This window comes from Phyllobates terribilis, unplaced genomic scaffold, assembly GCF_046119375.1.
Source record: "Phyllobates terribilis strain yellow unplaced genomic scaffold, ASM4611937v1 Scaffold_11__3_contigs__length_659146591, whole genome shotgun sequence".
Classification (NCBI taxonomy): domain Eukaryota; kingdom Metazoa; phylum Chordata; class Amphibia; order Anura; family Dendrobatidae; genus Phyllobates; species Phyllobates terribilis.
In genome coordinates, this window is record NW_027362771.1 from 603,853,294 (window position 1) to 603,924,478 (window position 71,185).

The following is a 71,185-nucleotide window of genomic DNA, read 5'->3' on the forward strand; positions in this document are numbered from 1 at the left end:
ATGAGAGAGCAGGAAAGAGAAACAAGAGAGAGTGAAAGAGAGAGGAGATAGAAAGAGAAAGGGAGAAATGAGAGAGCAGGAAAGAGAGAAACAAGAGAGAGTGAAAGAGAGAGGAGATAGAAAGAGAAAGGGAGAATAATGAGAGAGCAGGAAAGAGAGAAACAAGAGAGAGTGAAAGAGAGAGCAGATAGAAAGAGAAAGGGAGAAATGAGAGAGCAGGAAAGAGAGAAACAAGAGAGAGTGAAAGAGAGAGGAGATAGAAAAAGAAAGGGAGATAGAAATGAGAGAGGGAAAGAGAAACAAGAGAGAGTGAAAGAGAGTGGAGATAGAAAGAGAAAGGGAGAGAGAAATGAGAGAGCAGGAAAGAGAAACAAGAGAGAGTGAAAGAGAGAGGAGAGAGAAAGAGAAAGGGAGAGAGAAATGAGAGAGCAGGAAAGAGAGAGGAGAGAGTGAAAGAGAGAGGAGATAGAAAGAGAAAGGGAGAAATGAGAGAGCAGGAAAGAGAAACAAGAGAGAGTGAAAGAGAGAGGAGATAGAAAGAGAAAGGGAGAGAGAAATGAGAGAGGGAAAGAGAAACAAGAGAGAGTGAAAGAGAGAGGAGATAGAAAGAGAAAGGGAGAGAGAAATGAGAGAGCAGGGACGAGAAAGAAACAAGAGAGAGTGAAAGAGAGAGGAGATAGAAAGAGAAAGGGAGAGAGAAATGAGAGAGCAGGGAAGAGAAAGAAACAAGAGAGAGTGAAAGAGAGGAGATAGAGAAAGGGAGAAATGAGAGAGCAGGAAAGAGAGAAACAAGAGAGAGTGAAAGAGAGAGGAGATAGAAAGAGAAAGGGAGAAATGAGAGAGCAGAAAAGAGAGAAACAAGAGAGAGTGAAAGAGAGAGGAGATAGAAAAAGAAAGGGAGAGAGAAATGAGAGAGCAGGAAAGAGAGAAGCAAGAGAGTGAAAGAGAGAGGAGATAGAAAAAGAAAGGGAGAGAGAAATGAGAGAGGGAAAGAGAAACAAGAGAGAGTGAAAGAGAGAGGAGATAGAAAGAGAAAGGGAGAGAGAAATGAGAGAGCAGGGAAGAGAAACAAGAGAGAGTGAAAGAGAGTGGAGATAGAAAGAGAAAGGGAGAGAGAAATGAGAGAGCAGGAAAGAGAAACAAGAGAGAGTGAAAAAGAGAGGAGATAGAAAGAGAAAGGGAGAGAGAAATGAGAGAGGGAAAGAAAAACAAGAGAGAGTGAAAGAGAGAGGAGATAGAAAGAGAAAGGGAGAGAGAAATGAGAGAGCAGAAAAGAGAAAGAAACAAGAGAGAGTGAAAGAGAGAGGAGATAGAAAGAGAAAGGGAGAAATGAGAGAGCAGAAAAGAGAGAAACAAGAGAGAGTGAAAGAGAGAGGAGATAGAAAGAGAAAGGGAGAGAGAAATGAGAGAGCAGGGAAGAGAAAGAAACAAGAGAGAGTGAAAGAGAGAGGAGATAGAAAGAGAAAGGGAGAAATGAGAGAGCAGGAAAGAGAGAAACAAGAGAGAGTGAAAGAGAGTGGAGATAGAAAGAGAAAGGGAGAGAGAAATGAGAGAGCAGGAAAGAGAAACAAGAGAGAGTGAAAGAGAGAGGAGATAGAAAGAGAAAGGGAGAGAGAAATGAGAGAGCAGGAAAGAGAAACAAGAGAGAGTGAAAGAGAGTGGAGATAGAAAGAGAAAGGGAGAGAGAAATGAGAGAGCAGGAAAGAGAAACAAGAGAGAGTGAAAGAGAGAGGAGATAGAAAGAGAAAGGGAGAGAGAAATGAGAGAGGGAAAGAGAAACAAGAGAGAGTGAAAGAGAGAGGAGATAGAAAGAGAAAGGGAGAGAGAAATGAGAGAGCAGAAAAGAGAAAGAAACAAGAGAGAGTGAAAGAGAGAGGAGATAGAAAGAGAAAGGGAGAGAGAAATGAGAGAGCAGGGAAGAGAAAGAAACAAGAGAGAGTGAAAGAGAGAGGAGATAGAAAGAGAAAGGGAGAGAGAAATGAGAGAGCAGGGAAGAGAAAGAAACAAGAGAGAGTGAAAGAGAGAGGAGATAGAAAGAGAAAGGGAGAAATGAGAGAGCAGGAAAGAGAGAAACAAGAGAGAGTGAAAGAGAGAGGAGATAGAAAGAGAAAGGGAGAGAGAAATGAGAGAGCAGGGAAGAGAAAGAAACAAGAGAGAGTGAAAGAGAGGAGATACAAAGAGAAAGGGAGAAATGAGAGAGCAGGAAAGAGAGAAACAAGAGAGAGTGAAAGAGAGTGGAGATAGAAAGAGAAAGGGAGAGAGAAATGAGAGAGCAGGAAAGAGAAACAAGAGAGAGTGAAAGAGAGAGGAGATAGAAAAAGAAAGGGAGAGAGAAATGAGAGAGGGAAAGAGAAACAAGAGAGAGTGAAAGAGAGTGGAGATAGAAAGAGAAAGGGAGAGAGAAATGAGAGAGCAGGGAAGAGAAACAAGAGAGAGTGAAAGAGAGAGGAGATAGAAAGAGAAAGGGAGAGAGAAATGAGAGAGGGAAAGAGAAACAAGAGAGAGTGAAAGAGAGAGGAGAGAGAAAGAGAAAGGGAGAGATAAATGAGAGAGCAGGAAAGAGAGAGGAGAGAGTGAAAGAGAGAGGAGATAGAAAGAGAAAGGGAGAGAGAAATGAGAGAGGGAAAGAGAAACAAGAGAGAGTGAAAGAGAGAGGAGATAGAAAGAGAGAGGGAGAGAGAAATGAGAGAGCAGAAAAGAGAAAGAAACAAGAGAGAGTGAAAGAGAGAGGAGGTAGAAAGAGAAAGGGAGAAATGAGAGAGCAGGAAAGAGAAAGAAGAGAGAGTGAAAGAGAGAGGAGATAGAAAGAGAAAGGGAGAGAGAAATGAGAGAGCAGGGAAGAGAAAGAAACAAGAGAGAGTGAAAGAGAGAGGAGATAGAAAGAGAAAGGGAGAAATGAGAGAGCAGGAAAGAGAGAAACAAGAGAGAGTGAAAGAGAGAGGAGATAGAAAGAGAAAGGGAGAGAGAAATGAGAGAGCAGGGAAGAGAAAGAAACAAGAGAGAGTGAAAGAGAGAGGAGATAGAAAGAGAAAGGGAGAAATGAGAGAGCAGGAAAGAGAGAAACAAGAGAGAGTGAAAGAGAGAGGAGATAGAAAGAGAAAGGGAGAAATGAAAGAGCAGAAAAGAGAGAAACAAGAGAGAGTGAAAGAGAGAGGAGATAGAAAAAGAAAGGGAGAGAGAAATGAGAGAGCAGGAAAGAGAGAAGCAAGAGAGTGAAAGAGAGAGGAGATAGAAAAAGAAAGGGAGAGAGAAATGAGAGAGGGAAAGAGAAACAAGAGAGAGTGAAAGAGAGAGGAGATAGAAAGAGAAAGGGAGAGAGAAATGAGAGAGCAGGAAAGAGAAACAAGAGAGAGTGAAAGAGAGAGGAGAGAGAAAGAGAAAGGGAGAGAGAAATGAGAGCGCAGCGAAGAGAAAGAAACAAGAGAGAGTGAAAGAGAGAGGAGAGAGAAAGAGAAAGGGAGAGAGAAATGAGAGAGCAGGAAATAGAGAAACCAGAGAGAGTGAAAGAGAGAGGAGAGAGAAAGAGAAAGGGAGAAATGAGAGAGCAGAAAAGAGAGAAACAAGAGAGAGTGAAAGAGAGAGGAGATAGAAAAAGAAAGGGAGAGAGAAATGAGAGAGCAGGAAAGAGAGAAGCAAGAGAGTGAAAGAGAGAGGAGATAGAAAAAGAAAGGGAGAGAGAAATGAGAGAGGGAAAGAGAAACAAGAGAGAGTGAAAGAGAGAGGAGATAGAAAGAGAAAGGGAGAGAGAAATGAGAGAGCAGGAAAGAGAGAAGCAAGAGAGTGAAAGAGAGAGGAGATAGAAAAAGAAAGGGAGAGAGAAATGAGAGAGGGAAAGAGAAACAAGAGAGAGTGAAAGAGAGAGGAGATAGAAAGAGAAAGGGAGAGAGAAATGAGAGAGCAGGGAAGAGAAACAAGAGAGAGTGAAAGAGAGAGGAGAGAGAAAGAGAAAGGGAGAGAGAAATGAGAGAGCAGGGAAGAGAAAGAAACAAGAGAGAGTGAAAGAGAGAGGAGAGAGAAAGAGAAAGGGAGAAATGAGAGAGCAGGAAAGAGAGAAACAAGAGAGAGTGAAAGAGAGAGGAGATAGAAAGAGAAAGGGAGAGAGAAATGAGAGCGCAGCAAAGAGAAAGAAAGAGAGTGAAAGAGAGAAGAGATAGAAAAAGAAAGGGAGAAAGAAATCAGAGAGGGAAAGCGAGAGAAAGAAAGGGAAGAGAGAAAGAGAGTGAGAGAAAGAAATATAAAAAGTGAGAGTGAAAGAGAGGGAGAAATAGTGTGTGAAAGACAAGGAGAGTGAGAGAAAGACAGAGAAGAAGAGACAGAGAAAGTGAGTGAGTGGAAAGAAATGGGTGAGAGAGGTAGGAGTGTAGCTGAGATTGTGTAGCTGAGATTGTGTAGCTGAGGTTATTGTGTGGCTGAGGTTGTTGTGTAGCTGAGGTTGTTGTGTAGCTGAGGTTGCTGTGTAGCTGAGGTTGTTGTGTAGCTGAGGTTGTTGTGTAGCTGAGGTTGTTGTGTAGCTGAGATTGTGTAGCTGAGATTGTGTAGCTGAGGTTGTTGTGTAGCTGAGGTTGCTGTGTAGCTGAGGTTGTTGTGTAGCTGAGATTGTGTAGCTGAGGTTGTTGTGTAGCTGAGGTTGCTGTGTAGCTGAGGTTGCTGTGTAGCTGAGGTTATTGTGTAGCTGTGGTTGTTGTGTAGCTGAAGTTGTTGTGTAGCTGAGGTTGCTGTGTAGCTGAGGTTGTTGTGTAGCTGAGGTTGTTGTGTAGCTGAGATTGTGTAGCTGAGATTGTGTAGCTGAGATTGTGTAGCTGAGGTTGTTGTGTAGCTGAGGTTGCTGTGTAGCTGAGGTTGTTGTGTAGCTGAGATTGTGTAGCTGAGATTGTGTAGCTGAGATTGTGTAGCTGAGGTTGTTGTGTAGCTGAGGTTGCTGTGTAGCTGAGGTTGTTGTGTAGCTGAGGTTGTTGTGTAGCTGAGGTTGCTGTGTAGCTGAGGTTGTTGTGTAGCTGAGATTGTGTAGCTGAGGTTGTTGTGTAGCTGAGGTTGCTGTGTAGCTGAGGTTATTGTGTAGCTGAGGTTGTTGTGTAGCTGAGGTTGCTGTGTAGCTGAGGTTGCTGTGTAGCTGAGGTTGTTGTGTAGCTGAGGTTGTTGTGTAGCTGAGGTTGCTGTGTAGCTGAGGTTGTTGTGTAGCTGAGGTTGTTGTGTAGCTGAGGTTGTTGTGTAGCTGAGGTTGCTGTGTAGCTGAGGTTGCTGTGTAGCTGAGGTTGTTGTGTAGCTGAGGTTATTGTGTAGCTGAGGTTGTTGTGTAGCTGAGGTTGTTGTGTAGCTGAGATTGTGTAGCTGAGATTGTGTAGCTGAGATTGTGTAGCTGAGGTTGTTGTGTAGCTGAGGTTGTTGTGTAGCTGAGGTTGCTGTGTAGCTGAGGTTGCTGTGTAGCTGAGGTTGCTGTGTAGCTGAGGTTGTTGTGTAGCTGAGGTTATTGTGTAGCTGAGGTTGTTGTGTAGCTGAGGTTGCTGTGTAGCTGAGGTTGCTGTGTAGCTGAGGTTGTTGTGTAGCTGAGATTGTGTAGCTGAGATTGTGTAGCTGAGGTTGTTGTGTAGCTGAGGTTGTTGTGTAGCTGAGGTTGCTGTGTAGCTGAGGTTGTTGTGTAGCTGAGGTTGCTGTGTAGCTGAGGTTGCTGTGTAGCTGAGGTTGTTGTGTAGCTGAGGTTGTTGTGTAGCTGAGGTTGCTGTGTAGCTGAGGTTGTTGTGTAGCTGAGATTGTGTAGCTGAGGTTGTTGTGTAGCTGAGGTTGCTGTGTAGCTGAGGTTGTTGTGTAGCTGAGGTTGTTGTGTAGCTGAGGTTGCTGTGTAGCTGAGGTTGTTGTGTAGCTGAGATTGTGTAGCTGAGGTTGTTGTGTAGCTGAGGTTGTTGTGTAGCTGAGGTTGCTGTGTAGCTGATGTTATTGTGTAGCTGAGGTTGTTGTGTAGCTGAGGTTGCTGTGTAGCTGAGGTTGTTGTGTAGCTGAGGTTGTTGTGTAGCTGAGGTTGTTGTGTAGCTGAGGTTGCTGTGTAGCTGAGGTTGTTGTGTAGCTGAGGTTGCTGTGTAGCTGAGGTTGTTGTGTAGCTGAGGTTGTTGTGTAGCTGAGGTTGCTGTGTAGCTGAGGTTGCTGTGTAGCTGAGGTTATTGTGTAGCTGAGGTTGTTGTGTAGCTGAGGTTGCTGTGTAGCTGAGGTTGCTGTGTAGCTGAGGTTGTTGTGTAGCTGAGGTTGCTGTGTAGCTGAGGTTGTTGTGTAGCTGAGGTTGCTGTGTAGCTGAGGTTGCTGTGTAGCTGAGGTTATTGTGTAGCTGAGGTTGTTGTGTAGCTGAGGTTGTTGTGTAGCTGAGGTTGCTGTGTAGCTGAGGTTGCTGTGTAGCTGAGGTTGCTGTGTAGCTGAGGTTGTTGTGTAGCTGAGGTTGTTGTGTAGCTGAGGTTGCTGTGTAGCTGAGGTTGCTGTGTAGCTGAGGTTATAGTGTAGCTGAGGTTGTTGTGTAGCTGAGGTTGTTGTGTAGCTGAGGTTGCTGTGTAGCTGAGGTTGCTGTGTAGCTGAGGTTGTTGTGTAGCTGAGGTTGCTGTGTAGCTGAGGTTGTTGTGTAGCTGAGGTTGTTGTGTAGCTGAGGTTATTGTGTAGCTGAGGTTGTTGTGTAGCTGAGGTTGCTGTGTAGCTGAGGTTGCTGTGTAGCTGAGATTGTGTAGCTGAGATTGTGTAGCTGAGGTTGTTGTGTAGCTGAGGTTGTTGTGTAGCTGAGATTGTGTAGCTGAGATTGTGTAGCTGAGGTTGCTGTGTAGCTGAGGTTGCTGTGTAGCTGAGGTTATTGTGTAGCTGAGGTTGTTGTGTAGCTGAGGTTGTTGTGTAGCTGAGGTTGCTGTGTAGCTGAGGTTGCTGTGTAGCTGAGGTTGTTGTGTAGCTGAGGTTGTTGTGTAGCTGAGGTTGCTGTGTAGCTGAGGTTGTTGTGTAGCTGAGGTTGCTGTGTAGCTGAGGTTGTTGTGTAGCTGAGGTTGTTGTGTAGCTGAGGTTGCTGTGTAGCTGAGGTTGTTGTGTAGCTGAGGTTATTGTGTAGCTGAGGTTGTTGTGTAGCTGAGGTTATTGTGTAGCTGAGGTTGTTGTGTAGCTGAGGTTGCTGTGTAGCTGAGGTTGTTGTGTAGCTGAGGTTGCTGTGTAGCTGAGGTTGTTGTGCAGCTGAGGTTGTTGTGTAGCTGAGGTTGCTGTGTAGCTGAGGTTGTTGTGTAGCTGAGGTTGTTGTGTAGCTGAGGTTGTTGTGTAGCTGAGGTTATTGTGTAGCTGAGGTTGCTGTGTAGCTGAGGTTGTTGTGTAGCTGAGGTTGTTGTGTAGCTGAGGTTATTGTGTAGCTGAGGTTGTTGTGTAGCTGAGGTTGCTGTGTAGCTGAGGTTGCTGTGTAGCTGAGGTTGTTGTGTAGCTGAGGTTGCTGTGTAGCTGAGGTTGTTGTGTAGCTGAGGTTGCTGTGTAGCTGAGGTTGTTGTGTAGCTGAGGTTGTTGTGTAGCTGAGGTTATTGTGTAGCTGAGGTTGCTGTGTAGCTGAGGTTGTTGTGTAGCTGAGGTTGTTGTGTAGCTGAGGTTGTTGTGTAGCTGAGGTTGTTGTGTAGCTGAGGTTGTTGTGTAGCTGAGGTTGCTGTGTAGCTGAGGTTGCTGTGTAGCTGAGGTTGTTGTGTAGCTGAGGTTGTTGTGTAGCTGAGGTTGCTGTGTAGCTGAGGTTGTTGTGTAGCTGAGGTTACTGTGTAGCTGAGGTTGCTGTGTAGCTGAGGTTGCTGTGTAGCTGAGGTTGTTGTGTAGCTGAGGTTGCTGTGTAGCTGAGGTTGCTGTGTAGCTGAGGTTGTTGTGTAGCTGAGGTTGTTGTGTAGCTGAGGTTGCTGTGTAGCTGAGGTTGTTGTGTAGCTGAGGTTACTGTGTAGCTGAGGTTGCTGTGTAGCTGAGGTTGTTGTGTAGCTGAGGTTGTTGTGTAGCTGAGGTTGCTGTGTAGCTGAGGTTGTTGTGTAGCTGAGGTTGCTGTGTAGCTGAGGTTGTTGTGTAGCTGAGGTTGCTTTGTAGCTGAGGTTGTTGTGTAGCTGAGGTTGTTGTGTAGCTGAGGTTGTTGTGTAGCTGAGGTTGTTGTGTAGCTGAGGTTGTTGTGTAGCTGAGGTTGCTGTGTAGCTGAGGTTGCTGTGTAGCTGAGGTTGTTGTGTAGCTGAGGTTGTTGTGTAGCTGAGGTTGCTGTGTAGCTGAGGTTGCTGTGTAGCTGAGGTTATTGTGTAGCTGAGGTTGTTGTGTAGCTGAGGTTGCTGTGTAGCTGAGGTTGCTGTGTAGCTGAGGTTGCTGTGTAGCTGAGGTTGTTGTGTAGCTGAGGTTGTTGTGTAGCTGAGGTTGCTGTGTAGCTGAGGTTGTTGTGTAGCTGAGGTTATTGTGTAGCTGAGGTTGTTGTGTAGCTGAGGTTGCTGTGTAGCTGAGGTTGCTGTGTAGCTGAGATTGTGTAGCTGAGATTGTGTAGCTGAGGTTGTTGTGTAGCTGAGGTTGTTGTGTAGCTGAGATTGTGTAGCTGAGATTGTGTAGCTGAGGTTGTTGTGTAGCTGAGGTTGCTGTGTAGCTGAGGTTGTTGTGTAGCTGAGGTTACTGTGTTGCTGAGGTTGTTGTGTAGCTGAGGTTGTTGTGTAGCTGAGGTTACTGTGTAGCTGAGGTTGCTGTGTAGCTGAGGTTGTTGTGTAGCTGAGGTTGTTGTGTAGCTGAGGTTGTTGTGTAGCTGAGGTTGCTGTGTAGCTGAGGTTGTTGTGTAGCTGAGGTTGTTGTGTAGCTGAGGTTGTTGTGTAGCTGAGGTTACTGTGTAGCTGAGGTTGTTGTGTAGCTGATGTTGTTGTGTAGCTGAGGTTGTTGTGTAGCTGAGGTTACTGTGTAGCTGAGGTTGCTGTGTAGCTGAGGTTGTTGTGTAGCTGAGGTTGTTGTGTAGCTGAGGTTGTTGTGTAGCTGAGGTTACTGTGTAGCTGAGGTTGCTGTGTAGCTGAGGTTGTTGTGTAGCTGAGGTTGCTGTGTAGCTGAGGTTGTTGTGTAGCTGAGGTTGTTGTGTAGCTGAGGTTGCTGTGTAGCTGAGGTTGTTGTGTAGCTGAGGTTGTTGTGTAGCTGAGGTTACTGTGTAGCTGAGGTTGCTGTGTAGCTGAGGTTGTTGTGTAGCTGAGGTTGTTGTGTAGCTGAGGTTGCTGTGTAGCTGAGGTTGTTGTGTAGCTGAGGTTGCTGTGTAGCTGAGGTTGTTGTGTAGCTGAGGTTGCTTTGTAGCTGAGGTTGTTGTGTAGCTGAGGTTGTTGTGTAGCTGAGGTTGTTGTGTAGCTGAGGTTGCTTTGTAGCTGAGGTTGTTGTGTAGCTGAGGTTGCTGTGTAGCTGAGGTTGCTGTGTAGCTGAGGTTGTTGTGTAGCTGAGGTTGCTGTGTAGCTGAGGTTACTGTGTAGCTGAGGTTGCTGTGTAGCTGAGGTTGTTGTGTAGCTGAGGTTGTTGTGTAGCTGAGGTTGCTGTGTAGCTGAGGTTACTGTGTAGCTGAGGTTGCTGTGTAGCTGAGGTTGCTGTGTAGCTGAGGTTGTTGTGTAGCTGAGGTTTGTTATTTTTTTTTTTAATAAATTATTGTTTTTTTCACTTCACTATGGAAATCTGTGTAACAGCTGCAGCAAAGTCTGCACAATCCGGAGCAGATAAGTTGCTTACGATTTCGCTGCAGGTTTCTGCTGAAAAAACAATTGGAATCACGGTGAATTTCTCTTCCGGAACGTCTCAGAACGACCATCTGATGTGTGGGGCCCTTAGAATCAGCTGATAAAACTCCAGGAACGACTGACTGTAAGAAAACCCCTCCAGAATGGTCAGTTTTTGGCCAGGTCTACTTTGTAGAGTAAAAGGTTTTATCTTTAGCGGCGGATTCATTTCACATTTGTGCTCTTTCTTCTATTTGGTATTTTTCGCTCCTTTATTTCTATAGGAAATCAGTGTTGATTCTTCTTTACAAACTTTTCAAAGCTTTTGGAAAGTTTGTGCTTTCTATCTAAGCATTGGTGGTTCAGTGGTAGAATTCTCGCCTGCCACGCGGGAGGCCTGGGTTTGATTCCCGGCCAATGCAAGAAAATTTTTTTTTTTTTCATTAATATACTTTTGTAATAGTTTCTACACTATTATTCCAGATCTTCTATGACACAGATATACGTATGCGTTCGTGTCTTCTTCCGTCTATGCATGGGCAGGGTGTATACAGCACGGTCCGCTGTCAGTGTCAGGATCTCTCTGCCACATCATCACTATGTTGATTCTGTTGACATGGATGGGATCGGTTGGTGGTCTAATATGTATGGTGGCACCAATAAACTGATGGTCGGGAGAGATGTCGATTGAGCATGTTGAATTTCGGACTATCGGTCACATTGTTCTCCCTGAGATAAGCCACCGGCCGATGTGTCAGTCAGCTTTCTCATGGAGAACCCTGGAGCGCTCGGCCGGACAAGCGCTTCTTGGTATTGTAGCCCCTTGAGATGGATGTCTTCCAAACAATGAGCCAAAGCATCGTTTGGCCAAGAGCCTTCTACTGTGTATGGTCAGCCTTACACGATTTGCTCGAAGCGGACTGCAAATTTTTTGATTTGGCCAAATTCAGCGAGTTCCTAAAAAATTGACCCCAAGCAGCAGTTCTCAAGAGAAAAATAATTTCTGAGATAACTCAATGTTAAATCTCACCGACAATGAATCCACATTTGTGATGCCTTCAAGAAACCATTGAGGCTTAGGAGATCCAAATGTGTACATTTTTGTAATTTTTTTCAGCCATTCAAACTTTTGACCTCTTACTTCCGTCACTATACATCTACCCTATAAATGTCAGTATGGTGAGTCCTTGGACAAGAATCTTAAGAGTTCCCATGGTCTTACCCTTGGCCATTTGGTTCAGTCACTCTTCAGGGAAGTGTGGGAAGGTGTGAGGAGAGGGAAGAGGTGAGGAGACATTTTCACCATGATCCTGCCGCACTTCCCAACACATTCTAGTCATTGTCATGGGGTAAATACTGAGCAGAAAGGAAACCGAAGAGGTTTCATGGGAGTTAGCCAACTAGGCGCGCTCATTTCCTTACACGCCTATATGGAAAAATCAGGCTGACAACCACTAGATATCACAGCGAAATCCAGAGAGGTCGTTACAGCAGCAAACACCGCTGGTAAATCGCACATCCAGCCATTGAAGCTGCGGATAGCAAACCTCGAGTCCTCGCTGTGAAAAGTATCCGATCCGAAAGTTTTGATTTTTTTTTAATAGATTATTTTTTATTTCACTTCACTATGGAAATCTATAAAAGCTGCAGGAAAGTCTTCACAATTCAGGGCAGATTAGTTGTTTAAGATTTAGAAACATCTGCAGCAGTGAAAATAAAAAAATACATATATATATATATATATTTTTTGTACCGTGTTAGCCAGTAGAGTCCTCAGTGGTTGATACCTTTTAATGGCTAACTGAAAAGATGGTAACAAGTTGCAAGCTTTCGAGACTACTCTGGCCTCTTCATCAGGCTGGTATAACCCAATATCTGAAGAGTCACATCACATATTTATACACAATATGGCACAGAAATAATGCAATAGATGAGACAGGTGATGGAAAGCAGAGCGATTACTATGGGAGAGATAAACATTTCTGGCTGTAAATATTTTAGCAGTTCATAGATAAGGACTGTGAAAGTTTTATTGTTTGGTGCAGTGTTGTGATGACCCCACAAGTGTGAGGGGCACATTCCTTAGTTGATATAGAATGACATAAATCCATGCGACACATTCATTCCTGCTCTGAAGGTATCAAAGGTCACCATGAGTTTATATTCCCAGACTCTCCTTTCTCTCTGAGGTTGCTGTGCAGCTGAGGTCGCTGTGCAGCTGAGGTTGCATCCCATGTTGCGTTTCTGCTGGAGACGTCCTGCAGAGGAATCACACCAGTGAAATCCGTAGTCGTCGGTGCTGCAGCGAACATCGCTGGTAAATGGCACATCCAACCGTTTACATTAAATGGATGAAGCTGCGGATATCAATCCTCGTGTCCTCACAGGATAAGTATCCGATCGTAAGGTTTGTTTTTTTTTTTTTTTTAATAAATTATTGTTTTTTTCACTTCACTATGGAAATCTGTGTAACAGCTGCAGCAAAGTCTGCACAATCCGGAGCAGATAAGTTGCTTACGATTTCGCTGCAGGTTTCTGCTGAAAAAACAATTCGAATCACGGTGAATTTCTCTTCCGGAAGGTCTCAGAACGACCATCTGATGTGTGGGGCCCTTAGAATCAGCTGATAAAACTCCAGGAACGACCGACAGTAAGAAAACCCCTCCAGAATGGTCAGTTTTTGGCCAGGTCTACTTTGTAGAGTAAAAGGTTTTATTTTTAGCGGCGGATTCATTTCACATTTGTGCTTTTTCTTCTATTTGGTATTTTTCGCTCCTTTATTCCTATAGGAAATCAGTGTTGATTCTTCTTTACAAACTTTTCAAAGCTTTTGGAAAGTTTGTGCTTTCAATCTAAGCATTGGTGGTTCAGTGGTAGAATTCGTGCCTGCCACGCGGGAGGCCTGGGTTTGATTCCCGGCCAATGCAAGAAAAGTATTTTTTTTTTTCATTAATATACTTTTGTAATAGTTTCTACACTATTATTCCAGATCTTCTATGACACAGATATACGTATGCGTTCGTGTCTTCTTCCGTCTATGCATAGGCAGGGTGTATACAGCATGGTCCGCTGTCAGTGTCAGGATCTCTCTGCCGCATCATCACTATGTTGATTCTGTTGACATGGACGGGATCGGTTGGTGGTCTAATATGTATGGTGGCACCAATAAACTGATGGTCGGGAGAGATGTCAATTGAGCATGTTGAATTTCGGACTATCGGTCACATTGTTCTCCCTGAGATAAGCCACCGGCCGATGTGTCAGTCAGCTTTCTCATGGAGAACCCTGGAGCGCTCGGTCGGACAAGCGCTTCTTGGTATTGTAGCCCCTTGAGATGGATGTCTTCCAAACAATGAGCCAAAGCATCGTTTGGCCAAGAGCCTTCTACTGTGTATGGTCAGCCTTACACGATTTGCTCGAAGCGGACTACAAATTTTTTGATTTGGCCAAATTCAGCGAGTTCCTAAAAAATTGACCCCAAGCAGCAGTTCTCAAGAGAAAAATAATTTCTGAGATAACTCAATGTTAAATCTCACCGACAATGAATCCACATTTGTGATGCCTTCAAGAAACCATTGAGGCTTAGGAGATCCAAATGTGTACATTTTTGTAATTTTTTTCAGCCATTCAAACTTTCGACCTCTTACTTCCGTCCCTGTACATCGACCCTATAAATGTCAGTATGGTGAGTCCTTGGACAAGAATCTTAAGAGTTCCCATGGTCTTACCCTTGGCCATTTGGTTCAGTCACTCTTCAGGGAAGTGTGGGAAGGTGTGAGGAGAGGGAAGAGGTGAGGAGACATTTTCACCATGATCCTGCCGCACTTCCCAACACATTCTAGTCATTGTCATGGGGTAAATACTGAGCAGAAAGGAAACCGAAGAGGTTTCATGGGAGTTAGCCAACTAGGCGCGCTCATTTCCTTACACGCCTATATGGAAAAATCAGACTGACAACCACTAGATATCACAGCGAAATCCAGAGAGGTCGTTACAGCAGCAAACACCGCTGGTAAATCGCACATCCAGCCATTGAAGCTGCGGATATCAAACCTCGTGTCCTCGCTGTGAAAAGTATCCGATCCTAAAGTTTTGATTTTTTTTTAATAGATTATTTTTTATTTCACTTCACTATGGAAATCTATAAAAGCTGCAGGAAAGTCTTCACAATTCAGGGCAGATTAGTTGTTTAGGATTTAGAAACATCTGCAGCAGTGAAAATAAAAAAATACATATATATATATATATTTTTTGTACCGTGTTAGCCAGTAGAGTCCTCAGTGGTTGATACCTTTTAATGGCTAACTGAAAAGATGGTAACAAGTTGCAAGCTTTCGAGACTACTCTGGCCTCTTCATCAGGCTGGTATAACCCAATATCTGAAGAGTCACATCACATATTTATACACAATATGGCACAGAAATAATGCAATAGATGAGACAGGTGATGGAAAGCAGAGCGATTACTATGGGAGAGATAAACATTTCTGGCTGTAAATATTTTAGCAGTTCATAGATAAGGACTGTGAAAGTTTTATTGTTTGGTGCAGTGTTGTGATGACCCCACAAGTGTGAGGGGCACATTCCTTAGTTGATATAGAATGACATAAATCCATGCGACACATTCATTCCTGCTCTGAAGGTATCAAAGGTCACCATGAGTTTATATTCCCAGACTCTCCTTTCTCTCTGAGGTTGCTGTGCAGCTGAGGTCGCTGTGCAGCTGAGGTTGCGTCCCATGTTGCGTTTCTGCTGGAGACGTCCCGCAGAGGAATCACACCAGTGAAATCCGTAGTCGTCGGTGCTGCAGCGAACATCGCTGGTAAATGGCACATCCAACCGTTTACATTAAATGGATGAAGCTGCGGATATCAATCCTCGTGTCCTCACAGGATAAGTATCCGATCGTAAGGTTTGTTTTTTTTTTTTTTTAATAAATTATTGTTTTTTTCACTTCACTATGGAAATCTGTGTAACAGCTGCAGCAAAGTCTGCACAATCCGGAGCAGATAAGTTGCTTACGATTTCGCTGCAGGTTTCTGCTGAAAAAACAATTGGAATCACGGTGAATTTCTCTTCCGGAAGGTCTCAGAACGACCATCTGATGTGTGGGGCCCTTAGAATCAGCTGATAAAACTCCAGGAACGACTGACAGTAAGAAAACCCCTCCAGAATGGTCAGTTTTTGGCCAGGTCTACTTTGTAGAGTAAAAGGTTTTATTTTTAGCGGCGGATTCATTTCACATTTGTGCTCTTTCTTCTATTTGGTATTTTTCGCTCCTTTATTTCTATAGGAAATCAGTGTTGATTCTTCTTTACAAACTTTTCAAAGCTTTTGGAGAGTCTGTGCTTTCTATCTAAGCATTGGTGGTTCAGTGGTAGAATTCTCGCCTGCCACGCGGGAGGCCCGGGTTCGATTCCCGGCCAATGCAAGAAAATTTTTTTTTTTTTCATTAATATACTTTTGTAATAGTTTCTACACTATTATTCCAGATCTTCTATGACACAGATATACGTATGCGTTCGTGTCTTCTTCCGTCTATGCATAGGCAGGGTGTATACAGCACGGTCCGCTGTCAGTGTCAGGATCTCTCTGCCGCATCATCACTATGTCGATTCTGTTGACATGGACGGGATCGGTTGGTGGTCTAATATGTATGGTGGCACCAATAAACTGATGGTCGGGAGAGATGTCGATTGAGCATGTTGAATTTCGGACTATCGGTCACATTGTTCTCCCTGAGATAAGCCACCGGCCGATGTGTCAGTCAGCTTTCTCATGGAGAACCCTGGAGCGCTCGGCCGGACAACCCCTTCTTGGTATTGTAGCCCCTTGAGATGGATGTCTTCCAAACAATGAGCCAAAGCATCGTTTGGCCAAGAGCCTTCTACTGTGTATGGTCAGCCTTACACAATTTGCTCGAAGCGGACTGCAAATTTTTTGATTTGGCCAAATTCAGCGAGTTCCTAAAAAATTGACCCCAAGCAGCAGTTCTCAAGAGAAAAATCATTTCTGAGATAACTCAATGTTAAATCTCACCGACAATGAATCCACATTTGTGATGCCTTCAAGAAACCATTGAGGCTTAGGAGATCCAAATGTGTACATTTTTGTAATTTTTTTCAGCCATTCAAACTTTCGACCTCTTACTTCCGTCACTATACATCTACCCTATAAATGTCAGTATGGTGAGTCCTTGGACAAGAATCTTAAGAGTTCCCATGGTCTTACCCTTGGCCATTTGGTTCAGTCACTCTTCAGGGAAGTGTGGGAAGGTGTGAGGAGAGGGAAGAGGTGAGGAGACATTTTCACCATGATCCTGCCGCACTTCCCAACACATTCTAGTCATTGTCATGGGGTAAATACTGAGCAGAAAGGAAACCGAAGAGGTTTCATGGGAGTTAGCCAACTAGGCGCGCTCATTTCCTTACACGCCTATATGGAAAAATCAGGCTGACAACCACTAGATATCACAGCGAAATCCAGAGAGGTCGTTACAGCAGCAAACACCGCTGGTAAATCGCACATCCAGCCATTGAAGCTGCGGATAGCAAACCTCGAGTCCTCGCTGTGAAAAGTATCCGATCCGAAAGTTTTGATTTTTTTTTAATAGATTATTTTTTATTTCACTTCACTATGGAAATCTATAAAAGCTGCAGGAAAGTCTTCACAATTCAGGGCAGATTACTTGTTTAGGATTTAGAAACATCTCCAGCAGGGGAAAAAAAATATATACATATGTATATATTTTTTGTACCGTGTTAGCCAGTAGATAGAAAAATATTTAGATTTGAGAGTCCTCAGTGGTTGATACCTTTTAATGGCTAACTGAAAAGATGGTAACAAATTGCAAGCTTTCGAGACTACGCAGGTCTCTTCATCAGGCTAGTATAACCCAAAATCTGAAGAGTCACATCACATATTAATACACAATATGGCACAGAAATAATGCAATAGATGAGACAGGTGATGGAAAGCAGAGCGATTACTATGGGAGAGATAAACATTTCTGGCTATAAATATTTTAGCAGTTCATAGATAAGGACTGTGAAAGTTTTATTGTTTGGTGCAGTGTTGTGATGACCCCACAAGTCTGATGGCCACATTCCTTAGTTGATATAGAATGACATAAATCCATGCAACACATTCATTCCTGCTCTGAAGGTGTCAAAGGTCACCATGAGTTTATATTCCCAGACTCTCCTTTCTCTCTGAGATTTGAAGTTACCTTTTAATACCAGTAATTTCATGTATTTTATGCTGTGATAAGGGGAACAAAAATGCTTGGCTACAGGTAGATCTATTCTTTTTTCTTTTATTGTGTGGCTGGCGATGACAATTCATCCTTGTCCTAAGTTTTTGCCCTGTCTCCCCTACATAAAGACCCCCAGATGGACATTTGGTACACATAATTAAGTACACCCCATTAGATGTGATACAGGTGAACGTACCTGGGATCATATAGTCCTGATGTGAATTGAGGATCTTTATCTTGTCTGTGGTCGTTATAAACGGACAGGTTTTACATTTTTTTCTGTTTGCACGGTAAAGTACCTGTAGCTGGAGGAGATGACAGGGAGCTTCTGACAATAATGCTTCTTAGATTTGGGGGCTGCCAGAAACACAGAAGTGGGGGGTCTGGAAATATGGATTGTAATCGGGCATCTTTTTGTAGTAAGGGTTGTAGTTTCCGTGCAGCTCTCCTTAGCGCCTCCAGATTTGGATTGTAGGTGACTACTAGAGGCACCGGGTTGTTTTCTTGTTTGGTTTTGTAATGTAGGAGATGATTCCTTGATATTCTGGTGGCTCTTGTAATCTGGTTCTCAATTCTTCTTGGATGGTCGCCCTGATTCAAAAAGGTCTTTCTGAGGCCATCAAGGTGTTTGTCTCTATCCATAGGGTTGGAACATATCCGATTGTATCTGATGGCTTGGCTGTAGACAATAGAGTTTTTTATGTGTTTTGGATGGAAACTGTCTCATTTAAGGTATGTAGGACGGTCGATTGGCTTCCGGTACAGGGATGTCTCTATTTCATTGTTCTGTAGCTTGATGATGGTGTCCAAAAAGTTAATTTCAGTACAGGAACAGTTGAGTGTTAGGTTGATGGTGGGATGAAATCAATTCATAGAACGTCTTCAGCTGTTGCTCAGACCCCGTCCAGATGATTAAAATATCGTCAATGAAACGATAGTAGGCCAGAGGCCTGATGGGACATGAGGAAAAAAAGTCACTTTCAAGCTTGGCCATGAAAAGATTTGCGTCCTGTGGAGCCATTTTACTTCCCATCGCTTTACCAGTCTCCAGAAACATCTGCAGCAAATCCGACTCCTGGGGAATCTCTTTTCAGACTGTCCATCAGCCGCCCGATGTGTGGGCCCTTAGGATCGGCTGGTGAAACTCCAGGTACAGTGTGCTTGTTATGCAGGAGATCAACTGCCAACTATAAGAAACCCCTCCGGAATTGGTAGTTTTTGGTCACGTCTACTCTATAGAATAGAAGGTATGTATGGGAATTCAGTGTTGAACTTTTTCAAAGCTTTTTGAAAGTTTGTGCTCTTCATCTAGGCATTGGTGGTTCAGTGGTAGAATTCTTGCCTGCCACGCGGGAGGCCCGGGTTCGGTTCCCGGCCAATGCAGGAAATTTTTTATATATATTTTTTAATATTTTGTACAGTATTATTCTAGGTCTTCTATTACACAGATATACGTGTGCGTTCGTGTCTTCTTCCGTCTATGCATGGGCAGGGTGTATACAGCACGGTCCGCTGTCAGTGTCAGGATCTCTCTGCCGCATCATCACTATGTCGATTCTGTCGACATGGACGGGTTCTGTTGGTGGTCTAATATGTATGGTGGCACCAATCAACTGATGGTCGGGAGAGATGTCAATTGTTGAATTTCGGACTATCGTTCGCATTGTTCTCCCTGAGATAAGCCAACGGCCGATGTGTCAGTCAGCTTTCTCATGGAGAACCCTGGAGCTCTCGGCCAGACAATCGCTTCTTGGTATGGTAGTCCCCTGAGATGGATGTCTTCCAAACAATCAGCCAAAGCATCGTTTGGCTAAGAGCCATCTACTGTGCATGGTCAGCCTTACACGATTTGCTCAAAGCGAACTACAAATTTTTCAATTTGGCCAAATTGAGCGAATTCCTAAAAAATTTACCCCAAGCAGCAGTTCTCAAGAGAAAAATAATATCAATATATTTCAAAATAACAAAATGTTAAATCTCACCGACTATGAACCGATTGTAAACCCACATTTGTGATGCCTTCAGGAAGCCATTAAGGCTTAACTCCTTAAGGACGGAGCCAATTATGTGCTTAATGTCCAGGCCAGTTTTTACAATTCTGACCACTGTCACTTTATGAGGTAATTACTCTGGAACGCTTCAACGGATCTCCCTGACTATGAGACTGTTTTTCCTGACATATTGTACTTCATGATAGTGGTAAAATGTATTCAATATGACTTGCATTTATTGGTGAGAAAAAATGGAAATTTGGCAAAATTTTTGAAAATTTACCAATTTTCAAAATTTGAATTCTTTTGCTCTTAAATCAGAGAGATAAATCACACAAATTAGTAATATGTAACATTTCCCACATGTCTACCTTTCATCAGCACAATTTTGAACCAATTTTTTTCTTTGTTAGAGAGCTATAAGGGTTAAAAGTTGACCGGCGATTTCTCATTTTTCCAACAAAATTTACAAAACCATTTTTTTAGGGACCACATCACATTTGAAGTGACTTTGAGGGGCCTTTATGATGGAAAATACCCAAAAGTGACACCATTCTAAAAGCTGCACCCCTCAAAGTGCTCAAAACCACATTCAAGAACTTTATTAACCCTTCAGGTGCTTCACAGGAATTTCTGGAATGAGGAAGAAAAAAATTAACATTTAACTTTTTTTCACAAAAATGTTACTTTAGACCCATTTTTTTTTATTTTTAGGCAAGGGTAACAGGAGAAAATGGACCCCACAATTTGTTGTGCAATTTCTCTTGAGTAAGCCAATACCTCATATGTGGGGAAAAACCACTGTTTGGGCGCACAGCAGGGCTCGGAAGGGAAGGAGCGCCATTTGACTTTTTGAATGTAAAATTTGCTTGAATAATTAGCGGACGCCATGTTGCATTTGGGGAGCCCCTGATGTGCTTAAACAGTGGAAGCCCCCCACAAGTGACACCATTTTAGAAACTACACCCCTCAGGGAACTTATCTAGATGTGTGGTGAGCACCTTGAACCCCCAGGTGATTCACAGAAGTTTATAACATTGAGCAGTAAAAATAACATTTTCACATTTTTCCCACAGAAATGTTTTTCAGCCTCCAATTTTGCATTTTCAGAAGAGTAACAGGAGAAATTGCACCATGCATGTTATTGTGCAATTTCTCCTGAGTACGCCGATACCCCATATATGGGGAAAAATCATTGTTTGGGCGCACGGCAGGGCTCGGAAGGCAAGGAGCACTGTGTGACTTTTTGAATGCAAAATTGGCTGGAATTGAGAGCGGACGCCATGTTGCGTTTGGAGAGACCCTGATGTGCCTAAACAGTGGAAACACCCCCAAGTGACCCCATTTTGGAAACTACACCCCTCAAGGATTTTATCAAGGGGTATAGTGAACATTTTGAACCCAGAAGTACGACACAGAATTTTGATAACATTTGGTCACCATGTTGAATATATTGTCATTAGTCTTGAACGCAACCCTAACCCTAACACAACTCTAACCCTAATCCTAACCCTAATACAACTCTAATCCTAACACAACCCTAACCCTAACACAACTCTAACCCTAATCCTAACCCTAATACAACCCTAATCCTAACACAACCCTAACCCTAACACAACTCTAACCCTAATCCTAACCCTAATACAACCTAATCCTAACACAACCCTAACCCTAACACAACTCTAACCCTAATCCTAACCCTAATACAACCCTAATCCTAACACAACCCTAACCTTAACCCAACCCTAACCTTAACCCAACCCTAACCCTAACTGCAAAGAATGGGAAAAAAATATATTTTTTATTTTATTATTTTTATCTACCTAAGGGGGGGGACAAAGGGGGTTTTGATTTATTATTTTTTTTCTTTTGATCACTGTGATAGGGTTTATCACAGTGATCAAATGGAACCAATAGAGAAAATTCTCTATTGTTGCCGGGCACCAGCCGGCAAATCTCTGCGGGCGCACTACGCATGCACCCGCCATTTTTTTTTGCAGGAGGATGCCGGGGAGCCGGAGGACGATCATGGGGAGATCTGGGGACCGTATAGGTACCGAGTGCGCTCGGGGGGCTTCATTTCTCTCTCCTCTGACATGTATATCATGTCAGAGGAGAGAGAAGTCATTGCAACAACCGCCACACTTTTTTTTTCGTGATCCCCGTTATTCACTGAATAACAGTGATCACATGATCGGGGACCGGAAAAACCAGCCCTGATCATATTCTCCAGGGTCCCCCAGTAGCTGAGAACCCGGAGAATTTCTGACTCTGGGGATCGCTACAGCCTTATTCCTCAGTGTCGCTTTTTCACGGCGCTGAGGAATAAGTACCTTTAACTGCGGCCGTAAAAATACGTTATGGCAGTCGTTAAGGGGTTAAGAGATCCGAATGCAAAATTTTTGTAATTTTTTTCAGCCATTCAAACTTTCGACCTCTGACTATACATTAACCCTATAAATGTCAGTATGGTGAGTCCTTGGACACTTTGCAGAATCTTAAGAGTTTCCATGGTCTTACCCTTGGCCATTTGGTTCAGTCACTCTTCAGGGAAGTGTGGGAAGGTGTGAGGAGAGGGAAGAGGTGAGGAGACATTTTCACCATGATCCTGCCGCACTTCCCAACACATTCTAGTCATTGTCATGGGGTAAATACTGAGCAGAAAGGAAACCGAAGAGGTTTCATGGGAGTTAGCCAACTAGGCGCGCTCATTTCCTTACACGCCTATATGGAAAAATCAGACTGACAACCACTAGATATCACAGCGAAATCCAGAGAGGTCGTTACAGCAGCAAACACCGCTGGTAAATCGCACATCCAGCCATTGAAGCTGCGGATAGCAAACCTCGAGTCCTCGCTGTGAAAAGTATCCGATCCTAAAGTTTTGATTTTTTTTTAATAGATTATTTTTTATTTCACTTCACTATGGAAATCTGTAAAAGCTGCAGGAAAGTCTTCACAATTCAGGGCAGATTAGTTGTTTAAGATTTAGAAACATCTGCAGCAAATCCGACTCCTGGGGAATCTCTTTTCAGACTGTCCATCAGCCGCCCGATGTGTGGGCCCTTAGGATCGGCTGGTGAAATTCCAGGTACAATGTGCTTGTTATGCAGGAGATCAACTGCCAACTATAAGAAACCCCTCCAGAATTGTCAGTTTTTGTATTGGAATTCAGTTTTGATTCTTTTTCAAAACATTTTGAAAGTTTGTTTTTGTCATCTAAGCATTGGTGGTTCAGTGGTAGAATTCTCGCCTGCCACGCGGGAGGCCCGGGTTCGATTCCCGGCCAATGCAGAAGCTTTTTTTTTTTTATAAAAAAGTTAATTTCAGTACAGGAGTAGAGTTGAGCGAGCACTAAAATGCTCGAGTGCTCGAAGCTCGGGCCGAGCTCGCCGTGATACTCGGGTGCTCGACCCGAGCAACGAGCCCAATGTTAGTCTATGGGAGACCCGAGCATTTTTGCGGTTGCACCCCCGGCAGTCTTTTAAAAGCCTAAGAAGTGCCCAAAACGATAGTGACAGTGCTCAAAAGACATGGGGACAGCATGGGGTTCTCCCCAGGAAGTATTTCTGACCCCCAGGTCACTGCTGTCAACAACGTGGTCAGAGGTATTAAGCCACTTTTACAGGCTCATAATAAAACGTTCAAAAACGAAACTGAAACAGCTTTCTTGTGAAATATGTTAAGGAAGTTCCTTTCCAGGGTAAAGACTTGTGTATAAGGTAAAATAAATAACCAAAAGCAAAAATACTCCTCCACACCTTGGGCTATGTTCACAAGTAGCATTTTTTATGCGTTTTTGCACTTTTGTATTGCTTTCAACCATGGCAAATGCATTCACCGGGAAATGTCATTTTAACATTTTACAATCTTATCTGGCCATGTGCTGTGTGACACATGCATACAGTGCTGAAAAGACATGGGAACAGCATGGGGAAGACCCCTGGAAGGATCTCTGACTCCCAGGTCACTGCCTAAAAGTGTGCCCATCAGAAGTGATCCTTGCCGCATCAGAAGATGCAGACTTGCAACTATCCCCGTGCAAGTTCTTGTCCCAGGGCAGTGTTCAATTGTACCTCCACCATTCCTTGCAATGCAAGCGCAAATATGCAGCCAACCACCACCCACCCTCAGACTACAATATCATACTGCTAGCTTTCACTTGAAATGGGGCCTTTTAGTTTAAAGGAGGCCGAAGCTGGCCACTACCTCATGGCTGCTTCGGCAGCGAGGTATCCATACTCAGTCCCCAGCCGCCCGGCGGCCGGGTGTCCACGCTCGGTCCCCAGCCGCCAGGGGGCGGCCGGGTGTCCATACTCAGTCCCCAGCCGCCTGGCGGCCGGGTGTCCACGCTCGGTCCCCAGCCGCCAGGGGGCGGCCGGGTGTCCATACTCGGTCCCCGTCCGCCCCATGGCCGGGTGTCCACACACACTCCCCAGCCGCCTGGGGGTGGCCGGGTGTCCATAAACGGTCCCCTGCCGCCCCTATTTCTCCTGCCACCTTCCCACACACTTTTCTTAGCCTGGCCTGCTTTAGGCTAGCATTGGACGAGCCCACCAGAGAACCAGACTCCTCCGGTGGGCCCTGGCTTCTCCATCAGGGGAGTTGAGAGTGCCAAGGTGAGGAGCATGATGATGGTGATAGAAGTTAGCATCTGCTTTGTTTTCTTGGAATGCAAGCGTATGTATGTAGTAGCGGCTAGGCCTGAGGTGGTCAGCGTTTTGGCGCAGATCCTACCTCCTCCGAGGATTGCTGGATGTTTTCCTGCTACTATCCCAGTTCTATGACTCCCGTTAAAACAAAGCTTCAGGTGATAAATGATGGATGAGGTGGTGGCAAAGGAGAAAGAGCAGGAGGAACAGGGACCATTCACATCAATATCAGGCCAGTCAACCACACATGTCTTGTAGGATATGTTTCTGTACCAAAAGGAGCGGTTCGGCTACACAGTTATAGGGCATACAGTGAGTGCAATGCCTACCAAAAATTTAGAGGCACTCTAATGCCTCTTGGAAGTGACATGGAAGTCAGAGGGCCTTAACTAAACCATTTTTTCCATTTATAGCAACTGGGTCTCCTGTGCACTGTTGGCCTAAGCAGTGAATGTAAGGCTTTCCAAAAATTATGAGGAACTGCAATGCCCCTTGAAACAGACGTGGATTACAGCGTACTAAAAACCTTCTACCCATTATTGGGGAGTGGGTCTCCCTTAGTATTCACCTATGCATTGAAAAGCAAAAGCTGACTAAAATTAGGAGGAAATGCAATGCCCGTTGGAAGAGTCGTGGAGGTCGCAGTAGCTTAACAAGATGGCTTTAATGCCCCTTGGAAAAGTGGTTGAGGTCACAGTAGCTTAACAAGATGGTTTTATTGCCCCTCGGGAAAAGAGACGTAGAGGTCGCAGTAGCTTAACAAGACGGTTTTAATGCCCTTGGAAAAGTGGTGGAGGTCACAGTAGCTTAACAAGACGGTTTGAATGCCCCTTGGAAAAGTGGTGGAGGTCGCAGTAGCTTAACAAGACGGTTTTAATGCCCCTTACAAGAGCCATACAGTACAGCATCTTAAAAACATTATTCCCATTATTGGGGAGTGGGTCTCCCATAGTCTTTGCTTATGCCTTCCAAGCAAAAGCTGCCAAAAATTAGAACAGAGAAACTTGCAATGCCCCTTACAAGAGCCATGCAGTACAGCATATTACAAACATTATTCCCATTATTGGGGAGTGGGTCTCCCATAGTCTTTGCTTATGCCTTCCAAGCAAAAGCTGCCAAAAATTAGGATGGAGGAACTTGCAATGCCCCTTACAAGAGCCATGCAGTACAGCATCTTACAAACATTATTCCCATTATTGGGGAGTGGGTCTCCATAGTCTTTGCTTATGCCTTCCAAGCAAAAGTTGCCAAAAATTAGGAGGAAATGCAATGCACGTTCGAAGAGTCGTGGAGGTTAGAGGTAATTAAAAACAACATTTCAATGCCCCTTGGAAGAACTGTGGAGTTCAGAGTGGTTTAACAAGATGCTTTTAATGCCCCTCGGAAGAGACGTGGAGGTCCCAGTAGCTTAACAAGACAGTTTTAATGCCCCTCAGAAGAAACGTGGAGGTTGCAGTAGCTTAACAAGATGGTTTTAATGCCCCTTGGAAAAGTGGTGGAGGTCACAGTAGCTTAACAAGATGGTTTTAATGCCCCTCGGAAGAGACGTGGAGGTCGCAGTAGCTTAACAAGATGGTTTTAATGCCCCTTGGAAGAGACGTGGAGGTCGCAGTAGTTTAACAAGACGGTTTTAATGCCCCTTGAAAAAGTGGTGGAGGTCGCAGTAGCTTAACAAGACGGTTTTAATGCCCCTTGGAAAAGTGGTGGAAGTCGCAGTAGCTTAACAAGACGGTTTTAATGCCCCTTGGAAGAGACGTGGAGGTCCCAGTAGCTTAACAAGACACTTTTAATGCCCCTCGGAAGAGACGTGGAGGTCCCAGTAGCTTAACAAGACGGTTTTAATGCCCCTCGGAAGAGACGTGGAGGTCGCAGTAGCTTAACAAGATTGTTTTAATGCCACTTGGAAAAGTGGTGGAGGTCACAGTAGCTTAACAAGATGGTTTTAATGCCCCTCGGAAGAGATGTGGAGGTCGCAGTAGCTTAACAAGACGCTGTTAATGCCCCCCGGAAGAGGCGTGGAGGTCGCAGTAGCTTAACAAGACGGTTTTAATGCCCCTTGAAAAAGTGGTGGTGGTCGCAGTAGCTTAACAAGACGATTTTAATGCCCCTTGGAAAAGTGGTGGAGGTTGCAGTAGCTTAAAAAGACGCCTTTAATGCCCCTTGGAAGAGACGTGGAGGTCCCAGTAGCTTAACAAGACGCTTTTAATGCCCCTCGGAAGAGACATGGAAGTCCCAGTAGCTTAACAAGATGGTTTTAATGCCCCTTGGAAGAGACGTGGAGGTCGCCGTAGCTTAACAAAACTGTTTTAATGCCCCTTGGAAAAGTGGTGGAGGTCGCAGTAGCTTAACAAGATGGTTTTAATGCCCCTTACAAGAGCCATGCAGTACAGCATCTTAAAAATATTAATCCCATTATTGGTGAGTGGGTCTCCCACAGTCTTTGCTTATGCCTTCCAAGCAAAAGCTGACAAAAATAAGGACGGAGGAGCTTTCAATAATGGCAACATGGACCACGTTCACCCTAGTGGTATAGTGGTGGTGGAGGCTGAGGATAAGGAGTAGAACATAAAACAGCCGAAATGAGGAAGCGTATACCCATTTGTGGGTGTGAAGCGGTGCATGTGAATACACCTCCCGAAATAACACAGTGGATTTGACTTTATGTTACTCTGCTGTCATTTGGTGGTGATGAGAAGTCTGGCCCAATCCAGCCCTTGTTCATTTTGATAAGGGTCAGCTTGTCAGCATTGTCAGTTGACAGGCGAGTGCGCTTATCAGTTATAATTCCCCCAGCGGCACTAAAAACACGCTCCGATAACAAGCTAGCGGCAGGGCAGGCCAGGACCTCCAAGGCGTACAGAGCGAGTTCATTCCAAGTGTCCAGCTTGGATACCCAATAATTAAAAGGCACAGAGGAATCACGGAGGATGCTGGTACGGTCAGCAAGGTACTCCCTTTTGAAACTTTCCACTCCTTGTGAGAGTACCCCGCGCCTCAGGGTCTGTCCGAAGGGAGGGTCTGAGAAAACTGTCCCAGAACGTTGACAGTTTTCCCCTGCCTCTGCTGGATTGGAGTTGCGTCTCTCTCGCATGTACGCCTTGGTTGGGCAACGAACTGTGACCTCTGCCGCTAGCGTGTTCAGATGGGAATTTTTTTAACAGTTCTGCAGCAAGGGCCTTCTGGTACTGCCCCATTTTTGTAGACCTCTCCACCTCAGGAATAAGAGAGTGAAAGTTCTCCTTGTAGCGGGGGTCTAAAAGTGTCACCAACCAGTAATGACTGTCATCCAACATTTTGACAACGCGAGGGTCACGGTTAAGGCAGCGTAACATAAAGTCAGCCTCCTCCCCCCTGTCCTCAGGCCACCCACGCTGAACCGACGGTATGACAGTTGAACAGGTGCTACCGTCTACAGCACATGATACAAGCTCCTGTTCTTCCTCCTCCTCCCCCTCTTCTCCCTCATTGTCCCCCAATGCACGTTGGGATGAGATGAGGCTGGGCTGTGTGTAATCGCCCACTACGGCTTCTTGATCCATCTCATCATACTCTGGCTGCAATGCCTCCTCTTTAATTCTCTGCAGAGAGCGTTGCAAAAGACAGACAAGTGGAATGCTGACGCTAATGATGGCGTCAACGCCACTCACCATCTTGGTGGACTCCTCAAAGTTTTTCAAGATGGTACATATGTCAGACATCCAGGTCCACTCCTGAAGTCTTATGTGTGGAGTCTGACCTGATTATCAACGGCCTTGTTGCAGCTGGTACACCACAACTGCTCTCTTCTGCTCACAAATCCTTTGCAACATGTGGAGGGTAGAGTTCCAACGTGTGGGGACATCACACACCAGTCGGTGTGACGGAAGCTGCAAACGCTGTTGCAACACAGCAAGGGTGGCGGAAGCTGTAGCCGACTTCTGAAAATGAGCTGACAGGCGGCGTACTTTGACGAGCAGATCTGGCAACTCAGGGTACGATTTAAGAAACCACTGAACCACGAGGTTAAGCACATGAGCCAGGCATGATACGTGTGTGATCTCGCCTCGCCTCAGAGCCGCCACCAGGTTACGGTCATTGTCACACACGACCATGCCTGGATGGAGGTTCTGCGGTCTCATCCACAGATCTGCCTGCTCTTTCAGAGCTGTCGGCAACTCACAAGCAGTGTGAGGTTTATGACCTAAGCTTATGAGTTTCAGCACAGCCTGTTGCCGCTTGGCGGAGGCAGTACTGCAGTGCTTCCAGCTTGTAACTGATGTGGTGATATCTGAGATGGAGGCTGAACATGAGGAGGAGGAGGAGGATGACGCGCAGGAGCTGTACACTGTGGGGGCAACTCTGACTGACATAGGGCCCGCAATCCTCGGTGTGGGGAGGATGTGTTCCGTCCCAAGGTCCGACTGGGTCCCGGCTTCCACTATGTTTACCCAGTGTGACGTCAGGGAGATGTACCCTCCCTGGCAACAAGCACTTGTCCACGTGTCAAATGTTAGGTGGACTCTCCCAGTAACTGCGTTGTTGAGGGCACGGCAGATGCTTTGGGACACATGCTTGTGTAGTGCGGGGATGGCACACCGGGCAAAATAGTGTCGGCTGGGGACGGAGTACTGAGGGACGGCCACCGCCATAAGGTTGCGGAAGGATTCCGTCTCCACCAGCCTAAAAGGCAGCATTTCCAACGCAAGCAGTCGTGAAATGTGCGAATTTAGGACTGTGGCCTGTGGGGCGTTGGCTGCGAATTTCCGCTTTCGTTCAAAGGTCTGGGATATGGCCAATTGAACGCTGCGGTGGGACGTGGACGTTGATGCTGTTTCTTGAGAAACTGCCATAACAAGTGAAGACTGAGAGGAGGGGGCATCTTTGCATTCTGTATGGACAGGGGATTGCCTTGCACGCACAACAGGGGGTTCTATTACACGCACAACAGCAGAAGAAGCAGTGGTGACACCCGCTGACGCTGGTCGTGGACCCTAGGGTTCACCCCACAAAGTCAGGTGCTTTGCTGCCATGTGCCTGATAATGCTGGTGGTGGTCAGACTGGTAGTTTTGTCACCCCTGCTGATGCTGGCATGGCAGGTGGTACAAATGGCCTTTTTGGGGTTATCAGCAGAGTCTTTAAAAAAAATTTCAGACTCTGGAAGACCTACAGGTTGTACTGGCAACGTCCCTCGTGTTGGTGTTACGGGGAACTGTTGCCTGCCATCTGTGTGCGGCCACCACACTGCTTCTTCCTGTCTGTTGGGGTACTCTGCCTCCCTCCCCCTGTGTGCTGCTGGCCTCACTCTGCATGTCCTCCTGTCATGTTGCGTCAGTTCCTAGATCATCCAACACCTTCTCCTCTTCCACTTGCGCACCACGATCCTCCTCCTCACTTCCTGGCAATTGTGTCTCGTCATCGTCCACCTCTTGTGACAAATTGCCAGCGTCGACTTCCTCTGGCCGTGGCTGTTCAAATATTTGGGCATCGCTACATGGGATCTCCTCTTCCATCACTTCAAGCGGACCAGGCGAGGGACACACATCTGGAAATGGACCAGCGAACAGCTCTTCAGTGTCCAAGTGTTGGATCAGTTGCTGTCTGACGACACTCGGCATAGTGGAAGGAAGGAGCATCAGGGTGAGGAGGAGTATGCGGTCGAGACTCACGGCTACTAAGATTTGACCGTGTGGAAGACAGACCGGAGTTAGTGGTGCCCAGGTAACTGGAAGAATTATCTGCTATCCAATTAATAACCTGTTCACACTGATCAGTTCGCAATACTGGTGTTGTTCTGTGCTTCCCTAGTAATTCGGTCAAGAAGTGGGAGCAAGAAGATGTGGCTGACGGTTGTGGCACATTTTCACCTTGGCCACGGCCCCGTCCTCTACACGCACCATTACCAGAACGTCCAGTTTAACGTCCCTTGCCACGCGCCTTGCCCATTGTAAGGCTGTGTGCCCACGATGCAGAAATGCTCAGGATTTTTTCCTGAGCGTTTCTGCATCTCCCTGGCACTTGGAAAGTGCTTGTGACAACTAGGTCACACTATATAAATCCATGCAAACTGCATGGATTTATATAGTGTGACCCGAGAGAGTGGTTAAAAATAAAAAAATAAATATATACTTACCCTCCGATGGCCGCGCTGGCTTGCTTCGCTCAGTGCCCGCAGCGGTGGATTGAAAGACCTGCCGACATCAGCGTCGCGTGACCCGTCACATGACTCTGACGTAAGTGCAGGTCCTTCAATCCACTGCAAAGTGCCGGGAAGCAAGCAGGAGCGCAGCGCGGGCCGCCGGAAGGGAAATATACATTTATTTTTTATTTTATTCTTTTTTTTACAGATTTTTTAATGGTACCTGGGTGTGGATGAGACTCTCCTCTCATCTACACCCGGGTACCACCCGCACATTAGAACCTACCAATTACGCAAGTACAGATGCAGTCTTGCGGAATTGGTGTGTTCCAATGCAAGTCAATGGCGGCGAAAACGCAGCACTTCCGCAAAATAATTGGTAGTGCTGCGTTTTTTTCCGCAATGTTAATCCGCAGCGGAAATTTCCGCAGCATGTGCACAGCACATGCGGATTATCATTGGGGAACATGGCAGACCTTCTACCATGCGTTTTTAATGTGTTTCTGCAGCGTTTCCGCAGCTGCAAAAACGCTGCACAAACGCATTAAAAATGCATCGTGGGCGCAAGGAAGTAAAATAGCTTACACTCGCACTTTCAATGGAAAAAAGGTAATAAAAGTAGATTAGAACCTATTTCTCTGGCCTACACCCGACTCTTTTAAACAATCTGAACAATCAGGGAGAAACTATTACTGATTTTCTTTACGGAAAAAATACCAAAAGCTGAATAATAGAGATTTTTTACCGTGGAATGGCAAAACCACAGTTATTGTTTACTGGTGTATACCAGACAATTTTAAATAGATATATTTGCGGCTGAACAGTGAGCGACACACTCAAACTGTTTTTTTTAGGTAAAAATGGCCCAAAAGTGGATAATACAGAGGTTTGAACCGTGGAACTGCAAAACCACACTTCTATTTCTCTGGTCTACACCAGACTATTTTCAACAAATATATTTGTGTCTGAACAATCAGGGAGACACTATTAAAAAAAAATTTTTACAGCAAAAAATGCCAAAAGCAGGATAATAGAGATTTTTCACCGTGGAACGGCAAAACCACAGTTATAATTTACTGGTGTATACCAGACTCTTTTAAACAGATATATTTGTGTCTGAACAATCAGGAGACACTATTACTGTTTTTCTTTGCGGCAAAAAATGCCAAAAGCAGGATAATAGAGATTTTTTACCGTGGAACGGCAACACCACAGTTATAATTTACTGGTGTATACCAGACTTTTTTAAATAGATATATTTGCGGTTGAACAGTGAGCGACACACTCAAACTGGTTTTATTTAGGTAAAAATGGCCCAAAAGTGGATAATACAGAGGTTTGAACCGTGGAACTGCAAAACCACACTTCTATTTCTCTATTTATTTATTTTATTTTTTTGGGGGGTGGGACACCAAAAGGTTAATAAGATCGGTATTTGTACAATGTGAGGAAGGAAAAAAAAAAAAGAGGATTTCGATGAAAAAAAACTGATTTTTCCTGGACCCTGAGACCTGGAGCTATGTCCAGCAATTTCAGCAACAGGAGCACACAGGACTGTAATTCAGGGTTTGCTGGTATAACCACTGCGTCTCCTATACAGCCTGCCTGCCTGGTATCTGGGATGGATATTAGTCCTGAGAAGGACTGTTTGTTTGATCTGGCAGCCTTTACAGACCCTACACTAACTATTTCGCAGGATATATCTCTCCCTAAATCAGCAGCGCTGTCCATACACTGTCTGATCCGGAGCGACTGTGTCCAAGATGGCGGCGCCCGGTTTTAAATACTCGAGGTGACGCTGTGCGGCCAGCCAATCACTGTAATGCCCACAAACAACATGGCTGTGGCATTACAGTGACTGGCTGGCAATCCCTGCATGTTCATTGGCTCTGTAAACAGCGCCAAACATGCAGGGCGGAGACCCGAGCTCCCGCCCGAGTAACCCGGAAATGCTCGGTGCTCGCCGAACATCCCGAGTAGCGTGATGCTCGGGCGAGTACCGAGCAGTGTCGAGCATGCTCGCTCAACACTATACAGGGGTAGTTGAGTGTTAGGTTGATGGTGGGATGAAATTGATTAAAGTGTTCATGGAACGTCTTCAGCTGTTGCTCAGACCCCGTCCAGATGATTAAAATGTCGTCAATGAAACGACAGGAGGCCAGAGGCCTGATGGGACATGAGGAAAAAAAGTCACTTTCAAGCTTGGCCATGAAAAGATTTGCGTCCTGTGGAACCATTTTACTTCCCATCGCTTTACCAGTCTCCAGAAACATCTGCAGCAAATCCGACTCCTGGAGAATCTCTTTTCAGACTGTCCATCAGCCGCCCGATGTGTGGGCCCTTAGGATCGGCTGGTGAAACTCCAGGTACAGTGTGCTTGTTATGCAGGACATCAACTGCCAACTATAAGAAACCCCTCCGGAATTGTCAGTTTTTGTATAGGAATTCAGTGTTGATCTTTTTCAAAGCTTTTTGAAAGCTTGTGCTAGTCATCTAAGCATTGGTGGTTCAGTGGTAGAATTCTCGCCTGCCACGCGGGAGGCCCGGGTTCGATTCCCGGCCAATGCAGTAGCTTTTTTTTTTATATATGTATTTTTTGTAATATTTTGTACAGTATTATTCTAGGTCTTCTATTACACAGATATACGTGTGCGTTCGTGTCTTCTTCCGTCTATGCATGGGCAGGGTGTATACAGCACGGTCCGCTGTCAGTGTCAGGATCTCTCTGCCACATCATCACTATGTTGATTCTGTCGACATGGACGGGTTCTGTTGGTGGTCTAATATGTATGGTGGCGCCAATCAACTGATGGTCGGGAGAGATGTCGATTGTTCATGTCGTATTTTGGACAATCAATTGCATTGTTCTCCCTGAGATAAGCCACCGGCCGATGTGTCAGTCAGCTTTCTCATGGAGAACCCTGGAGCTCTCGGCCGGACAAGCGCTTCTTGGTATGGTAGTCCCCTGAGATAGATGTCTTCCAAACAATCAGCCAAAGCATCGTTTGGCCAAGAGCCATCTACTGTGTATGGCCAGACTTAGATGATTTGTTTGAAGCGAACTGCAAATTTTTCAATTTGGCCAAATTGATTTGGCAAATTTGGCTGAATTCCTAAAAAAAATACCCCAAGCAGCAGTTCACAAGAGAAAAACAATTTCCGGGATAACTCAATGTTAAATCTCACCGACAATGAACCGATAGTGAACCCACATTTGTGATGCCTTCAGGAAACCATTGAGGCTTAGGAGATCCGAATATGCAAATCTTTGTAATTTTTTTCAGCCATTCAAACTTTTGACCTCTTACTTCCGTCACTATACATCGACCCTATAAATGTCAGTATGGTGAGTCCTTGGACACTTTGCAGAATCTTAAGAGTTCCTGTAGTCATACCCTTGGCCATTTGGTTCAGTCACTCTTCTGTGAAGTGTGGGAAGGTGTGAAGAGAGGGAAGAGGTGAGAGAGACAATTTCACCATGATCCTGCCGCACTTCCCAACACATTCTAGTCATTGTCATGTAGTAAATGCTGAGTAGAAAGGAAACCGAAGAGGAGTGAAGTAACGCAGCTTTCATGGGAGTTAGCCAACTAGGAGCGCTCTTTTTCTTACACGTCTACAGTACAGACCAAAAGTTTGGACACACCTTGTCATTTAAAGATTTTTCTGTATTTTCATGACTATGAAAATTGTACATTCACACTGAAGGCATCAAAACTATGAATTAACACATGTGGAATTATATACTTAACAAAAAAGTGTGAAACAACTGAAAATATGTCTTATATTCTATGTTCTTCAAAGTAGCCACCTTTTGCTTTGATGACTGCTTTGCACACTCTTGGCATTCTCTTGATGAGCTTCAAGAGGTAGTCTGTACTGTATATGGAAAAATCAGACAGACAACCACTAGCTTTACTACAAAATAGTTCCTATTGGAGTTTTAACTTTCAAGCTCCTGTTAACATTACTTGGGATAACATCTAGAACATCTTATAAACCCCCAAATTGCTGCTGAAAAAAAGAAAGAGAAAATAGCTTTGTTTTATTTAGGACAACAAAGAGATTGACTCAGATCAGTGATGTAGACCTGACCCAAGAGCAAAACTGAAGCCCCCAGTAGACTAATGTCGGCCAAACTCACCGATATCGATACGTTTGGCCAACAGTCTAATGTGTATGGGGCCCTGGACAACTGAACGTCGGAGGAGGTGTCGATCAGACATGTCCAAATTCGGACTGCCATTTGATTTGTTCTCTCGGCAGCACTCTCATAGTGAACACTGGAGCGCTCGTCTGAATGAACGTTCCTGTGTGTGGTCGAAATGGCTGTCGGTGGAACGACTGGCTGACAGCCATCTCATATGTTTGGCCGGCTTTACGATAAGGCTCTTCCATGTGTGTGCTATCACTCACCGCCTCCTTGGTCAAGAGTGTCCAATGCTTGTTCCTCCACCAAGTGGCCCGCACTTGTAGCAGAGAGGGTTGGTGGAAGCACCCCGTTGGTAATATAGTCTTAAAAGGTTTCTGTACTTCTGTTATACATTTTTTTTAGATATCATAATGATCACGTTGTCCCATCCTCAAAGGATTCTCCCCCGGTTGCCTATCAAAAGTGCATAATGGGTTCCTAGATGGAGCCTGGGAGGAAACCTAGAGAACTTCGGCCATTGTCCGGTCTGGGACGACTTTGGCCGCAACTCTGGTTGACATTGAATCTTTTTCCGGCATTTTTTTCAAGAAAAGTAGGAAATAGTGCCAGTAAAACCAAATAAAGAATATAAGAAGTTGTCCACTACTTTTACATTCATCCTATCCATAGGATAGGGCATCAATGTCTGATCGGCCGGACAACTTCTTTAATTTGTATGAGAAAACAGCCTACTGTTCATAAGTGCAGGCTTTAAAAGACAGCAAACATGTAAAAGAAGTGACATGTCCGTTCTTCTGGCATCTTCCGGCAAGAAGATGATCTGTACTTTATTGTAGAAGTCAAATGGGAAGAGGAAAGAGATGCCCAGAAGTCGTTTGTGGACTTTTTTCAACATTTTGTCAGCGTTTTCGATTTAAAAACTTAAGTGTTTTCTACATTGATTTTAAAAAATACTGAAAAAAAAAACGCTTAAAAAAAAATGTCAGAAAAAAAAAGTAAAATGAAAAAGGGGTTCAAGAAATAATCAAAAACACTAAAATAAAACTTAAAAAAAAAAACGCTTCAGGTTTTCAAAACTACAGATAAAATTAGCGATATGTAAAGTGTCTTTTACTTTGAAAAATGGAGGTTTTTGACCTCCAGAAAAAGATGCAGTGTGAACATGCTTTAAGGCAGGAGAATGAGGTCACATTGTGGACCTCAGAGTTCCGTAATCACACGTCAAAAATTCAACTGGTTCCGTCTTTGTGAATTAGGCTACGCATGTCAGGAATCATAGGTGACCTCATGTGAGCATTGGTGACCCCATGTGAGCATTGGTGGTTCAGTGGTAGAATTCTCGCCTGCCACGCGGGAGGCCCGGGTTCGATTCCCGGCCAATGCAACAATTACTTTTACAATTATTTTTTAAAAGTCTAATAAATATCAATATGTCATTGATTATTAAAATAAATCATTTTTTTCATTTTGTAACCATAGTTTCTATAATATAAGAGACAGTGAGGTCAGTAAATGCAGATTCCTGGGAGCACACAGTGCATAGAGCCCCTCGCTGTTCTGCCACATCAGCACTTTCCATTACTTTCCACTACACCCGAGTCTCCAGTAACCCTTCACTCTACAATCATAATTCATTTCAAAGCCTCCACTGTAATGTGAAAATCTGTCTGTAATCTACAGAAAACGTTTTATTCAAAGGAACTATGCATTAAGAAAAATATTGTAGGAGGCAAAAGTGCCCTGGATTACTGAGAATAGGTTATTAGGTACAGGGTTAGTGGAGACCCTTGGCAAAAAATATGGCAGGCCTTGATAACCCCCTTATGACTGACACTTTACTGTAGCCATGTTTATATGGCCTTGTCCGCTCAAGTTTCTGGGAGTTATTGAACTGCTGAGCCTGGAGATCTCTTACGGTGGGCATAAAACAATAGAGTTTAGACACCTGAACCTGGAATGGTCAACCATCTAACCCATGTTGGGTTGTCCCAACTTTACTCCAATGGCATATGTCAAAAAAAGAGAAAGGTTTGACTGTTGGGCATGACTCACTCCCATGTCTCTATTCAGAAAAAAATGTATGTTCAGTAAAGCTGCATGTGCATTGGGTGGTTTAGACAAATGGCTGAAAAGTCACTGAAAGGTCACCAGTGAGGTTGTGCCATGGAGGCCCACTAGGTCTCAAAGGTGGTGGAGGACCCAAAGAATCCTTCCTATATCTGTCTCTTTAGCTTCTGGTCAGTCCTTTCCACTCTCCAACTTTTATCACCTCTCCAACTTCAATATTTCCAGAATCTGCCCTTACTCATCCAACTAGGACCTTAACCTCCTCTGTTCAGTAGACCGAAACAAGGAACCTGCACAGATAAGAACAGAATTCAGATCACAATTCTCGAATAACCAAGACTCCAACTCTATTGGGTGCGTTGCTTGCAGACGCATTTGGTCCAGGGAGCCCATAGATCCGGTTCGCCCATATGGACAGAAAACTTTGGGGCCCTGATGTAGAATTTGCATTGGGGCTTACAAGCTTCAAATTACGCCATTGAATTAAACCCTTCCATAAAATGCCTTTCTTTCACCCCCTTCCTAAATGGTAGTCATAACTGTCCAATGCTTTTACATCCACTTAGTTATCCAGTTGAAGGCCCCCATGGTCTAGTTTCCTACATCCCCACTTGCATAACCTGAGAGGAACGTTCTTGTTCAACTTCCTTCCTCTCATTAAGGATAATCAAAGATACTGAAATTAACTTTCATGACATTTTTGTTTTATCGACTGTGAAAGGGAAGGAACTCCATCTTGATAATTGTCAGTGTCAGTCATCTAGTGCTTAAGCAGCTCTTGTCTTCAGCCATGGTCTTCCACCATGGGACCTTGTCTGTGACACCTTCTGAGGGCCTGTAGGCATAATATCAAAGCTTCTTAGGAGGTGTCAGAGAAAGCAAAAGGCAGAAGGACAATTTAAGCACAGTGATTGTATCTTTTACACACTTGTAATAAAAAGGTGACAGTGGAATAGTAATTGTCATGTCCATGTCAGCTTCACACTCTTGCCCGGGAAATGTTCTTTTCCACGGTTCTCAAGACCGAGTCTCTATGGTTGAAAGTGATCATCTCCACCCAAGAATATATTCATAGAAGACATATTTCTAGACTCAATACTCAATTAATACTTTTGGTCAATGGAAACCAGGGTACATTGAGCAGTTCCATAATTTTCCTCAAAGCTTCCACCATTCTAAAGCCAAAAGCCAATGATTAGCCCTATCAGTTGTCCCTTAACTGATGGCATCACATGGTTAGTTCCTATAATCTCCACAGCACTTTCAGTTCATTTTCAGATCAAGCCAAGTTGTGTATGGATCAATAATGGTATTTCCAATTGGATTTTGGAGACAGAGCAGGACAAACAAGTGGGTAAAATCTGATTTATGGCCAGGCACGTGCTTGTGACATCTTGTAGCCTGGCATTTTGCTTCTCCCACACTAAGTAGAGAAATGGGAAAGGTTTCAGCAGAATAGAGAGGCAAGAAAGAAGACATCCATCTTGTTAATACGAACACACTTCTTGCGCAGTAACATTTCACATGTCCTGTCTTATCTACATCATTATTAACATGATGACCTTCAAGGTCCCTTCCATCTCTAACATTCTATGATTCTATGAAAGACCACATCGTGATCTGAGGCTATCTCAAGCTTTTTCTCCAATCTTCCAAGTATGAAAGCACGACAAGAGCAAGGTACCAGTACGGTGAAACACTTTTCGCTCACTAGTTTATGCCCTTGGATTGAACACCCTTACAGAATGGAAAGGGGCAAATGTTGGAGGGATGGGATGGTCACATACTAGGGTCACTGCAAAGGCTTGAGCCTGGGTATCAGGGCGGCGTCAGCACCCGGCGCACCCGGGCAAGTGCCGGGGCCCTGAGCAGGCAGGGGGGCCCACTCACCGTCGGGCGACCCCTCCGTGCTATGGGACCCGTGAGCGGTGCGGTGTCCAGGGCCCCGGCACAATACTTACCTCTCCCCGTGCCTCCACAGCAGGTCCGGTGTCTTCCGTGGCTCCTGACTGTGATGTCTTAGATCAGAGGGTGCGGTGACGTCTTTACACCGCGCCCTCTGCTGAGCCGTCACACCGCAGAGCGGGAAGACGCCGGCAACGCTGAGAAGTCTGGAGCAGCGGCAGCAGGTGAGAAGTGAGGTGAGTATTTGATTTTTTTGTTATATATATGGAGGCATGGGGCATTATATGGGGGGGGAGTGATATCCTGCATGGGGCATTATATGGGGGGGTGATATCCTGCATGAGGCATTATAAGGGGGGGATGACATCCTGCATGGGGCATTATAAGGGGGGAGAGGTGACATCTTGCATGGGTCCATTATAAGGGGGGGGGGTGACATCCTACATGGGGCATTATAAGGGGGGAGTGACATCCTGCATGGGGCATTATAAGGGGGGATGACATCCTGCATGGGGCATTATAAGGGGGGGTGGCATCCTGCATGGGACATTACAAGGGGGGTGACATCCTGCATGGGGCATTATAAGGGGTGTGGCATCCTGCATAGGGCATTATAAGGGGGGTGGCATCCTGCATGGGGCATTGTAAGGGGGGGGGTGAAATCCTGCACGGGGCATTATAAGGAGGGAACTGTTAGAATCTATGTTGTTTTACTAACGGCCATTTTGTTGTGGTTTTCTGGCTTCTAGTCTTTTCCTCTGGTGCTGGGTTTCTTGGTCATGTGATCTCTGCACTCTTCATTACCCTGCGCCTGGCCCCCATTCCCAGTGTTGTAACGCTCGTGCTCTGCCTAAGTAGCCTGGTTTAGTTCTTCTTGCGTTGGACTATTGTTATCCTGGGACTTCTTGTTCCACCAGTTTTGTTTCCTTTTATTTTCGTTTCTGCAACTAACTTTTCTGTTAGGAGGTCTCCTGCTTTTGCACCCAGTCCTTAGATCTTTTAGGGACCCCTTTTCCTTTCTTACAGGTCTTCGTTTGAGTTCAGTGCAGGAGTTTCGGTGGGGCTATTCATAAGGAATAGGGCACCCACCCCAGCGTAGGGTTAAGCTGAGTCTCAGTGCAGGGACAGCTTTTCCCTCCTATTCCTTAGTTCTAAGTTGCAGAACATAACAGGAACAGTCTGCATGGGGCATCATGTGGGGGCACAGCCTGAATGGAGCATTATATGGGGGCACAGCCTGCATGGAGCAATATTTGGGGGCCAGTATTCTGTATGGAGCATTATAAGGGGGCCAGTATCCTGTACAGAGCGTAATATGGGAGGCCAATATCCTGCATGGAGGCATTATTTGGGGGCCAGTATTCTGTATGGAGCATTATAAGGGAGCCAGTATCCTGTACAGGGCGTAATATGGGGGCCAGTATCCTGCGTGGAGCATTATTTGGGGGCCAGTATTCTGTATGGAGCATTATAAGGGGGCCAGTATCCTATACAGAGCGTAATATGGGGGCTAGTATCCTGTATGGTGCATTTTATAGGGGCCAGTATTCTGTATGGAGCGATTTGCCGGTTTCTGAGCTGTTGTGGAATTTACATTAGATATGGCTCATGTAATGTAAGAAGTGAAATCTTTGGCATATATATATATGTATATATTTCTCTGCTGTATTTGTGCACCATGAAGCGTGGTATGTGTTAAAGGGGCCCACAGAGACTCTTTCGCCCGGGGCCCACAAAAACCTGGAGCCGGCCCTGCTGGGTATAGTCACACCTCTGGGGCCACAAATGTAGCATATCAAGGGCCACACACAATTCCCATTCTTTTATAGCGCAGTGCAACTTAGAAGCCATAGACCAGCTGAGGGGCTGAAAACAGTGGCCCATGGGCCACACCACACCCTCCCTCGCCTGTCCGTCGCTGCCACCCACTGTTACCGTAATGTGCATCCTCGGGATGCAGACAACGGTGAATGCATTGGTGGAAGATGGCACCGCTGACATCTTCTTCCACCAGTCAGCGTTAGACAGCTGACACCATAGGCGGATTATAATGAGGGCAATCCGGGCTACCGCCCGGGGCCTCTGGTCTCCAGGGGGTCCGGGGCTCCGAGGTGTCTATGGCCGGATTGCCCTCATTATATGTGCGGCCCCGCGGCACATACCGGCAGACAGTGGCGGGGGGGCCCCAGACCACTCCCCCAGCAGCGGTGCACAGCCGCTGCTTCTTCTTCGGCCGGGCCAGCAATGCAGCAGTTATCTTCCCTGTGCTGGCCCGGCCGCGTCACTGCTAGGAGACACGGCACTGTGCGCGGCCGTGTCTCCTAACTGTGACGTCACACAGTGCGTGCCCGGCCTGCACTGCTACTTACCACCGGAGAGGAGCAGGAGCCAGGAGGACTGGAGCCGAGCCGATGGATGGTGAGTGTGTGTGTGTCTGTGTATGTGTGTATGTATGTATGTGTGTGCAGACAGACATCATTGTGTGATGTCTGTTTATATGTATTTTTGTGTTTCAAATGTGTTTATGCGTGTATGTATTTGTCTGTATATGTTTGTGTGTGTGCGTGACTGTGTGTGGCCTCCTGCTGAGTATAGATGGTGCCGTGCGGCCTCTTGCTGTCTCTGGGGGGGACACCGTGCGGCCTCCCGCTGTGTATAGATGGCACCATGCGGCTCCCTGCTGTGTATAGATGGCTCCGTGCAGCCTCCCGCTGTGTATAGATGGCTCCGTGTGGCCTCCCGCTGTGGATAGATGGCACCGTGCGGCCTCCCGCTGTGTATAGATGGCTCCGTGTGGCCTCCCGCTGTGTATAGATGGCTACGTGTGGCCTCCCGCTGTGTATCGATGGCACCGTGCGGCCTCCCGCTGTGTATAGATGGCTACGTGCGGCCTCCCGCTGTGTATAGATGGCTACGTGCGGCCTCCCGCTGTCTCTGGGGGGGGCACCGTGCGGCCTCCCGCTGTGTATAGGTGGCACCATGCGGCTCCCTGCTGTGTATAGATGGCACCGTGCGGCCTCCCGCTGTGTATAGATGGCTCCGTGCGGCCTCCCGCTGTGTATAGATGGCACCATGTGGCTCCCTGCTGTGTATAGATGGCACCGTGCGGCCTCCCGCTGTGTATAGATGGCTCCGTGCGGCCTCCCCCTGTGTACAGATGGCTCCGTGCGGCCTCCCGCTGTGTATAGATGGCTCCGTGCGGCCTCTCGCTGTGTATAGATGGCTCCGTGCGGCCTCCCGTTGTCTATAGATGGCTACTTGCGGCCTCCCGCTGTCTATAGATGGCTCCGTGCGGCCTCCCGCTGTGTATAGATGGCTCCGTGCGGCCTCCCGCTGTGTATAGATGGCTGCGTGCGGCCTCCCGCTGTGTATAGATGGCACCGTGCGGCTCCCTGCTGTGTATAGATGGCTACTTGCGGCCTCCCGCTGTATATAGATGGCGCCGTGCGGCCTCCCGCTGTGTATAGATGGCACCGTGCGGCCTCCCGCTGTGTATAGATGGCACCGTGCGGCCTCCCGCTGTGTATAGATGGCTCCGTGCGGCCTCCTGCTGTGGATAGATGGCACCGTGCAGCCTCCCGCTGTGTATAGATGGCTCCGTGTGGCCTCCTGCTGTGTATAGATGGCTACGTGTGGCCTCCCGCTGTGTATAGATGGCACCGTGGGGCCTCCCGCTGTGTATAGATGGCTCCGTGCGGCCTCCCGCTGTCTCTGGGGGGGCGCCGTGCGGCCTTCTGCTGAGTATAGGTGGCACCATGCGGCTCCCTGCTGTGTATAGATGGCACCGTGCGGCCTCCCGCTGTGTATAGATGGCTCCGTGCGGCCTCCCGCTGTGTATAGATGGCTCCGTGCTGCCTCCCGCTGTGTACAGATGGCTCCGTGCAGCCTCCCACTGTGTATAGATGGCTCCATGTGGCCTCCTGCTGTGTATAAATGGCTACTTGCGGCCTCCCGCTGTCTATAGATGGCTCCGTGCGGCCTCCCGCTGTGTATAGATGGCTCCGTGCGTCCTCCCGCTGTGTATAGATGGCTCCGTGCGGCCTCCCGCTGTGTATAGATGGCACCGTGCGGCCTCCCTGCTGTGAATAGGTGGCTACTTGCGGCCTCCCGCTGTATATAGATGGCACCGTGCGGCTCCCTGCTGTGTATAGATGGCACCGTGCGGCTCCCTGCTGTGTATAGATGGCTTCGTGTGGCCTCCTGCTGTGTATAGATGGCGCCGTGCGGCCTCCCGCTGTGTAAAGATGGCTACGTGCGGCCTCCCGCTGTGTATATATGGCTACGTGCGGCCTCCCGCTGTGTATTGATGGCTACGTGCGGCCTCCTGCTGTGTATAGATGGCGCCGTGCGGCCTCCCACTGTGTATAGATGGCTCAGTGCGGCCTCCTGCCGTGTATAGATGGCTACGTGCGGTCTCCTGTCGTTTATAGATGGCTACGTGCGGCCTCCTGCTGTGTATAGATGGCTCCGTGCGGCCTCCCGCTATGTATAGATGGCTCCGTGCAGCCTCCCGCTGTGTATAGATGGCTGCGTGTGGCCTCCCGATGTGTATAGATGGCTGCGTGCGGCCTCCCGCTGTGTATAGATGGCACCGTGCGGCTCCCTGCTGTGTATAGATGGCTACGTGCGGCCTCCCGCTGTATATAGATGGCACCGTGCGGCCTCCCGCTGTGTATAGATGGCACCGTGCGGCTCCCTGCTGTGTATAGATGGCTATGTGTGGCTTTCTGCTGTGTATAGCTGGCGTTGTGCGGCCTACCGCTGTGTATAAATGGCTACGTGCGGCCTACCGCTGTGTATAAATGGCTACGTGCGGCCTCCCGCTGTGTATTGATGGCTACGTGCGGCCTCCTGCTGTGTATAGATGGCGCCGTGCGGCCTCCCGCTGTGTATAGATGGCTCCGTGCGGCCTCCTGCCCTGTATAGATGGCTACGTGCGGCCTCCTGTCGTGTATAGATGGCTACGTGCGGCCTCCTGCTGTGAATAGATGGCTACGTGCGGCCTCCTGCTGTGTATAGATGGCTACGTGTGCTCAATATTGAGTCATGCAATTAATGTAAGGCTATGTGCCCACGATGCAGAAATGCTCCGGATTTTTTTTGAGCGTTTCTGCATCTCCCTGGCAGAAAAAACGCATGTGGATTGTACATGCGGATTGTACATGCGGATTGTACATGCGGTTTGTACATGCGCTTTTCCTGCCAGGTACATGCGGATGTGAAACGTTCTTCACATGCATTTCCGCATGCGGGTTATCAAGCGCTTTTCCAAGAGATTTTAGCATCTCTTGGAAAGTGCTTGACAACTTGGTCACACTATATAAATCCATGCAACCAGTATGGATTTATATAGTGTGACCGTAAAAGAATGGTAAAAAAGAAATATAGACTTACCTTCTGATGGCCTGCCGACGTCAGCGGTCGCGTGACCCGTCACATAACTAAATTACGTCACGGCAGGTCCTTTTCAGACCATCGCGAGCTGCCGACAAGCCAGGACGCATCGGATAAAGACACCGGGGGCCATCAGAAGGTAAGTATAATATTTATTTTTTATTTTATTCTTTTTTTTTACAGGTTCTATGGTACCCGGGTCTGGATGAGTCTCCTCTTCTCCAAACCCAGGTACCATCCGCACATTGAAACGCATGGATTCTGCATGTACAGATGCAGTGATGCGGATTCCATGCGTTCCAATGCAAGTCAGTGGCGGCGAAAGCGCTGAGCTTCCGCAAAATAATTGTTAGTGCTGCGGATTTTTCCGCAATGATAATCCGCAGCGGAAATTTCCGCAGCATGTGCACAGCACATGCGGATTATCATTGGGGAACATAGCAGGCCTTCTACCAAGCGTTTGTTAAGCGTTTCTGCAGCGGAATTGCCGCTGCGGAAACGCTTAAAAAACGTGTAGTGGGCACACAGCCTAAAAAAAAATATTATAATTAATATTGTGCCAAATTAATTTCACATGAACTATCACATGATCTATCACAGGGGATCATGTGACATGTCACGTGATACATCAGGTGTGTGTGTGTGGGGGGGGGGGGCCCGCGCCTTCTAAACTGCCCGGGGCCCTTGCTACTCTTAATCCACCCCTGGCTGACACGATGATATCATTTCATCGCGTCAGTTGTGCACTGCGCACCGGAGAAGAGGTGGAGCGCCGTGGGAACAGGAGTGAGATGAGTATGTGGTGTTTTTTTTCATGTAATGGGACGCTTGGCTTTACATGGGGAAGCTATGGGGCTCTCATGTTGGACATGGGGAGGCTATTGGTCTCTCATGCTGGACAAGAGGAGGCTATGGGCCTCTCATGCTGGACAAGAGGAGGCTATGGGGCTCTCATGCTGGACATGGGGAGGCTATGGGGTCTAATGCTGGACATAGGGCTGGCTATGGGGTATAATGCTGGACATGGGGAGGCTATGAGGCTCTCATGCTGGACAAGAGGAGGCTACGGGGCTCTCATGCTGGACATGGGGAGGCTATGGGGCTCTCATGTTGGACATGAGGAGGCTGTGGTGCTCTCATGCTGGACATGAGGAGGCTATGGGGCTCTGATGCTGGACATGGGGAGGCTATGGAGCCCTCATGCTGTCAAAAGAGGAGGCTATGGGGCTCTCATGCTGGATATGCTATGGGGTCTAATGCTGGACATGGGGACGCTATGGGGCTCTCATGCTGGAGATGGAGAGGCTATGGGGCTCTCATGTTGGACATGAGGAGGCTGTGGCGCTCTCATGCTGGACATGAGGAGGCTATGGGGCTCTGATGCTGGACATGGGGAGGCTATGCAGCCCTCATGCTGTCAAAAGAGGAGGCTATGGGGCTCTCATGCTGGACAAGAGGAGGCTATGGGGCTCTCATGCTGGACACTGGGAGGCTATGGGGTCTAATGCTGGACATGGGGACGCTATGGGGCTCTCATGCTGGACATGGGGAGGCTATGGGGGTCTCATGATGGACATGGGGAGTCTATGAGGCTCTCATGCTGGACATGGGGAAGCTATGGGGCTCTCATGCTGGGCACGGGGAGGCTATGGGCGTCTTATGCTGGACACATGGAGGCTGTGGGGCACTCATGCTGGACACGGGGAAGCTGTGGGGCTCTCATGCTGGACACGGGGAGGTTGTGGGGCTCTCATGCTGGACACAAGGAGGCTGTGGGGTTCTCATGCTAGACACGGGGAGGCTGTGGGAGTCTTATGCTGGACATGGGGAGGGTATGGGGCTCTCATGCTGGACAAGGGGAAGCTATGGGGATCTCATGATTGAAATGGGGAGGCTATGGGAGTCATACTGGACATGGGGAGGGTATGGGGCTCTCATGTTGGAAACGGGGAGGCTGTGGGGCTCTCATACTGGACACGGGGAGGCTGTGGGGCTCTCAGACTGGACATGGTGAGGCAGTGGGGCTCTTATGATGGACACGGAGAGGCTGTGGGGCTCTCATGCTGTCAAAAGAAGAGGCTATGGGGCTCTCATGTTGGACACGGGGAGGCTGTGGGGCTCTCATACTGGACACGGGGAGGCTGTGGGGTTCTCATACTGGACATGGTGAGGCAGTGGGGCTCTTATGCTGGACACGGAGAGGCTGTGGGGCTCTCATGCTGAACATGGTGAGGCTGTGAGGCTCTCATGCTGGACATGTGGAGGCTATGTGGGTCTCACGCTATACATAGGAAGCTGGGTGGTGACTCATGCTGTATATAGGGGGCTGTTACGGTATATAGGGGGTTGTGTGTGTGCTCATACGATATATAGAAGGTGCTGCGTGTGGGATCAAACAGTATATAGGGAGATGTCAGCATACTTAATTCTGCTCAATATTAAGTGATACAATTAATATTAATATCAAATAATTATAATTAATATGTTAATATTAATATTGAGCAGAATTAATTTCAGCCTATTGGTTTGGCCCTCCACAACAGTCACGTTCTCTTATGTGGCCCCTCGGGAAAATTAGTTGCCCACCCCTGCCATAGACTGAAGAAGACATTCACACGTTAGTGGCTATTACTCCCCCATTACAATACAGGATTTTTTTTGTACTTTACAAGCTTCTCTCTGCGCCGCAAGGTGTTTAGCTGCCACCGGCAATTTTGGGTTCAAGTTCTCACAGTAATGTCTAAAGAATTGATACCGAGCCACCACCATTGCTGCCACCAGCTCCAGATGCTCTTTTTTTGAGTCCAAGCAGTAATTATGATGCCACAGCCAGGATCTTGTGGTGACTCCTAATGATAGCACGCATAGTGTTACAAATTCTATTAGGAACCACTCCTGTGCCATGGATTCCTATTGGATTCCTTCATGACTGGAAGCCTCTGAAATTGTCCTGTTTGCCCAGCTGCCCCTAGCTTTGAGGAAAAAATGAGACCAATGCCAAAACTCTTCTTCATCATGTAAGATGGTCGCTGGATTTTACTTTGAAGATATCACATAATTTGGTATAGCAAAGTCAAGCAGAAGGGACTAATATAGCCTATATAAAAGCAGAGGTAGGGAATGAAACAGCCATTTTGTGATGAATTTGGATAGTGAGAGGATGTCACAGTTCACAGCTTAGTCATAGAGATAGGGAGAGAAGATGTGAGCCATAAACACTGAAGAAATTATACAGACAGTGTGTGACAGGACATCAATGAGGAACAACTGCCATCCATTTACCTATAGCCAGATAGATTGAGGTCACTGGGACATTACAAGAGACCTATGAGACCTCAGAGTGTTACACGCGTCTTTTCAGGGCAATTGGAGGCTTTTCACATTGTTTGTGTCACGCACAGTGTGGGAAAGACTAAGTGCAACACGAAGGGATGAGGGGAAGAAAGCTCAGACACTAGGGAAAGGAGGAGTGGAGACCCCTAGGCTGATCTAATAACACCCTGCCTACCCTTCCGTTCCTATATTGGTTCCACACCAATCGCCGAGCCTGAAACCTAAGCCCTGTATATCCCTAGAGCTAGGTCCTTGATAGGGAAGGGGATGAGCACTGGTCAGTCCCCACTATAAACTAAAGACAACAAGGGGAGACAAACAAAGGGGAAAAACTTAGCTTGAGCAGACACCAGAGAGAGAAAGGAAACTAGTCGACTGCTATAGCTCCAAACCTTCACAAGGGAAAATGTGAATATCACCGGCTACTCCCTGAAGCAGACTGAGAGTTTATGAACAACCAGACCAGGGTGTGTCAATCAGAGGAGGAGGGAGGTTGACGCTGGGTCCAAAAGTGAGAAGAATTAAGAAGGCGTCTGCAATGCCAAACGCAGTGACCTTCTGCAGCCAGATGCAGTGCGACTGTCTATTACATCTGACACACTCGTGACAGTTTGGAAGGATTTGGTAAAGCAGGAGAATTCAAATTTCAAAAGTTTCACTCATTTTTAGTCAATGGGGTTACATTATCTTGACAGAGTCTAAACAGATGTTTTACCATAAAAGTGTATGGGTTACGGGTGCCATTCATCACGGCCTCAGTGTAGCGTGTATGAGAGGAGATTTTCCTGATGTGTACCATTGTAGGAATTGGTGGGGGTCACAGAGATCCGCAATTTATTGACTATCACATGGATAGAGTAAAGTTCCAAATTTGGGACAACCTCTTTAACAGCTTCTTATGTGTTTAGACAACTTTTCTTCGGGGATAGGATAATCCAAAGGATGCAGATACAGTTGAATACAATGGTGAAGCAAGAAGGCTCCTTCCCCTACTATTTAGCCTGAACGTCTGAGTCTCAGAGCAGCAGATGTGATGACATCATTATTAGATCCCGCCTGCTGCAAAGAGCCTCAGTCCACACACAGCACCGTTCAGAACTGCATATCTGGGGAATGGGACTAGGGGAATAGTTTTCCTTTAACATTGTTCGTCGGTCCTTGTGTTAGAGGTACTGTGGGGCCTCCTAATGTGAGTAGGGGGGGACCATACTGTGTGAGGAGCACTATGGGTCAGCATACTGTGTGAGGAGCATTGTGGGGCATCATATTGTATGGAGGTATTTTGGAGGGATCACACTGTATGGGTGAAGTATTGTGGGGCATCATACTGTGTAAGGGGCACTATGGGTCATCATACTGTGTGAGGAGCACTGTGGGGGCATCATATTGTTTGGAGGTATTTTGGAGGGATTACATTGTATGGGTGAAGCATTGTGGGGCATCATACTGTGTAAGGGGCACTGTGGGTCATCATACTTTGTGAGGAGCATTGTGGGGGCATCATATTGTATGGAGGTATTTTGGAGGGATCACACTGTATGGGTGAAGCATTGTGAGTCATCATACTGTGTGAGGAGCACTGTGAGGGCATCATATTTTATGGAGATATTTTGGAGGGATCACACTATATGGGTGAGGCATTGTGGGTCATCATACTGTGTGACAGGCACTGTGGGGGCATCATATTGTTTGGAGGTATTTTGGAGGGGTCACACTGTATGGGTGAAGCATTGTGGGTCATCATACTGTGTGAAGAGCACTATGGAGGCATCTTATTGTACGGAGGTATTTTGGATTGATCACACTGTATGGGTGGGCATTGTGGGGCATCATACTGTGTCAGGGGTGCTTTGGGTCATCATACTGTGTGACAGGCAGTGTGGGGGCATCATATTGTTTGGAGGTATTTTGGAGGGGTCACACTGTATAGGTGAAGCATTGTGGGTCATCATACTGTGTGAAGAGCACTATGGAGGCATCTTATTGTACGGAGGTATTTTGGATTGATCACACTGTATGGGTGGGCATTGTGGGGCATCATACTGTGTCAGGGGTGATTTGGGTCATCATACTGTGTGACGGGCACTGTGGGGGCATCATACTGTATGGGTGGCACTTTGGAGGCATCATATACCGTTGGGGGCACTGTGGGGTCCACTGGTGGACACAAACAAAAAAAGGCCCCTGTGCAAGAACAATATAGGGCACATTTGCAGCCCAAGAGCTCTTAAAAATGTAAAAATGCAAAATTTCACCTGCTTTAGTGGTAGAAATGGGCCCCCTTACTTCTTGGGCCCCTGTGCGGCCACACAGGTTGCACCATGGATATGTCCGCCCCTAGAGGGGGCATAAAACATTGGAAGGGTGCCACTGTGGGGGCATCCTACTGTGTGTCTGTGGGGGAAAGTACAGTGGCAGCCTCATACTAGGTTGTAAGCATATTAATAGGTCAGGAGGCTGTGGGGGCATCATACTGTGTAATTATTGTAATTATAATAATATGTTGGGGGACTGCGGGGGCATCATAATGTGTTGAGAGCACTATGGGGACATCGTTCTGTATGTGTGGGGGGAGTCAGAAGGTGCAAATTGTGTGGATAATTAACTGTAGGAGTATCATACTGTGTGTGGGGACATTTTAGGGGGTATTATATTGTGTGGAGGGTCAGCATACAGTATGGCGGCCATGAAAGGAGTATTGTAGTGCATGGGGACAATAAGGGGCTTCAGCAGGGGCACTATTTTCTGTGACTGTATGCCCTTCAGTGACTGTACCTGATCATGTGACACTGACAATTTTTCTTTGGGGGGGGGGGGAGTCAGACTTTTGGTATTGGGTCCCACGATTTCTATGTACGCACCCGGTCTCAGGATCTAATGAATGAAAACAGCTTGTCTTGAAGTTGGTTGTAAAAGAAGAAAGCGATCAGTATTTTTCAAGAAAAATAATCATAAAACAGAAACAGCAGATAGACATCAAATCCGAACACATAAAAGAAAAACATGAAAAAAAGAAATAAAGGTAAGAAAGTACAAAAAAACAGGAAAAAAAAACAAGAACAATTAAACAAAGTGTTAAAAAAATAAATAGTAAGATGGATTCAAATAAAAATGGAACAGAATAAGAAGTGAGAAAGTTCTGTTCCTTTTCTTAGACGCAGGTACAGATCGTTACTGTGAAAAATTACAGGTCGCGAAAGACGGCTTTACACAGGATCCTGCCTCGCGTCACTGCTGCCGCCGGCTTCATCATGGTCCCTGTGTGAGTCGGATGAGCTCAGTATGTGAAGCATTGGTGGTTTAGTGGTAGAATTCTCGCCTGCCACGCGGGAGGCCCGGGTTTCATTCCCGGCCAATGCAACAAAATTTTTTTTTTCTAAAATTACTTTTAATTTTTCTTATTGTTATTTTATATTACGGTAATTTTTTTTTTTAATTATCACTATTTTACTGTTGCTTGATAAGAACAAAACTCCGTGTCCATGCAATGTTCGCTCAATGTTTGTTTTTAGCTATCATTTTGGTGAGTGCTACGAGAGTAGACAATGTTTAAACCACGGAGAAAACATGGAGTAATTTAGTTAGAAAAACAATCTTTATTAAATACAGCAAAAATTCATAATCAAATCACAGCATTTAAAAATAGGGATACACGGGGTCAAGGGAGAGCAGCATATGAGCCCCCCCGCCACCTACCCACACCTTATACATTAATTGTGGGGTGGGGACTCCTAAGTTAAGGTAAATATCCAAATTAGAAATAATGGTCGGGGAGCAAGCAGTCATTCGTTATACCCAGGACTAAGAACCGTCCATAATCACATGTAACACTCACAGTCCAATTATTGTAAAAGGAGCCTTACCAGAGGATGGAACACCCACAGTCCAATTATTGTAAAAGGAGCCTTACCAGAGGATGGAACACCCACAGTCCAATTATTGTAAAAGGAGCCTTACCAGAGGATGGAACACCCACAGTCCAATTATTGTAAAAGGAGCCTTACCAGAGGATGGAACACCCACAATCCAATTATTGTAAAAGGAGCCTTACCAGAGGATGACAATGTTTGCTTACTGAGTCCTCGTATCAGGACGTTCTTCTCCTTTGGGTGTCAGTAATTCATTATGACTCCTGCCCAGCTGATGACAGCATCATCATACTTTTCACGAGTGATCATTCAGATCTTTCTCATATATTTTCCGTATTCAGACATCAGTAACACCAGGTGTAGATGATAGCTATGCACCAAGATTGGTCATGAGAGTCTTGAAAGAAAGAGCAGTAGACACAGGGATGGAGAATTTCTTTAGTGCTCCGGCTTGTGCTAAGGATATTTTCACCTGGACTTGACCTTAGAACCTCCCCCAAAAGTGCCCCCCAAAAAGCATGGAGGGTAAGAATTCAGAATTTTCCACACTGCTGTATCCCCAACTGTATGGAGTTTAGGAGAAGGCTCGGCTCCATCTCAATTTGGCCAACTCTTGCTTGGCCATGATCATGCATGAATAGATCAGAAGAATATCATATAAGATGGGGTTGTTTTTCTTTAATGGACAATCAAGATCCCACAAAAAATGGTCGGTTTTTGGACTATATACAAAGTGTTTCCTTTCAAGATGAGTTTAGATGTCTACAATACACAATGTAGACCCAACAAGGCCCACCGCTTGTACACACAAAACACATGTCTATGACTTAAGGCCCCCATACACATTGGATGGATGTAGACCAAACGATGCTTTGGTCAATCATTTGGCTGACAACCACTGTGCCTTTCACACAAGAACGCTCGGTCAACCGAGGGTTCCTTTGTTCTCTATTAGACATCTTTGCTGGTGGCATTTCTCCAGGAGTGGAACATTGTCTGCAGTCTGAAAATGGACATGATTGATTGACATCTTCCAAGACAATCTGTCGGCCGGCGCTCCCATTAACATAAGCTTGTCAGCCAAACCTGTTGATATCAACGGGTGAGGCCAACATTAGTCTAATGTGTATGGGGGGCTTTACAGAGTCTTCATTCCACAACCCACAGCTGTGCCATTGTTATTTATGAGGTGGACAATGTAGCTCTATGTATGAATCTCCTCATTGTTAACCAATACAGATGTAAATCAGGGACATCATTGCTATGAAACCTTCAAAGATAACATCAGAAAAAGTTATAAAGGTGAAAGGGATTAGATAACACACATAAAAGGTCATTAAAATATAGGCATGATTTCAGGGTACATATACGATAATATAAGTTTGCCGTAAAGTACTTCCTATAAGTTAAGTACTGATTTTATATAATCACATAAAAAATGGTTAGGGTGTTTCGCCCCCCGTTTTGTCAAGGGAATACCCTCAAATGGTATTCCCTAGAAAAGTATAGGGCGAAACGGGCATCGGGCTATGGCCATCCATTTAGAGGGTCCATATGGTTTTACATTGTTTTTATCTGCTATATATGTCTTCCTCAACATAGTACTGAAATATTAAAAAGCCTAATACATTATTTATGTGGTTATTCAGTGAGTTAGATCCTGTACTTGACTTATATGAAATACTTTACGGCAGACTTATATGATCGTATGTCTACCCTGAGATCATGCCTATAATTTCATGTACTTTTATGTGCGTTATCTGATTCCTTTCCCCTGTAATACTTTTTCAGATGTTATCTTTGAAGGTTTCATACCAGTGATGTCCTTGGTTTACATCTAGGTACATGAATCTATATCTACCTTGTGATCATGCCTCTGTTTTGATTATCTTTTTATGTATGAAGCATTTCTCTCATCCTTTTCTCCTGTAAAACCTTTTTTTTAGATGTTTCAGGGTTGTGCATTGTAGGGTTCAAGCCTTCAAAAGAAACCTGAAGACCTACCTCTTCCGACAAGCCTACAACCTGCAGTAACCATCGCTCCACCACATTACTGCATGAAAAGCTCTACCCTCACCTACTGTATCCTCACCCATCCCTTGTAGACTGTGAGCCCTCGCGGGCAGGGTCCTCGCTCCTCCTGTACCAGTCGCTGACTCGTTTTGTTAAAATTATGTAAATGTTTTTGCTATGTATATCCCTATCACATGTAAAGCGCCATGGAATAAATGGCGCTATAATAATAAATAATAATAATAATTAGTACACACTGTTATACTCTATTGAAGATTGAAACTTGGTGTCACCTTCCCATGTACTCAACTGGTGGCCATATTGGTTGGCACTTAATTTCCCTAGATCATGTAGACTCAAGGATTTAGAATTAATGGTGATTTTTTAAAGAATAGTCTTGTTTCCCATCAATTGCCTCTTTGATGTCCTCACATCCCACACACTTCCTCACTTCTTCTGTCTTGTGGTCACACTTTTCACAAATATGTGATAGAAAGATGGAAAGGTGATAAAAGAGTCATTCGCATGGACCAGTGAGATCCTCCAGGACTCCTGTCTAAACATGTCCAATGCCATAAAGGTTTCTGTTTTCTGAAGTGCTATTGTTCCCAGGAACTTAGCTGGTCTGGGGCAACCGGACATCTGCCCTCAGTGCTGGGTGTTTGGGCAATGCAGACATGCCGGACTTGCCAACTCTCCCAGAATGTGGTGTAGGTTCCCCCCGAAGAAGAGAAGACCTCCCACACTCCCTAAGTGTTTAGCAAATCTTCCAAGCATCACAGAAACCTCACGGAATCTCAAAAAGTAGCCTTCTGCTAAACGTTTTAATTGCCTCTTCATGGAGCCTTAACATTGAAAGGCACATTCAGGGGTTAGAACATGGCATGAATGGGTCATGGTCTGCCAGAATGGAATATGACTATGCAAATAAATATTTCTTGCCCCCTGGGAAACAATTCTAGAAAGTTTGCAAAGTATACAATATGCCATCCATAGTAGTGAATTAGAGGAAAAACCCTTAAAATGATTCTTAAAGTAGACATTTATGACTTAAGATGCCCTTTTACATGTGGCTGTTAAAGGGGAGTCCTGAGAGGGTCCCATCACATTTTACTCAGAGGCCTTTACCTAACCTAAACCAGCTCTGAGACGTGATGCTCAATATTGTTATTGAGCCCTTGAGTTGACATAATTAGAAATAAATATTACTAGCTTTTTTTTTGTGAGGATCCTGGAGATGAGATAAGATGAATGAGGGGGCCGTGGTGTGGAAATGTAAGGAGATTGACATACTGCTCATGTTTCCCCTTGAAGACACATGTATTGTTGCAGTGTATTCTTACTTGTAAAGTGTATTGTGATAGGCCTTATTGCCTTATTGGTGATAGTATAGTATTCTGCCCGACAGTAGGGAGACTTAGGGTTAATGTATGGGACTAGCCCAGATTGGGAGGGGATGAAGTGAAGGGACAGAGACAGTTTCCTGTCCAGACATTAGATAGGGCCCAGTGTGCACCAGAAGTAGACCTAAGGTCTGACTAGTCAGCAGAGCCGCATGACGTGGGTGTCCCTGACGTGAGTGGAGACCTAGACAGTGGATAGCGAGATCTGGAGTAAAGAAAAGAGAAGTGACAGAAGGACAGAGTTATGCATCGGAGGCGGGTCCTGGGATGGGATGCCTAGCAGTACGGCCCCGAGTTTATAACTCAGAGAGGTAATGGGCCCGGACAGAACAGAGAACGTGAGATGAAGAGAGGGGGCCTCGGGCGGGAGTTCCAAGGCGCTAACAAACAGAGAAGCAACCGGCCATATTGGCAAACTAGTTCCCTTAAGAGTCAAGAGGACGCGGAACCGCGGGTTGGAGAATAAGACTCTCACTAACTGGACTGTAGTAGTGTGCTGGGTGGTGATGATGACAAAGAACCTTGAGGTAGAAACAAGTAAACTTTGAAGAGTTAAAGAGATTGTGTGTGAAAATGCTCCATATTGTAAAGGGAACATCAGTGAAGTTATGCACCCGCTATCTACTGTATATAGTCCCCACCAAGTTGCTGTTTATTGTTGACTGGTGGTCTCCCTCATTGAACTGTTCAACATCTGGTCCTGGCCAACCAAAGTCATCGTGGCCTGCAATGGCGTAGCACCCCCATAGCACAAGTTCACACACCCAGCCAGGACCCTGACCTCCATGTAATGTGCCGGGGCGTAAGAGACGAGTACCTCGCCCATGGCTACCATGCCACCTTACAGACACAATTCATCATTGGCCACCACCCCTCGTACAGATAGTCTACTGCACCTATTGAATTTATCATCTCACAGTTCAGACCCCCTAAACAATTACGGAGAAACCTTCAAGCCTCCGTATTCAGTTTTGGTGACGAGTTTCAGTATTTTTGACATCCTCGTCATCAGAGGGATAGCTAGGGGATCAAACTCAGAGGGGTGGGGGAAAAGAGAAACATCTGAGTGGACCCCTAACCAGGTAATCATGTTTACATTTACTGTGGTGCACCCCGACTGTACTGTAGATATAGGGCAACCTCAGGAAATATTTAGGCTGTTACTGAAAATCTCTATACAAAGATTAACACTGATATTATCTCCATATAGTGACCATATAGTGGTAGATAACAGTCTTGCAGACAATATAGGAGATTACAGTACAGTTATAGATGGTGACTTACAGCTGATGTTCTTTCTGATGAAGTCGTTCATTTTTCCCGCATTTTCCATCTGGCCCAGACCGACATGACGACTTCTCCGGCCAGGACTCGTCTGTAGTCACAACAAAGACACATCTGATGTCTCACGTTTCCTGCTCTGTCCCCATCTATTCCCAACCTGCACAAACTCCTCATCCTGCTGATACCCCAATACTGAGCCGCTGCTGCCTTATGTGTCCATATTACCGCTCCTCTTAGTGCGCCATATAATAATACCCACCACTGTGCCCCTTACATAGTAATAAAGTCTCCTTTGTGTCCTCTAAATGCTAAAATTGTGCCCTAGAAAATATTAATGCCTTGTGCAAGTGCCCTAGAATGGTGCCCACATTTTGCTCTAGAAAGTAATAATGCCCTCTGTGTGTCCTTTTGTCTGTCTACCCTGAGTGCCCTGTATACACAGCATGGTGGGACGCACAGTAGTCCTACAGTGTATGACAGACCCCAGTAGCCCCCTACACTGCATGATTGTGTCCAGTAGCCGTCACAGTGTATGATGGCCCCCAGTAGCCCCAGCCATTGTATAATAGCCCCCAGTAGTTCCCCTACGCTGAATGATGGCCTCTAGTAACTCCCCACACTGTATGATGGTCCCCAGTAGCCTACACACTGCATGATGGCCCCCAGTAGCCCCCAAACTGCATGATGGCTCCCATTAGCCCCCACACTGCATGATGGCTCCTAGTAGCCCCCACACTGCATCGTGGCTCCCTTAGCCCCCGCACTGCATGATGGCCCCCAGTAGACCCCATACTGCAAGATGACCCCCAGTTGCCAGCACACTGTATGATGGCCCCAAGTAGCCTCTCACATTGTAAGATAGCCCCCAGTAATCCCCCACACTACATTACGCCCCCCAGTAGCTCCCCACATTGTATGATAGGCCTCGGTAGCCCTATACACACTGTATGATGGCCCCCATTAGCCACCCCACACTGTTTGATGACCCTCGAGTATCCTCCCACACACTGTAGGATGGCTCTTAGCAGCTATAAAATTGCTTTTATTATGTAAAAGTGCAAAACATAGAAAAACAATATAAATGTGGTACCGCTGTAAACGTACTGACCCGAAGAATAAAGCTGCCTTATCAATTTTACCACACGCGGAACAGCATAAAAAAACAATTCCTGAATTGTTGGTTTTTGTTTATTCTGCCTCCCAAAAATCAGAATAGAAAGCGATCAAAAAATGTCACGTGCCTGAAAATGGCACCAATAACAACGTCAACTCATCCCGCAAAAAACAAGCCGTCACATGACTGTCTGCCAAAATCTGGAAAAATTATAGCTCTCAAAATATGGAGATGCAAAAACCAGATTTTACAAAAAATGCGTCTTTTAGTGTGTGACAGCTGTCAATCATAAAACCCCCATATGATTCTGGTATTGCTGTAATCGCACCGACCCGAAGAATAAAGTCGTCTAATCACTTATACCGCACGAGGAACGGCGTAAAAAATAAACTCTCGGGTTAGGGTTGGGCTAGGGTTAGGGCTGGGTTTGGGGTTAGGGTTGTGATGGGGTTGGGATTTTTTTCAAAAGTAAGGAAAAAAGATGACGATATGGCGACTAGTGTTGAGCGTAAGTGCTCGCTACTTGAGTTTACATCGGGTGCTCAGGTATGCATTGAGTATCGTGGGTATTTGAGTGACATGCTCGAGTCTCTGCCCCATATGCTTCGGGGCCAAAAAAACTTTGCGGGGATTGACTGCCATGCACGAGCGATCCCCGCATGTTTTTTTTTGGGTGTCTAATAACCGTGAAACATGCGGGGCAGGGACTCGAGCATGTCACTCGAGCACACGCTGTACATGGTGCATACCTGAGTACCCGATGCAAACTCAAGTAGCGAGCACTTGCGCTCAAGACTAATGACAACTTATTCAATATGATGACCTAATGTTATCAAATTCTGTGTCGTACCTCTGGGTTCAAAATGTTCACTATACACCTTAATAAAACCCTTGAGGGGTGTAGTTTCCAAAATGGGGTCACTTGTGGGGGAGCTCCAATGTTTAGGCACACAGGGACTCTCCAAATGCAACATGGTGTCCGCTAACAAATTTAATGGAAAATCGGCTCAAATTGTTAGCGGACACCATGTTGCGTTTGGAGAGCCCCTGTGTGCCCAAACATTGGAGCTCCCCCACAAGTGACCCCATTTTGGAAACTAGACCCCCCAAGGCACCTATCTAGATGCATAGTGAGCACTTGGAACCCCCAGGTGCTTCACAAATTGATTCGTAAAAATGAAAAAGTGTTTTTTTTTTTACTTTTTCATTTTTACGAATCAATTTGTGAAGCACCTGGGGGTTCCAAGTGCTCACTATGCATCTAGATAGGTGCCTTGGGGGGTCTAGTTTCCAAAATGGGGTCACTTGTGGGGGAGCTCCAATGTTTAGGCACATCAGGGGCTCTCCAAACGCAACATGGCGTCCGCTAATTATTCAAGCAAATTTTATAATCAAAAAGTCAAATGGCGCTCCTTCCCTTCCGAGCCCTGCCGTGCGCCCAAACAGTGTTTTTTCCCCACATATGTGGTATCTGCGTGCTCAGGGGAAATTGCACAACAAATTTTGCGGTCCACTTTTTCTTGTTACCCCTGTGAAAATAAAAAAAATTGGGTCTAAAGTAACATTTTTGTGAAAAAAGTTAAATGTTCATTTTTTTCTTCCACATTCCAAAAATTCCTGTGAAGCACCTGAAGGGTTAATAAAGTTCTTGAATGTGGTTTTGAGCACCTTGAGGGGTGCAGTTTTTAGAATGGTGTCACTTTTGGGTATTTTCTGTCATAAAGACCCCTCAAAGTGACTTCAAATGTGATGTGGTCCCTAAAAAAATGGTTTTGTAAATTTTGTTGGAAAAATGAGAAATCGCTGGTCAACTTTTAACCCTTATAGCTCCCTAACAAAAAAAAATGTTGGTCCCAAAATTGTGCTGATGTAAAGTAGACATGTGAGAAATGTTATTCATTAACTCTTTTGTGTGACATATCTCTCTGATTTAAGGGCATAAAAATTCAAAGTTTGAAAATTGCAAAATTTTCAAAATTTTTGCCAAATTTCCGTTTTTTTCACAAATAAACGCAAGTGATATCGAAGAAATTTTACCACAATCATGAAGTACAATATGTCACGAAAAAACAGTCTCAGAATCAGGGAGATCCATTGAAGCGTTCCAGAGTAATTACCTCATAAAGTGACAGTGGTCAGAATTGTAAAAATTGGCCCGGTCATTAACGTGCAAACCACCCTCGGGGGTTAAGGGGTTAAATAACACCCTTCGGTGCCCACCTTGATGCCCATTGTTGTGCTGGTTTTATCACTTTTGTAGCTGCTCTTAGGCGTGTTCACACCAGGCTCTTTGCTCCATTTTATTATTGTAATTTTTTATTTCTGTTAAAAAAAACAAACAAACTTAAAAAACAACCAACTTCAGCATCGTAAGAAAAAGCAACAAGAAGCTTAGGAAACCTCCGACACAAGACTCACTGCAATCCTGACACTGGGCACCGTGCGCAGAGACACCTAGAGGCAGCACACAACCCTTCAGGGGAGGCTCAGATGCAGCCAAGCATTGGTGGTTCAGTGGTAGAATTCTCGCCTGCCACGCGGGAGGCCCGGGTTCGATTCCCGGCCAATGCAGGTGTACTTTTTTTTTTTATATGGAATTTAGTATTAGATGTGAACGGTTTGCAATGCTTTCCTCTGCTGATTATATATTTCGATATGCACAGGACAGATTTGGGCTCTGGTCACAGAACATTTCCTTCTGCGCTTGTATTGGCTTTTGTTCACCCCTGCCAGTATATCTGATTGCTAGCTCTTCAGGACAATGTCTTCCCTTCTCCTTTGACTCCTTTTTGTCCACCGATTAGGTTACATCTGATCATATATCCGGCCTCCTCACCTTCATCTGCTCCTTATTGTCCTAATTCTGCCACTGAGCCACTTTTAACCCTTTCCCTTCGCTGCCAATTTTTATTTTTGCGCTTTTGATTTTTCCTCTTCTTCTAAGAGACAAAACTTTTATATTTTTCCATCCACATTGCGGTACGAGGGCGCGTTTTCTTCCAGGACGAGTTTTTTTTTTTTTTTTTGAAGGATGCCGTTTTCCATGCACTGAAAAAAGGGCAAAAAGTGCGAGGAAATGTTGAGAAAAATGCAACATCGCCATTTTTGGGGTTTTTTGGATTTTAGGACATAGATTCTATGGTAAAAAATTGCTTTGAATCGCGACTCTCCAGCTCAGTGTGATTATGGTGATGCCAAACTCGTATGGATGTGTTTCATTTAAGTAGAGAAAAAAAAAAATAGAAATTAAAAACTTTTTTTTTTGGTAGGTTTGTGTCGGCATTTTCCGAGACCTGTAACATTTTTTTTAGAAAAAGAAGAGGTTTGTTTTTTAGAAGCTGACGGCTTTCTTGATACCAATTTGGGGTATCACGACACAACATTTTGATCTGCTTTTCTTGCATTTTTTTTATAGTGGTGACCGAAAAAACGCAATTCTGAAGTTTGACTTTTCTTTTTTTGCAACGGCATTTAACTAATTTTCTATATTGATAGATTGGACTTTTATAAATGCAATGATAGCAAATATGTTTTATTTTATTTCTTTATTTGGATGGGGGATTGAAACTTTTAGATTTTTTTAATTTTGTTTTACATTTTTAAAAAAAAAAAAAATATATATATATATATTTTTTAACTTCCCAACAACTGCAGCAGGAACTCAGCAATGTCCGCGTCTGGCAAAGACAGATGCCGGCTATTTAATATGGCTGCTATGTGCCGCGTGTAGAGAGATAGCAGTAAATACCGGCCACATGCGTTCACTCCGGCAATATATACGTGATATTGCGGTAAGGGGTTAAAGGGTTTTTCCACTTTCAGAGTGGACCACAAATGCTCTAAAATACCTAAAATAACAAATGGAGCAAGTACTCCCCTTCCCTGCTGTCCAACGCTCGAGTCTCGGTGCTTGGCTGCAGCGGTAACATCACATCAACAGTGTACATCACCACCTGTAGCCAATCACTCAGCGGCTCATGCCGTCTACTATAACCAATTGCTGAGTTCAGCGGCTTGTGCCATCTACTGTAGCCAATCACTGAGCTCAGCGGCTTGTGCGGTCTACTATAGCCAATCACTGAGCTCAGCGGCTTGTGCAGTCTACTGTAGCCAATCACTGAGCTCAGTGGCTTGTGCAGTCTACTGTAGCCAATCACTGAGCTCAGCGGCTTGTGCAGTCTACTGTAGCCAATCACTGAGCTCAGTGACTTGTGCCGTCTACTGTAGCCAATCACTGAGCTCAGTGGCTCATGACATCTACTGCATCCAATTATTATTATTATTATTGATTATTATAGCGCTATTAATTCCATTGCGCTTTACAGGTGAAAAAGGGGTATACATAGCACAAACAATTACAATAATCTTGAACAAAAACGCAACACCGAATAATACAGGAGGAGCGAGGACCCTGCCCGCGAGGGATCACAGTCTACAAAGAATGGGTGAGGATACAGTAGGTGAGGGCAGAGCTGGTCGTGCAGCGGTATGGTGGAGCGAGGATTACTGCAGGTTGTAGGCTTGTCAGAAGAGGTGGATCTTCAGGTTCCTTTTGAAGGTTTCCACGGTAGGCGAGAGTCTGATGTGTTGGGGTAGAGAGTTCCAGAATAGGGGGGATGCACGGGAGAAATCTTGTATGCAATTGTGGGAAGTGGAGATAAGAGGGGAGTAGAGAAGGAGATCTTGTGAGGATCGGAGGTTGCGTGTAGTTAAGTATCGGGAGACTAGGTCACAGATGTATTGAGGAGACAGGTTGTGGATGGCTTTCTATGCCGTGGTTAGGGTTTTGAACTGGAGTCTCTGGGCAATGGGGAGCCAGTGCAGGGATTGGCAGAGAGGAGAGGCCAGGGAATAGCGGGGGGACAGGTGGATTAGTCGGGCAGCAGAGTTTAGGATAGATTCGAGGGGTGCGAGAGTGTAAGAAGGGAGGCCACAGAGCAGGAGGTTGCAGTAGTCAAGGCGGGAGATGATGAGGGCGTGCACTAGTATTTTTGCATATTCGTGGTTGAGGAATGTGCGGATCCGGGAGATATTTTTGAGTTGGAGTTAGAAGCAAGTGGAAAGGACTTGGATATGTGGCTTGAAGGAGAGATTAGAGTCCAGGATTACCCCGAGGCAACGGGCTTGCGGGACTGGAGAGAGTGCGCAGCCATTGACTTTGATGGATAGGTCAGATGGGGGGGGGTTGAGTGAGATGGGGGAAATATGATGAATTCAGTTTTATCCATGTTAAGTTATAGAAATCTAGCAGAGAAGATGAATGAAATAGCGGACAGACATTGTGGGATTCTGGTTAGTAGGGCGGAGATATCGGGTCCAGAGAGGTAGATCTGTGTGTCATCAGCATAGAAGTGAAACTGAAAGCCATGAGACTCTATGAGCTTTCCCAGGGCAAAGATGTAAATGGAGAAGAGCAGAGGTCCTAGGACTGAACCTTGGGTTCAGCGGCTCAAGCTGTCTACTGAATCCAGTCGCTGAGCTCAGAAGCTTGTGTCATCTACTGTAACCAATTGCAAAGCTCAGGGGCTCTTGCTGTGGCGCCCCTGAGGGTTCAGTCGCCACAGAGGTACTGCACGTCACCCAGAGGTGTGGCATCTCCTTCTCTCAGGTAAGGATGGAGTACTGCCCGGGACCCCAACACCTGCACTCAACACTACACTACTACAGGCCGCCTGGAAGGGCATTATGCACTTCTTTTGATGCCCCATCCCTGGCTGGAGTGGGGGGAACCAAAGTGAGGAGGAACCATGTAGTGGGTGTGGGTGGAGGTCACAGAACAGGGGAGCACTTGAAGAAGAGGTGTATATAAAGGGGGGCCATCTTAGGGAGAGAGGTCGTTCAGTCAGAAAGTCAGAGGAGGAGAAGTGAAGGGAGCAGAGGCTCTTCAAGAGCTCTCCTCGGGTTGCAGGCTCGGCCTGTCATGTCCAAGGCTGAGAGAGAAGTGGGAGTCAGGGAGGAAGGCTCCAGGAATAGAAGGGATCCCAGGGGGTACTGTGAGTGCAGTACGGCACCCGTACGCCCGAATCTGCCAGGCGTCAGAGGGATCAGGCCGCAAGAAGGGCACCGGTCCCTGGACTAGTCGAGTTACTTCAAGTCTCAGCTGGAAAACCGGAGGCTTCTGCACTTTCAGGGTGCAGTTGCCACTTTCGCACCTAAGCCGCCGAAAAGGGCACCAAGCCAGGTCTGGGAACTTCAAGTTGCCCAGAGGGATCTCAAGGTACCCGATCGGGACTTTGTGTGGCAGGTCGCAGGGCAGGAGGGAGAGATCCAGGGCGGGAAGTCGGCTAAGAAAGGAACATACAGAGAGGGGTTCCTTTAAGTGCTCTTGAGATACTTGAGGGAGTGCTGAACCCCTGCCTGGTAAACGCAGCGTGACGTGGGAGGCTGACACCTGTACAGTGCACCTGAGGAACCTAAAGAACTGTGAGTAAACTCGGATGACTGCACCCCACTGTTTCTGTCAGTTATTTCTGCCACGTTATCCCTCCTGCACTACAACGCCCAGCATCAACATCTTCACCTACACTGCCCTGGAGCTGTGCTCTGCCTGTGGAGAGCCGCACCAGTCAAGCTGCCCTAATATCTGCCCCAGAGCTCTGCAGCAGCGCCGGTACCCATTACCGGGAACCATAGGTGGCGTCACGAGACAAAACTGTTATTCATCCCTTCAAGTAACAGACCCCCTTTTAAAAAGTGACCCCAGGGTACGGGCCCGGGAGCCGACCGCCGTGACATCCCAAGAAGGTAAAGGCCCGGGTACTGAGTCTCCCCCATATCCCCCTGGGCGAGGCATTGCCATCTTCCGGGCCACTGGCTATGCCTCTGTAACCAAGTACAATTTTTGGCATCTGCCTAATAGGAATTTTTGGGTTGATGTAATGTCCATCCATAATGTTTCTGGGAAAGACTTATGTTGTTAATTGCAAAATAAGAATCAAAGAGGGTTTGAGGACCCCGTTTGGTTGTAAACCCCAAGTTTCCCTTGTGTGTGTGGACAGGAGTTTGTGACTCTCTTAATGATGCTTGCAGATTGCCTTCTCGACACCTTCCACTTTTCACACTTAATTATGAGAAGTGTGTCAGTAAAAGAGGTGAGGAAGTGAGGAAGCCCTCCAGTCATGGAAGTGTGGAGAGGAGGAGATTCTCACTCAGGGCCAGAAGGTGAGAGAAATTCTGCATATGACCAAGTGGGACACCATGAAAGTCTTCAGCAGAACTGTGATTGACCATGGTAACCTCATTCATGCTGCTCAGTGGTGTGTCCTATATATCTATATAGCCACAGTATCAGGATGAAGTAAATTGGGCTCACAAAAGGAAACAACCATGAGATACAAACTCTAATTTATACAAAACATGTGCGTGTCCACCTTTCATGAGATCTTAAATGATATTGTTGACCTTGTCCAGACAAGACGTACCATTAATAAATTATTTCTGAATCATCTCTGAACAATAATTGTCTCTCCAAACTTACTGATGACGACCTTCATCCTAAAATGGCTCTTATGCTTCATATTGAAATCTCTTATCTCAGCCGGCCTGACTTATGATTTGAGGTCACTTCACAATTTGGGATCTCCCGGTAGCAAGCAAATTCTCCTGGTAACATTTTCAACATTCAACCAACGATACTTGACCAATATCAAAAAGAATTGTCCAAAAGACAGAGCCCAGAAGACCAATTTATGGTGAACAGATAAAATAGACCCCTCAATTTGGTCTGTATTAGGCTGCCACATCCCCATGTTAAAAATTGAGGGTTAATTTATCCCAGTCACTGCTTAGTGTCTGATATTGTCATATTGGACTGTGAGCTTGTTAAATTAACGCAGGTTAAATTTTTCAACTTTGTAATTAGCCCCTTCACACCCAACAATCAGGTCATGTATGGACAGTCATGGGTACATCCAGTTGCATAGCTATAGGCATACTATAAATCTCTGGGGTCTGGGGATTTTGGATAAGTCCAGGCACACTTGTGGGTACTTAGCCAATAGGACAACTAGAAGTATTATATGACTCCAGGATGTGTTGGTCTTGGTGAAGTTTTAGAATCCAGTAAAAAATGATCAACTCATTAGCAACCTAATTAGGGTCATCTGTGGTGACAGAAAACATTTCCCTTTTAGCTTTGTTTATGACTTGTTTACCCCACAACACACCTATACAATATGCACACTTCTCTGCACACTTCTGCGGAGGACAATACCTTACTCTGCATGGAGTGACCACTGAGCTTGGTGAGGGCTCAGCCTTCTTTGTTCTCAGTCATATGTTAAAAGTTATGCAAATTCAAAACATCTAAGATGTAAAACCTTGATCAATGTTAATAAGATGTCCACCTTTTTTCCCTTAGGCAGTATTTCCTAATCTGGCCATACACATTCGAGCAAAGTTGATGGACAATGCCGATTTTTTACTGTAACAAATGATCATTATTTGTATTTTTAAATGAATGGTCTTTCATTTTGACCGACCAATTACCAACGAACACTCAAAGTCATTCGAAATCCTGGTTGGAGATGCTGGATTTTTTTCTTCGATGATGATCTTCGATGGTAGAATGTGTTTGAGTCATTTGGGCGACCAACCCACCAACTCACATCCTGTTGTAGACCAAGAACTTTTAGTCGACCAGCTTTAGGGCCATAAAAGCCGTGGTAGCCCTCACAAGTTGTACGATTACAAATCTCATACGAGTGAGGGGGGAAGATAACATAGGGGAGACTGGGCAGAAATTCAGAACAAGAATGAATTCTCATCGCCACACAATAAAAGAAAAGCGTATGCACCTACCTGTAGCAAAGAACTTTTCCAGCCCTGACCACAGTTTAACAGATATGAATCTGCTCATCTTAAAAAGCAACTTCAAATCTCGGAGAGAAGAATTTGGGAATACAAACTGATAACAACCTTTGACACATTCAAAACAGGATTAAATGTATCACATGGATTCATGAGCTTTTATACAAAATAAATGGGCATTTGGGATATCATATATTCATGTGTTGTTATATAAATTTAAAGGACAACTGGGGATATCACATCTCCAAGAGACTCCATTTTGAGGACAATGAACTTTTAACATGTATGTGAACTCTCTTGCTTTGATTTATCGCTTTCCACAACTCACTTAAGTATTTTCAGATCTCCACAGGTTACTAACCATATACCAATAATACAATTTGTTCCGCCTATCTTAGAATCTTGCTTTAACTTTCCCAGCTCCTCTCCCCCTCCCTAGCCTGACTCTGCTTTACGTCACCTGTCGTATTTACGACAGCACATAGCACAGATTTTTTTTTTTCCTTTTTTTTTCTTTCTTTTGCCTATGTACATATGTATGTGTTTTCAGATTTGGTGTCATTATTAGCCTGAAGAAGAGACCTGAGTTGTCTCGAAAGCTTGCTATGTTTACCATCTTTTCAGTTAGCCATTAAAAGGTATCAACCACTGAGGACTCTCAGATTCCAACATTGTTCTATCTACTGGCTAACACGGTATAAATATTCTTTACCTTAACAGATTAACTGGATATGTTTGGCCTGCGGTCTAGCTATATCAGATGCAAAAGTGTCTCCTCCTGGCCACCACACTGAATTGAGAATAATGGACCTGATAAATTTTAGATCACATTTTTCTACACTTGAGTTTGGCAAAATGGTCTGACCATGTAATGTGCAACTCCTCCCAGCAGATAATGACCTGCAAAGAGAAGGCTCTGGCCAGATGAATTTCAATGGTTAATACATTTTTTTGTCGAGTGAAGATAAACCACTGCCAAAGTAGTCCGTCAGCAGCTCTCGCATAGAGAACATAGGAGGGTTCTCAACCGAACCAAGGTTTCCTGTGTCTGGGGAATCGGGAGAGATAGCTGTCGACTGAATTATCATTTGACCTACCATTATCTAATGTGCATGGCTATCTTTAATGTTTCATCCTGCCACATAAGAAAACATCATTAGTATTGGCGCATTTAGTTTGTGGAGAGCCTATTACAAATTGTGAATTTTTGAGAAGTCGCCCAGGCTTTTTGTCATCAGACATCACTAAACATTCATGCGGATGAGATGAATGTTCACAAGAACAGAAAAAACGTTGGAAAAAAAACATCCAAACACATTTCTATGTCTACAGTCAACATAAATTTGGCCATAAAATCATCAAATGTTGAAATATTAAATCAAGAAGACCAGTTGGTGGTGAACAGGTAAAATAGACCTCTCAGTTTGGTCAATAATTGGCTGCTATATTCTCATTTTAGAAATGAAGGTTAAGTTAGGCCAGTAGTGTCTGATATTGTCACATAGACTAAGAGATCTTCAAATTAACACACTGTATATTAATCTTTTCGACTTTGTAATTATCCATTTTATACTCAACAGTTAGGTCATGGATGGTCTTGGGTACATCCAGTGGCATAACTATGAGCAGACGGGAAATCTCTTCCTTCAAGTCCAGGGATTTTGGATACTTCCAGGCATACCCAAGGATATTTAACCAACATTATAGCTGGAAATATTATGTGACACAAGGATGTGTGGGTCTTGGTCAAGTTTTAGTATCCAGTTCGAAGAAATTTCTACTTTCCATCTGACTCTTTTGAAGATCAAGTGCGAATCCGACCTTATGGGGAGGAGTTGGGGATTTTTTTCCAATGGTGAGTAGTCAATAATCAGTAGTGTCATGCATGATAAATTATCTCACTTTCACATTAGTGCTAGGAGGAAGTGTTGGGTCTTAGATCTGGCAAATTTTTCACCAATTATCATTTTTTAGTTAACCTCTGTATCCTTTTTGTTGGCAGATTAGCCCATAAAACATAAACCTGAGCTTCTCTTAGATTGTAAACTTTTCAGACCATTGATAATTTTAATACACATTTACATTTTTCTTTGCATATTTGAAATTTTTCTATATATGATCTAGCCTTATAGTTTAACGTGTCATATTTGATGCCTCCAAGTCCATGGGGAGCAATGTCACGAACAGCTGCTGCCATGTACCAACTTGCAGAAAAAGTTGTCATAAGGCTCAGGAATGTTTAGAATGTCCACGTCTTCTCATAAGGGTTCTGGACCACTATAATCTCTAACTTTACATTCTGAAACTGAAGGAGGTTTTGATCAGTTGCAAATTAAAGGGGTTCCCAGAATTCATAGGCAGGCTGTGGAACAATTCGCTTTACTTTGAGGTGGCACAAGCTTTCAGGGTGGTGGATACATATCCCGGGGGTCTAAATCTTATGATCTCTGTAGGTGTCCCACCAATTTTTGCTGTGTCAAAGTCACCTTTGGCTCATAGTGTGCCCTTCCATGCCACATTGTGTCTCGAAAGCTAGCCATACACATTACATGGCTGACTTTTGAACTATTATTCAACTAACAGCTATCTCTCATGACTCTTCCCCATACAGAGGAACGTTCGGCCAAGTGGTTCTGTGTTCACCAAGAGAGAAATTATGGAAATCACTTATCTCCCTGTTGAACAAAAGGATTTGGTGGATGAACTCTCTCTTACTCCTCACAAGAAACAGGTAGGTACAAATTAATCAACTCAGTAGCACCCTAATTAGGGTCATCTTTGGTGACAGAACACATTTCCCTTTTAGCTTTGTTTACCCCACAACACACCTATACAATATGCACACTTCTCTCCACACTTCTCTCCACACTTCTGAGGAGGACAATACCTTACTCTACATGGAGAGACACTGAGCTTCTTGACCACCCAACCCTTCTTTGTTCTCATATGCTAAAAGTTATGCAAATCCAAGACATCAGAGACTTAAAACGATCAAGAATGTTAATAAGATGTCCACCTTTGTTCCATTGGGCAGCATTTCATAATCTGACCATATACATTAGACCATACATGACAAACTCAGTCTCAAATCTGTCTTGCAGTTTAATTATATTGTGCCCATAGTAAAATACCAAATGTCTACTAGAGCTGACCCACCGGTAGACAGAGCATGCACCGCTAATACTACAAATCCTACGTTTATGGTCCAGCACGCTCCCTGGTTTCGACAAGGTTGGTCACAACACACCCGTAGTAACTCTCTCACCAGCTATGAAGCCATCTCTGACCAGCATTCACCAGCATTCACCACTCTCACCAGCTATGAAGCCATCTCTGACCAGCATTCACCTGAGCCAGAAGTTCCGTCCTTTTCTCCCTACATTTTTCCCCTTGTGCTACCGTCTATCTCCTCCACAATCTGGACACAAGTCTACTATTGAGCCCGGGTACCCGTGCCTCGATTTAACACAATTTTAAATAACCACAAATGGAGATGAATGAATGACCTAGGAAGGGAATGTAGTCTAATCCATAAAGGCCTAAAGGGACAAAGCCTCACAAGAAATGACTCCTCTCAAGAAGGTCAAAAAAACGTAGCTTTTATTGTACTACATTAAGATAGTGATTTTATGGGTTAATGAATTAAAATGACAATCCTAATTTGCCATAAATAGATTAGATTATACACATATATTGAATAGTCTAATCTATTTATGGCAAATTAAGGTTGTCATTTTAATTAATTACCCCATAAAAAAACTATTCTAATGTAGTACAATGAAAGCTACATTTTATTGACCTGCGAGAGAGGGGTCATTTCTAGTGGGGCTTTTCTGGGTCACGCCAAGATTTATTTTACTGCTTTGTTTCATGTATTCTCCGTTTTTTTTGTACATTGTTATCCTTTCACTATGTATTGAGATCTTACCCTTTTTGTTCACTCTCTACCATCTTGACTCTGATTTTGTCAAAATGTTATCGATCAAATCAGTAAGACATTGCTGAATCAGGGTTTCTGCCCATATACGCTGCTCAAAAAAATAAAGGGAACACTTAAACAACACAATGTAACTCCAAGTCATTAACACTTCTGTGACATCTACCTGTCCAGTTATGAAGGCGTGGGGTGGCATTTCTTTGGAGGGCCGCACAGTCCTCCATGTGCTCGCCAGAGGTAGCCTGACTGCCATTAGGTACCGAGATGAGATCCTCAGACCCCTTGTGAGACCATATGCTGGTGCGGTTGGCCCTGGGTTCCTCCTAATGCAGGACAATGCCAGACCTCATGTGGCTGGAGTGTGTCAGCAGTTCCTGCAAGATGAAGGCATTGAAGCTATGGACTGGCCCGCCCGTTCCCCAGAACTGATTCCAATTGAGCACATCTGGGACATCATGTCTCGCTCCATCCACCAACGTCACGTTGCACCACAGACTCTGCAGGAGTTGGCGGATGCTTTAGTCCAGGTCTGGGAGGAGATCCCACAGGAGACTATCCACAACCTCATCAGTAGCATGCCCAGGCATTGTAGGGAGGTCATACAGGCACGTGGAGGCCACACACAATACTCAGCCTCATCAGGAGCATGCCCAGGCGTTGTAGGGAGGTCACACAGGCACGTGGCGGCCACACACAATACTGAGCCTCATCAGGAGCATGCCCAGGCGTTGTAGGGAGGTCATACAGGCACGTGGAGGCCACACACAATACTCAGCCTCATCAGGAGCATGCCCAGGCGTTGTAGGGAGGTCATACAGGCACGTGGAGGCCACACACAATACTCAGCCTCATCAGGAGCATGCCCAGGCGTTGTAGGGAGGTCATACAGGCACGTGGAGGCCACACACAATACTCAGCCTCATCAGGAGCATGCCCAGGAGTTGTAGGGAGGTCATACAGGCACGTGGAGGCCACACACAATACTCAGCCTCATCAGGAGCATGCCCAGGCGTTGTAGGGAGGTCATTCAGGCACGTGGAGGCCACACACAATACTCAGCCTCATCAGTAGCATGCCCAGGCGTTGTAGGGAGGTCATACAGGCACGTGGAGGCCACACACAATACTGAGCCTCATTTTGACTTGTTTTAAGGACATTACATCAAAGTTGGATCAGCCTGTAGTGTGTTTTTCCACTTTAGTTTTGGGGGTGACTCCAAATCCAGGCCTCCATTGGTTAATAAATGTGATTTCCATTGATGATTTTTGTGTGATTTTGTTGTCGGCACATTCAGCTTTCTACAGAACAAAGTATTCTGAGAATATTTCATTCATTCAGATCTAGGATGGGTTATTTGAGTGTTCCCTTTAGTGTATTATGCTGTCTTTAGATAGGGTAGCAAAAACCTGGTGTCAGGTTCCTTATAAGCTTTGCTTGTTCCAGATTCAATGTTTAAGAAAGAGCTATGTTTGTTTCCATATGAAAAGGTTCATCAATATATTTAATTATAAGGAAAACCTTCCTGAAGTGTAGATATTTTTTTAATACATATCAAGGTTGCCCCGCGACTTTGTCCACGTTTTTAATTTTTGCCCTCTATATACTTGAGTTTAACATCCCTGCATTAGACCAAAGCTGATGGCCATGTCCTATTTTGACTGTAACGAATGATCGTCGTCTGTGTTGGTGAAATGAATGGTCTTTAATTTTGACCAACCAATTACCAACGAACACTCAAAAAAAAGCAAAACCCTGGTCGGGCATTTTGCTTTTTTTTTTTTCTTCGATGATCTGTACAGGTAGAATGTGTATAGGTCATATGGCGACCAATCCACCAGCTCACATCCTGTTGGTCTAAAGACAAAGTTGGCGAGCTTTAGGACAGCAGTAGCCATCATAAATTGTAGGATTGCAAATCTCATATGAGTGGAAGTGGGGTGGATAACTGGATATTTTTGGTCTGTAGATGCAAAAGTAATAGTCTCATCCTGGTCACGAGGCTGAATTGAGAATAAGGACCCAATAAACTTTAGATAATATTTGTCTACAACCTATTTTGTCAAATTGGTCCCACTATCTAATGTGTATGGGGACCTCCCAACTCCATCGGAACATATAAGGTCCATCAAAGAGAAGACTCCGGTCTGATAAAATTCAACTGCCAATATATTTTTTTAATGTTGTGTGGAAATAGACTATGGCCAAAGTAGTCTGTTAGCAA

The 71,185-nt window shown here is 45.4% G+C and overlaps 9 non-coding genes across 9 annotated transcripts; all 9 read left to right on the forward strand.

Annotated features, from left to right (window-relative positions):
* Positions 1-10,022: 10,022 nt before the first annotated feature.
* TRNAG-GCC (transfer RNA glycine (anticodon GCC)) lies at positions 10,023-10,093 on the forward strand. Its single transcript has one exon. It is a non-coding gene; the product is annotated as a tRNA-Gly (tRNA).
* A 2,434-nt stretch (positions 10,094-12,527) lies between these two features.
* Positions 12,528-12,598, forward strand: TRNAG-GCC (transfer RNA glycine (anticodon GCC)). The gene has a single exon. It is a non-coding gene; the product is annotated as a tRNA-Gly (tRNA).
* A 2,432-nt stretch (positions 12,599-15,030) lies between these two features.
* Positions 15,031-15,101, forward strand: TRNAG-GCC (transfer RNA glycine (anticodon GCC)). Its single transcript has one exon. It is a non-coding gene; the product is annotated as a tRNA-Gly (tRNA).
* Positions 15,102-18,237: 3,136 nt separating this feature from the next.
* TRNAG-GCC (transfer RNA glycine (anticodon GCC)) lies at positions 18,238-18,308 on the forward strand. The gene has a single exon. It is a non-coding gene; the product is annotated as a tRNA-Gly (tRNA).
* Positions 18,309-22,139: 3,831 nt separating this feature from the next.
* Positions 22,140-22,210, forward strand: TRNAG-GCC (transfer RNA glycine (anticodon GCC)). Its single transcript has one exon. It is a non-coding gene; the product is annotated as a tRNA-Gly (tRNA).
* A 9,971-nt stretch (positions 22,211-32,181) lies between these two features.
* On the forward strand, positions 32,182-32,252 carry TRNAG-GCC (transfer RNA glycine (anticodon GCC)). Its single transcript has one exon. It is a non-coding gene; the product is annotated as a tRNA-Gly (tRNA).
* A 2,898-nt stretch (positions 32,253-35,150) lies between these two features.
* On the forward strand, positions 35,151-35,221 carry TRNAG-GCC (transfer RNA glycine (anticodon GCC)). Its single transcript has one exon. It is a non-coding gene; the product is annotated as a tRNA-Gly (tRNA).
* A 14,604-nt stretch (positions 35,222-49,825) lies between these two features.
* Positions 49,826-49,896, forward strand: TRNAG-GCC (transfer RNA glycine (anticodon GCC)). The gene has a single exon. It is a non-coding gene; the product is annotated as a tRNA-Gly (tRNA).
* An 8,823-nt stretch (positions 49,897-58,719) lies between these two features.
* TRNAG-GCC (transfer RNA glycine (anticodon GCC)) lies at positions 58,720-58,790 on the forward strand. Its single transcript has one exon. It is a non-coding gene; the product is annotated as a tRNA-Gly (tRNA).
* Positions 58,791-71,185: the final 12,395 nt, after the last annotated feature.